The sequence below is a fragment of the Cryptomeria japonica genome, chromosome 10 (genome assembly GCF_030272615.1).
Source record: "Cryptomeria japonica chromosome 10, Sugi_1.0, whole genome shotgun sequence".
NCBI classification, from domain to species: domain Eukaryota; kingdom Viridiplantae; phylum Streptophyta; class Pinopsida; order Cupressales; family Cupressaceae; genus Cryptomeria; species Cryptomeria japonica.
In genome coordinates, this window is record NC_081414.1 from 899,685,833 (window position 1) to 899,757,921 (window position 72,089).

The following is a 72,089-nucleotide window of genomic DNA, read 5'->3' on the forward strand; positions in this document are numbered from 1 at the left end:
CCTTGACTGATGAATACTAAGAGGGAGGGGTGAATTAGTATACCAAAAAATACTGTAGTCAAACTTTTAAACAATTTATTAGATAACCGATGCAACAGATTCACTAATAAACCGGTTAAGATAAGTGCAAACCAAATAGAAAACAAAGCATTCACCCACAAGAGCACAATCACCATAACACAAGATATTTGACGTGGAAACCCGAATGGGAAAAAGCATGGTGAGCAGAAACTCACAAGTAACTATCTGTAGAATAGTAACCAGACTGGTTAAGGTCATACAATGTTCTTCACCAGAACAGATCCTGTTAGGAATCTAGATCTTTGTTAGGAGATAAGTCCTGTTAAAGACTACCTTGTTAAAGGATTTCAGTAAGTCCTATTAAAGACTACCTTGTTAAAGGATTTCAGATCCACAGTTGTGAACCACCTTGTTAGAGGATTTACAAAGGCTTTGTTGGCCTACTCGGTTAAGGGTTTCAGACTTGTCGAAGATATTAGTAATCAACAAGTGAATGATCTAGATGCTAGCACAGTATGCTTAGTTAGATCATTGACAACTCATTGTTGATGCATTTCAACATTACTTCAGTCTTCAATATCTCCACACTCTATCTCTTCACACAAACCTAATCTTCTCTCCAATGATCACACATAACCTTTTCTATTCTATCTCTCATACATTATCTCATACACATGCAAACACTAGACATGATGTCCTTATAAAGGAATCTGATTTCATGTTGGTCCAATAGAATTAGACTACAAGTTCCTAGGTACAATGCATTTGGACACATTTGGTAACACGACACGAACACACTGCCAAAGTGTCAGTGGATAATAACTCATCACACATTACAGTAATACTGGTTGGTAACTCATCACAGATATATACCAGTTAATACAATATACCGATTACCGGTTGTCAAAAATGAAGACTGGAAGATCGTAGTGTTTCGATCAAAAGTTAACTACCACTTGGGTCCTTCGTACCACTTGAGATCCTCGAACCGCTTTAGATCCTCGAACCGCTTGGGGTCTTCATACCGCTTGGGATCTTCAATCAATTTGTGGCCGGTAAACCATCTTCTGCAAAATATCGATAGTCTAAAGAGCATACATTCAATAATACACAATACCGGTTGGAACAATTACTGGTTGAGCATAACTCATACATCAAGAAAGTGTGTGTCCATCAATGATAATCAAAACATCATCAAAATGCCAACATTGACTGCAACCTCTCTCACACTTGGTAATGTACATCTATGATAAATTCACCCATCCCTCTGGGGGCTAAAAGTGAGTCATCCCTCATCAAGAATCCCTTTCACCTAGAAATAGGAGGAAGGGATTGCATTCTTGTTCTAGAAGATGTTATATTTGTCTAAGACAAACCCTCTTGGGGGTAGATGTCTTTTTGAACAAAGATCTCTTCTCCTCCAAGGATCACCTTTACACTTACAACAAGATATCTCTTTTCAACTATCTTATCCTTGCTTGAAGAGTATTCCCTTTCTTGCTTGGATTTATGATATTGTTGCATAGCAGATATCTTCTTTGTGATGAAGGTAGGTATCCTTGTTCTACTTTCCTTAGGATATCAACATCAATCCATGTTGACATCTTAAGGGGGGGGCACCCACACTGCTCCTTTGTACTATACTTCTCTCATGCATTGTATAATGAGACGTTCTTGGAACCAGAGGGAAACCTCTTAGAGAAAGATTCATCACTTTTCTTGTACAGTAGGACATTCTTGGAGCCAAAGGGAAACCTCTTAGAGCAAGATGTCGTCACTTTTTGTAGAGTGGGTCATTCTCGGAACCAGAGCACGGTCTCTTAGAGCGAGATGTCTTCACTTCTTCTTTTTCTTGTACAGTGAGACATTCTTGGAACCAGAGGGAAACCTCTTAGAGCAAGATGTCATCACTTTTCTCTTGTACAGTGGGTCGTTATTGGAACTAGAGCACGGTCTCTTAGAGCGAGATGATGCCACTTTTCTTTTATGTGGGGTGATTATTCTCGGAACCAGAGCATATACTCTTAGAGCGAGATATCACACCTTTCTTAACACTTGTACTATACATTCTATATAGGTTGTAGCGTACTCGGGCATAGACTCCTATGAGGCACTTCGAACCTCACTTGCACACACGCGCATGAGGTTGAGTGGAATTAACGGTGTTCTCACTCTCTCCCTTTACATGGATCACCTAGATAGGCTCTAGGGGCGAGATTTTCCATGTCCTTCTCTCCATTGATCACCTAGTTTTAGGGGTAAGATGTCCATGGTTTCTTTCTTCATCGCTTTTCTTCTCATGGATCACCAAAGTGCGTATTCATGTTCTCTCTCTTCTTCCTCTCATGAACTCATGGCTTTACTATCGATAGTTCATGGATGATGTCATCTTTGCTCTTTTATGTGATCGCTCATGTTTATGTGATGGCATTGGTCTTTGTGTCTTGATTAGTTGTTGAGACATCTGATCTCGAGATCTCTTCGGCTAGTTAGTTTGTCGTCTTGTGTCTTATTCTTGTTGTGTGTCTTTTTTTGTGCTTTGTCTTTGTTTTGTGTGTCTTGTGCCTTTTTGTTTTGTGTGCTCTTGTGTATGTTGGCGTGAGTTGAGATCCTAAGATTGGAGGATTTTCGCTCCCCAATATTAGTGATGTCTTATACTCCTTGTGGTTTTGCTCTGTATCTCTCATCTTCGTCTCTCTCTTTCTTCTACTTTACCGGTAGTGGTGGCGTAAGCCATACTCCCGTTAAAGTGGGGGCTAAATGTGGTGTCATAAAATTGCGACCCCTGCAATTTTAATCACATTTTGGGTCCTCACCTTGGTGACGACACCTCCTTCCCTAACTAAGACCTATTTTTGCATTCTCACCCCTTCACCCTTCCTCCTTCATATCCTGTGTCTGCTCTAGACCCTGTCTGAGCTCCAAAATAGGGCAGGATAGGGGCGTGGCGCCCTTGTCCCCACCCCTTAGGGTGGCCCTATGTTCAGTCTACCCGATCTCCTATGCATTATTTGTGTTCGAGGTTTGCAATTCCTCTTTATCGGCCTTCGGTGGTTGAAAATTAATTCTTTAGGCATGTATAAAAATGAATTCAATGCCCTCATTCATGGATGGATGAAAAATGCATGATAAGGGATAAGAAGCATAAGGAGAGGATACAAGATTCCAAGGTCATCATCAAGCATTCAAGCATTCGAGTCTTCTTCATTCATCCATCCATTAGAGTAACATTACAACATTCATTTGCAAGCAAGTGTGTGTTAGGGTTTTGTCATGTTATATACCATTTCATACAACATTCGTGGTTACATTCAAGAAGCAAAATAATCATCATCAACAAGGTGCAGATCTACAAGGTATACATTTCCATTGTTTACATTCAAGCATTTGCAATTACTTTCTTTTAAGGTTGATTCCTCAACTGGGGTTTGGCTAAGGCAAACCCCTATCCACAACTATTCTCCCTCTCTTTTTTTGTGTGTAGGTTGCAAGTGCGCAACTATAATTGCCAGTTTGGGATTCATTTGCAGAGACAAAAGAACCCTTTTCGTTTCGCGGATTTTGTGGCGAACCATGTACATTCCCGCCACGGTCCTAACGAATTTTCTCCAAATTTGTAGGACAGATCTATATCACTCTAATTAGCTCAGATCCGGAGTTACAATGCGATCCCGAACTGGTAGCTCCTCATTTCACTCATTTCCTCTCTCTTTTCCACATAGTCAACAAGTCAACTTTCTCATTTACAAAAGAGGGTAAATCACACATCAACTGCTTGCAATCCACTCAGAATTCACATCCTTGTTTCCCTTGGATTTGGATCTAGCAAATTCAAGCCCCTCTTTTGAATGTAAAGTTCCTTTCCAAGTGAAAATCATCCTAGTGGCTTCCTTTCTCTCTTCTAGGTGGGGAGTCACTAGGATCCAATTTTCCACTTTATAGTAGGGTTAACTCTCATTCAAACTTTATTATTTATTTTTGTTTATAAAATCTAACTAGTTTTTTTTTGATAGGGATATGAATTTTTTTTTTAAATTATTTGCTTAATAGTTTTTCTTAGAAAAATAAAAATTAGACATTCTTTATCAAATGATGTAGTTGTATCTCCATAGAGAAATCCATAAAGAATTTAAGACATATATAATACACATGAATTGCTTGACAAAATGTTTTAGAGGAATGTGATTTCATCCATGACCATGAGACTTATTGTGTATATTTATTGATTCATTGATTTATTATCCTTTTTAATAGTCTATTTATTTTATTTATGTGCTTACACATATACATATATAATTTTTAGATTTAGCTTATGACTACTTGAATATATAGATAGGAATTAAAACACAACTTTATTTCAATACGAACAAGTTTAATGCATACATTCTTTTCATTACAAGGTACATTCCTAAATTTTATAAGAGCATATATGTATCTATTTCTATATAGAATTTATTTGCATTAACTAGACACAATCAACAATCAATTTACTAAATTATGGAATACAAATTTATATATTTGCAAAGCTATAACTGTATCAAAATCTTATAAATAAGAAATTTAAATTTCTTTCAAATTAGTATTTTTAACCACTCAAAGTTAGTTTTTACACTCTCTAACTTTATGAAAGACCAAATATTGTTAATGGAGTGCTCTCTATCTAACATTATGTTATCCTTAAGTCATATGAGGCTTGATCATCCTTTGGGCCAAGACATCAATAAATAATTGAGTGCCACATTAAAAATATTATTTCAAGACAATACACAAAAATAACAACAAGAGTACAATTATATACAAACTACATGTAAACAACTAGAGAAAGGGAGAAGTAAAAACTTGCAATACTCACCATTAAGAGAGCTCTCCTAGCCCAACACTTACAACAAAATACATAAGAAAATAATCTAAAACACTACAAACTTGATAATCTATATTAAAGAGTTCAAATTTCCTTTTATTTTTGACACATAAAAGAGAAAAAAACTAACGTAATACATGTAATAAAGTTTTACCTCTTAGGTATCTCCAATGCAATGCGAGGTTCCTCCTACATGACGAATCTTCTTTTCCAAGTATGCACAATCCATATCTCACCTCATCAGCCTCCAAGTATTCTAAGAGTCCTTCTCCAACTTCTAAGTTCAGGAGCTAAAATAAGTCTTTTATGGGAGTGCCATGTCACAACTCCCTATTCAATAGGGTGAGGAAAAATGACTTGTGATTACCGTAAAAATATAATAACAAGAAATAAAATGATAACTTCACACTTTCTATTGTCTCACATGTGTGAGATGACAACTACATACTCCCACATGTGTGAAATGAGAACTTCCTACCTTTCTATGTGTTATACATGAGTAAAAATGACTTCTTTATGTCTTCTCATGCTGAAGTAGTCACCGATGAGGAGGGACCTCAAAGAGATCAATTTGGACCGGTCAGTAAGAGTAAACACACCAGAAACACAAAGATGTGATGGAGGCAATGCAAAACATATTATTTTATTGCACGAAAATTGATTACAACCAACTGGTAACAACCGGGTTATAGCATACCGGCTCACAGGCCTGGTGGAATATACATAATAGGTCACAACCGGGACCTTGAATCATGAGATCTATCTTCTACGCACAGTCTAGCTACTTGATTCTTTGATTGATTACATTCTAATGCACAATTACAATTATATATATCGATCCAAAGGATCCTGTCAGCCCAAAAGGGATCAAAACCCGAAGAACAAGACCTAACATGTAAAATAACAAGGTCGGCCTCTGCCAAGAGATTCCTCCGAAAAATCCAAAGGATGAAATGTAGATCACGAGAAAAGGTCGACCACACACCAAGGAACATTGGAATCAATGCCGAAGGCTCCGCAAGATTCGGAAGGGGTTCCGATAGATCACCAAAATAGGTCTAGGCAACCGGTAACAAGAACTGCCAACCGGTAATAGGAAACTGCCAAGGAAATCGATAGTGATATTCTATCTTGTTGAAAAATGATCCAAATGCAATGCGGTCTGGAAGTAAGAAAGATGATCAAGTATTAAAGTATAATCCAACTCCTTAGGATTCGGTGAGCCAAAACTGGGACACACAAAAAAGAAAACTGAAATTGCAAACATAAAGCAAAACAAAAAGAATGTGTTTTTGGTTGATGCAAGATTGCTATGAACCGGGGATGCTCCTGCATCACATGCCTAATTAAGGAAACATATTCTCAAGGAAATTTTAGAAAGATTTATCTCACTTACACTCTAAATTAATCCCCATATTGCACCTATCCATTGATACTTGCTTGGGTGACCAATTCTTACATTAAAAAATATAAAAATAATACTTTTACACCCTTCTAAAGTTTGTGTTTGAAGCCCACTTGAATTTGCACTAAAAGAAGACATCACAAAACCTTAAAACATTAACACAATGCAAATCAAATAAATTCAAGTCACATAGTGAAGCAAAAACCTTTTAATAATAATAAGACTTGTCTTAAAAAGTCATAGTTCTCTCATGGACTAAGATAAATGGTGTCACCATTTTAGCCTCTATTATCCTTGCATGTGTTTTGCCATGATTTAAACTTTTTTCCCTATGCCATGTTGTCTCCTAGCCATGAATTTTCTCTAGATTAACATCTTACTCGTCACCCTATAGATGTTACTGGCATATATCTCTTAAACACATATATTTAAAGGTGTTGAGAGATATAGTCTTGAGACACCTATCTATTCTTAATAATTTCAATATAAGCACCTTGAGATTGATATCCATTGAGATCTTTAAGATAGATGTATTTATGATATCTATAATATTACATACTTTTATTTAAAAAATGATAAAAATATGTTTTTTCCTTAGATAAAAATTTATTTGCCAAGAAAATTGTAACTCTCCTTTCATGCTTTCGTAGATTCTTATAGGAAGAAAATCAACGATATGATTTATAATTTTTTTATTACTTCATGCGATTGTCATAAACACTTTTCATGGGGGCATTCATACACATATTAGGTCAATTTATAGCCCCTCTTCATAGACCAGTTTTCTTAATTTGGTTTCTTTTAAGACTTGTATAGAAATACAAGTTCCCTTGTCAAATATATTAATTTAAATTTTCAATTTTACATCAAATATATAAAAATAATTTTAGATGTTAATGTTAATGGTTTCAATTTCAATTTTAATTAGATTCTATGTAAAAATTAATAAAATAAAATCATTTTTCTATTCACGAGTCTTAATTATCTTTAGAATCAAAATTTAGAAATATCTCAATCTTATAAAAAAAACTTTAAACAATATTATTTACTAATTTAGAATTATATTAGCCTATATTAATTTAGATTGTTTTTTGTATATTTATGTTTGCATTCTATTAGATTTGGCTAAGCTTAGGAATTTTTATTTTTATTTTTTACAAGTTTAAAATATGTAATAATTAATATACAACAATAATCTAATTATATAATGAAGTCTTAACATGTTTTTTTTTTCAATTTTTTGAAGAAGTAAAACAAAAAGAAGAAATTAGAGGATGTTTCTTTACAAATTTAAAATATGTAATAATTAATATACAACAACAATTTAATTATATAATGAAGTCTTAACATGTTTTTTTCTTTCAATTTTTTGAAGAAGTAAAAAAAAAAAGAAATTATTCAAACCAATATTAATATAGCTAATCTAAATTAGTAAATAATATTGTTTAAAGTTTTAATTTAAACAATATTATTTATTAAATTTAAATTAGCTATATTTATATTGGTTTGAATCACATACTCTAATTTCTTCCTTTTTTTACTTCTTCAAAATATTGAAAGAAAAAAACATGTTAAGACTTCATTATATAATTAGATTGTTGTTGTATATTAATTATTACATATTTTAAACTTGCAAATAAAAATAGAATTTTGCTAAGCTTAGCGACATCTAATAAAATACAATCACAAATATATATATATATATATATATATATATATATATATATATATATATATATATATATATATATATATATATATATATATATATATATATATATATATATATATATATATATATATATATATATATATATAAAATCTAAATTTATCAATAATAATTAATAGGCTAATATAATTCTAAATTAAATGTTGAAATATGAAAAGTAAATGCAAAGAAGTTAGACACGAAAGATTTATGACTTTGATGTGATATGTAGATTTTGAATTATTTTCTATATAAAAATGATATCTTTATGGTTATGTAGCTATTTAGGTTTTGTGTATGTGTTTTATTCTCTAAGTCTATGGATTTGAGTTTTTTTCACATGTATAGATTTTTCTTTTATATTGGAGATTTGACCTTATTAGATGTGTATCAATGCACTTTGGCTCATTTAGATTTGTTTGCTTTTTCATTTTTTTCTAATTTAAAAGTTAGTAGAATTTAAATGTTACTTAATGTTGTTATAGGATATGTTTTCTTGGATCAACCTTTGAGAAACAAAAATAGAAAATCAAATACACTAGAATTCAACTATGTAAATGTTATAGAGCAATGTGATGTAGAACTATGATCTTTTTAAGTACTCCAATTTAAATATTCATAACATGCCCCTTTTATAAATGCAAGCGATATTCAATTTCATTGGAGGATGACAAATGAGTACAATTGAATGCATTTAAATACAAGTGCATGTCAATATATTGTACATATCTATGTTTAATTAACTTATTGAACCGAAGGAACAACTAACAACTAAACAAAATTTAAAATTTAAAATTTAAAATTGAAAAAGTCAAAGGTCAAATTTGAAACCATAAGATCTATCCTATAGTCATGGAAATAAAATAAGAAAATAAATAGACATGTAAAAAAGTATGTAAATAAATAAGTAATAACATAGAAAAAATATTCAACTTTACACAATATTACATCATTTATCAATATATAAATATATAAATATTCTTTTAAAATAAATATAAAATAAAAATATACAACTTCTTTTTATATTGTAGAAGATTTGAACTCAACACCATTTAGGTGCTCCAACATGAACTTTGCCACCAAATGCCTTTTAACAATAGTACAACCTTACAATTTTAAGTTTTTCCCTTTTAAACAATTCCTCAAATATACAAATTACTTTTACAAAACTATAATATCAAAACATTTTAAATAAACATACACAATTTAATCCAAAATTTTGTGTCCAATAATTTATTTATCTAAAATAATAGACATTTCTTCAAATTTACATTCCTATTTTGACTAATTTTAATATAGAAATTACTTTTGCAATGTAGTGAATCTGAAACCCATGCCTACCCTTATTTGAAAATTGTTGAGAATAATTTGTCATTACATCTATACGATAATTGTGCATGTAGTTGCACTCCAACCCAGCAAATTCTCAAAATTCTCTTTCTTTCAGTCCAGATTCACAAGGATTTGTGGACCGATCATAACAAGGAGGAGAAGGGTTTTCAATGAAGAGGCCAATAAAACATTTGTTAAAAACATTACACTCTTAGTTCAATTCAAGTTAAATAAATAAGCAATTGAGATCCGAACAGGAACAGGGGCTCGCAAAACGCAAAACGCAAAACGCAAACTGCATGGAGGGGAGGAGTAGAAGAGTCTTGGCGGTAGAATTCGAGCGATGGGAGTGAAAACAGGGAATAGTTTGCATGCAACTTTTAGTGCTTCATAACTCAGCATTGCCATTTGGGTATCTTTCCTTTAACAGAGAATTCCCACTTCCTTGCAAATTTTCATGTTTATCAGCTCTGGAGTCTACCGAATGATTGTGAAAAAAACTTCAATTTCTTGAGTAGAGTTGTGGGTTTGCATGTTCTTAGTCCCCTTTGCTTCTTTTGCCTATAAAATTGCCATGGCCTTAGTGGGTGGTGGTGGAAATGTTCCAATTCAGGAGGAGAAGGAGAGTAATAACCATAGTGAAGTTGTGAAAGTTAATGGCGAAGTGGATGAAGGGCTTATCTCTGAAGATGGAGGAACTGTCCCGAAAGATGGAGGGCATGTTTCTAGTGTGGGGAGTGAAGTTCAGGTATTCACTGAAAGTCCTCCTGTTCCTACCGGGAGAAAAAGAGGCCGACCAAAGCAGCCCAAGTCTAGTATGCCGAAGTCTAGTAACGATGAAACTAGCGTGGAGAATACTGTAAAACCGAAGAAAACTGTAAAACCAAAGAAAAAAGTTGATGCAACTCCGATGTTTCAGCCTACTACACCTATGAGTAGTGATAGGCCTGTTAGGGAGAAGAAATCCGTGCGGAGGTTCATATTAGCTTCTTCAGAAGAGGCGCCAAAATTTTTTGTTGTCGAGAAGGTAACGTGCTTTTTTCTTGTTAGCTAAGCTCAATTGGGTTTTGGCATTTTCTGTGGTTTGTGGGCAATTTCCAACTTTTGGGCTTAGTTGGTTTTTGAAAAGTGTCATTTGGTTATTTGGGGTTACGAAATTGTTCGTTTGTGTAGTTATGCTCTGCTCCGAGAGCCAATTAACTTTAATGACTGGTACTCATCTCTTTGGTTATTGCATATTGCAGGGCAGTGGCAGTGGTACAGCTCTGAAGGACATCCCAAATGGTAGGCTTTTTCCCTTTTTGTGGGTGTGTGTATGTGTTTTTCGGGCATGTGTGTGAACTGGGTGTGGGCATCTGTCTGTCAAAGAGTGCTTTTTGGTATACCATGCTCCAGTGGGGTGTATCCTCGGTCGTCTTCTGTACCATCCCTCTGCTATGTTCCTGTTCAATGAATAGTCACAATGACTAATTGGGTGCTTACTTCTAAGCGGTTGCCTTTTATTTTCAAGTCTGTTCCCTATTTCTCGACCTCAAAAAATGTTTGTCACGTGTGTGAGAGGGAGGGGTCGGGTGTTTGGTGTTAGTAAATTTACAGTTAGACGGTCGCATGGCTTATAGTAGGAATGCTTTCTAGATAAGTGTTTGTCTTGGTATTCTAGCCAGAGTTGTTTGGGTAGAGGTGTCTTAAGGCCTTCTGGGTAGATCTACTCAAATGCAGAGAGGAATTTACGCAGCCTTTCCTGATTATAAATTTAATCACTAGTTGAATAATGTGAACCCAGGTGCAGCCCTTTTATTGCTCCTCCTACATTCTTTAATGGCGGAACTTTTTTGTTTTCTAAAGCAGATAGGTCATTAAATTTACTTTCGAGTATTTGAATAATTGCTGTTTAGATATGTAGATTTCTATTAGATACAGTTACTGCAGGCAGTTTTTCAGTCTTTTGCTTTTAAAGTATGCATATGAATGAGTAAATTATATGAAGTATTTTTGCAATTAACATTGACTGCAACAACATTATCATGTAAAAAGAGATGATAAATGGAAATGGGAGATAGCCTACTTTCATTGTGTCAAGAATCAAGACGTTAGAATAATAGATGTATGGTCTGTATTAGGAACTTGGAAGGCAGTATAGGTAGTTTTGTTTACATGTGTGGAGCAAATGATATAGCTAGAAAATCGAAAGCTATCCAGAGGATTGCATGCCCAGTTTAAGCCTTGTCATGCTTTTCCTGCAGTTGCTCTTCGGAAATCTTATTTCTGGAGAAAATTCGTACAATTCATTAAATGCACTTCCAAGCATTCTGGTCTCAATAGGCACTCTTCTCTTCTGAGAATTGAACAGAAGAGTTCTTATCTTCTTTAAAGCATGAGCTTGATTGTTGCCAGTTTTAAAGAATCACTATTGTCAGCATTCAGTGCACGGATCATATTAGGTCATAATGAGATATAATACATGAAACTGACAGGTGACCTCATAGCTGTTCATCAAGAAGATGCTGACAGGTCCCATGGCAATCCAAATCCAGAAAGGCGATAACATAATATGGATGCACTGATTTTTTCTTGTAGTGGAAACATAGGGCTTTCTGTGCTACTGCAGAAGGTTTTGGCAATGTTTTATCTAAAAAGTGTAGCGCAAATTGTTTAGGAGTCTATTTTGAAGTCTATGCACTCTAGTATAGTTCTAGAGCTTTTTGGAAGGCATCTGTCAGGTTGAAGTTTCAAAAGTGACAGTGTTGGTAACTGGATATGCTAGTGGGATGCTTAATTGGTAGTTGTTGAGCTTACAGTTACTGTTATTATTGTGTTCTTACTATGAATTAGGATTAGGATTCGAGGTCAGTGTAGTGAAGATGTTCAGTTAGGTGAGAAAGGAGCCTGGTATTTGGTCATATACAATAGAAAAGAGTCCCATGTTTGCATGTGGATTAGCCTGTTTATTGGTTAATTGTGTCTTTGTAGACTGCTGTAAACAAAAGCATGGCTTACACATTCCAGGTTTTAAGGCGTAAATGGATCTCATGTTTAGTCCCTTTATTCTATTATCATGGAGAAATTATGTGAGAGATTATCACCTAAGGGTGGGAAGGCGGTGTTCATGATCTAAAGATGCTGAACATCAGGCAACTTTCATAGGTTGGGCTTAGATGTAGTATCAAGCTTCCTCCATACAATGACGCCAGAAAAGTGTTTGATATCTTACATACCCTAAATGTTGGAGAAGGTGTGTACCCATGACAATATTGTAACTGTTGTTGCAACTGAGCAATTGCTTATTAAACAGTATCTCACTATTGATTAACATGCCTGGTATCTTGACGTTATGAATTAAACTTATGTTTAAAACTTTAAACCAATCAAGTAATTGTAGTAATGCTTGCAATTGCCAAAACTCTAATTTCAAGTTGCATTTTGACAGGGTCTTAATGTCTTCGTATGTATCTCATGCAACATGTTAATTTGGAGAATTTGTATATACATGAATATTTATCTGCTTGAATTTTGTGTCTCTGACAAACGTAGACTATAATCTATCTAATGATACATACATCTATATGAGCAAATTTCAGAAAGAAATCTAATCATATAATTGTCTCAATAGCGTTTGAGTTCTAAGTGCTAATACATGTATGGAGGGTTTAGGCATAAACTTGCTTTTATAATGACTTGGTTTGGGTGTAATTTCATATTTGGTCATGACATCAAGACCTGAGACTACAAAATCTGAACGTTATAGTAGAGTAGCTATGGGCATGTTCTAATAGTTTCTGTGTTACTTGGGCACTACTTGTTTTCATAAGGAGTGATAATATGTGGCTTCCAAAGAGTTCAAATATACAAATTTGAAGAAAAATTGTCAATAGACCAAGGGATGTCAAAACATAAAAAATCAATTCATGACATCTGTGTGCATCATAATTGGTCTATTAGATGAGTTAATGCATAAGGCGGTGGCCGGAAAATGACTGAATCGCTTGAACACACAAGATGAAGTTCTTAGCGTGAGCATGTATTAGAATTCCTAACATCTGAATTTGGTTAGCTGAAATGGATCCAAAGAAGCAGGCAAGGTCTATCAACTGAGGTTGGCCAACTACTGGTATCCATTACCTATTTAAGGTAAAATGAAAAACACTACCCTTTTCAGCTTCAACAAGGGGATTCACATACACCAACTATTGTCTCACCTGGTGGTGACCTGAAAAATGTCAGTTTACCTTCATAGTTATTATACATTGATGAGTGTCAGATCTCTAGAATTACTTTCGAAAGTGGAGAATTTCTATTCTCATAGCATTGAATTAGAGACACATGATCCTCTGATCCTTTTCCATCTAGGTCTCTCTCTCTCTAGAGTTTTCTATTGTTAGCTGCTGTATCCTCTAATAATCCTGTTGACCTGCTTTTGGTCAATGGACGTTAAAATAATTTTACATTAAAATAATTTTTTTCTTTGTTTTAGTAAATGGATATGTTGAAATGGCATTGAGGTTTGCTTGTGTGGTGCTCTTGTTCAAGAAATGCAATTTTCATAAAATTTTGCCTTTAGAAATTCAAAAGGGATGACAAACAAAGTGGCTTCCATGGAAGATATTGCCATTCATATTATTCAGTTGATACTATTTGGCAGGGTGGAATGCAGAATAGAAAAGAGTTGTGCAACCAGCAATTTGTCAAAGTCTAATAAATGTGAAGTGTTTAATTGGTAATGCTTGAGTTGAGTTTTTCCTGCATTTAAAAGACATGTAATTAACAGGACTGTTTACAGTGTATTAGATGAATTTTGGTCATAGGCACTGTTATAACTGATTATTCAATTATATAAATATCCATCCAATTCAGGAAAAAATGACAATATCTCTCAGCTCTGCAAGTATATGTCATTGATTTTAAAATAGATATATGCAGTCACTTTAAGAGGAGGAATTAAAAGGTAAGATAATCTGATGAACACCAACTACACATGCCTTTAATCAAATAAATATACAGATAAAACGATTTTTTATATTATACAGATAAAAAGATTTTTTATATTATTAAATATTAAGTATTATGGATTATTTGGGAAAATGTGGGGTTTTTAAAGTATAAAAACTGGACAGATCCGATGTGCTGTAAAAGAGTTTGAGTCTCTATGTGGCCTTCATTCCTTACTATCCAGCTTAAGTAAGAAATTTTAAAATTTACTATACTAAATCTGCCACTCCAATACAAGAAGATTTGGAGAAATATTATTTATAGTTAAAATTAATAGTGAATCTGAGTGGTTAGCACATCTGAGCCCAAAGTAATATTGCCGGCAAAGTATAAGTGTTAGATTTATGCTCAATGTTTGATCATCTGACAGGCCAATTAAACAACGTAGTTTTAGTTAACTAACTAAAGAAGAAACAGAAGACAATTCATTTAGTAAAGCAGTGTTCTAATCAATGGCATTAAGGCTATGGATCACAAAGAGGTCTGGTTTAATGGTTGAGTTAGTGCTTATGGTGTTTGTGATGCATGTGTTTGACTTTTTAGTAAAAGGTGCCTCGCAAAAGACTTAGATTTGTTAGAAACGTAAAAAGTAGGTTATTTCCCATCTTAATTGAGGTAATGATATTGGAATCAAATTGTATTTTCTTATGTGATTAGTGTTTGTATTTTTTGCATTGATTTCTTTGCTTCTTTGTTATAATTTTGGTTATAGGCACTGTTCTAACTTATTAACTGATTATATCCATCCAATGCAGGAAAAAATGACAATATCTCTCAGCTCTTCAAGTATACGTTATTGATTTATAAAATAGATATATGCAGTCACTTTAAGAGGAGGAATTAAAAGATAAGATAATCTGTTGAACACCAACTACACACATGTTTTTAATCAAATAAATAAACAGAAAGATTTTTATATTATAAAGTATGAACTATTTAAGAAACTGTGGGGTTTTCCAAGGATAAAAACTGGACAGATCAGATGTGCTGTAAAAAGAATTTGTGTCCCTATGTGGCCTCCATTCCGTCCTATCTAACTTAGGTAAGAAATTTTAAAATTTACTACAACATTAATTCTGCCATTACAATACAAGAATAGTTGGGGAAATATAACTTATAATTGAAATTAAAAGTAAATCTGAGTGGTTAGCACATCTGAGCCCAAAGTAATAATTCCGGCAAAGTTAGTGTTAAATTTATGATAAATGTTTGGTCATCTGAAAACCAATTAAACAACTGAGTTTTAGTTAACTAACTAAAGAAGAAACAGAAGACAATTCATTTAGTAAAGCAGTGGTCTAATCAATGGCATTAAGGTTGGGGATCTCAAATTGTATTCTCTTATGTGATTGGTGTTTGTGTTTATTATGTTGAATTCTTTGCTTCTTTGTTATAATTTACAGAAGCTTATCAATAGAAGTGTTTTGAACTCAAGGGTTCTTGTTTTTAAACATCCTGTATTATGCAGTGGCATATAAGCTATCAAGGAAGAGCAAAGCTGATCAAATCTGGAAATTGCTTCACAGTGTTATTTATGGAAGGCGTGTTAAGGTTAGTCGAAGTCATCTTTTTTCAAGCTTTTTGCAACACATGATCCTAAGTTTAGTTTCATATTCTTCATGTTCATTACTATGCAATGCATAAGCAGCCTCAAACATTAAGAACGTTATATAATTTTCTCGAAACATTTTGTGTGTATGATACACTGAAATATGCTCTAGAATGTGTGTTCAAGAGTTGCTTTAATGAATTTCTATAATTGAAGATATTTTTCTTTTTTTCTTTTTTTTGATTCCCTTTGATTGGTGAATTCCCTTTATAGGAAATGTTTTGATTTAGATGCCAGCACTGGGGTATCTCTTCTTTCAAATTTTCCCAGGACTTGCACCTGGCCTCATCTGTTGTAGTATGCCATACCAACAATTAGAAGTAATAGTATACCCTATTTCATCTTTGAACATTTGTACGTATTAACATGTAATGTATCTCCGTGGGGTTCAGTCACTGGTCTACTCCATGAAAGCCATAGTGATTTATCATTTAAGCTTATCTCTTTTGACTTTCCTTTAAGGTGTTATTTATCAGCATATTTTCTTTAGTTATGTATTATCATTTGTTCATTATTTTGATGTTTGAATTTTCCTCTCTTGCTCATTTTATCTTTGATATTACTCAGTGCATAATAATATAAATTTTATTGTTTCTTTTTTCAAGCCATTGTTTTAGAAAAATTCTACTATTTATTCATGAGCTAATTTCAATGCCTTATCCTGTCTGTTGCCTTCTTGTGTCTCTTTTAGGTTCTAGATGTTTATCTATTTACTTTCACAATTTATTTATATATTCTTTCTGAGAAGCCACTCAAAAAATTAAGAGAAATTTCCTTCTCAAATTTGTGGTATTCTTAATTTTAATAAGGAAAATATTTTCTACATTCTATGGCTTCATATGGATTTCAAAGTTAGGATTGGCTTCAATGGAACTATGGATGTCATCTTTAAACAACTTCTTGCAACAGGTTGGAGTAATTTTAGTGACTTATTTTCCTATTTGTTCAGAATTAAACTTTGCATTTTTCTACCAGTATTTCGATTATTAGCTATTATTTATGGTGTTTTCTGATCTAGTGTTTGTATTTTTAATTGGAGGATGATGGTTTTTTGGCTTAAGCTTTTTGTGTATTTCTATATTTAATTGTTACATGTATACTTTCCTCATGACAACAATAAATTTTGCTCTGATGTAGGCTGCTCATATCAGAAATAATATTTTGCAGTTCTCTGGCTTTGAACAGGGTGAGAACAAGGTAATTTTTGTTCAAAATTTGATTGTTGAGAATCCAAACTTTAACAGTTTTGAATTTGTAGAATATATTAATCTAATCCTCACTTTAATGCTTGGTTGTAAGAGTTATTTTGCAAGCATCCTTTGTATAAGGGGATGCTAATGATTATGTTTGATTTCACTGTACAGTCTTTTATTGCAGCTCTCTAGTTCAGGTTACTACTTAAGCTGCTGATATTGATGTCTTTGATTTTTAAGTAGTTTCATGCTTCCAATTTACTGTGGTTTATGTCACAAACTTTATGATTGGTGGATGATATTGTTGCTTTGTTGCTTATGGTATGGAGTCTCAGAATAATGAGAAAGTGAAGGAAAAACTTGAAAAACTTCATAAAGAAAACTTGGCAAATCTCTGTGATTTTCTAGATTTGCAACTTTCAAAACCTACAGTTAAGAAGGTAATGAAAATATATGCAGAATAAAAATTAGGACTTCTATTCAATTTTTTATTGTTTAAATTAGTAGTTAACTAACATAAATGGTTTTACACTTTGCATTGTTTTATAAATAAATTTTTTGGCAGGATGAGTTGGTAGCAAAACTGCTTGAATTCCTCGAGGCTCCTTGTGTGACACAGAATGCTTTATCTGAAGAAAAAGAGCAGGTATGATATTTGTTGACAAGAACATTTCAATTGTTAGAATTATGTCAAAACATGTTGGAACTTGTCAATGGTTAAAAGAAGGCCAATACATGTTGCACTTCTTTTTCATGTTTTGCTTGACTTTTTGATATGACATGATTTCATTTGACATTTTAGAATTCAAAGCACAAAAAACGAAAGAGAGCAGACAGTAACGCTCCAGGAAAAACACTTGGGGAGATTACAAAAAAGGTTTGTACATTATCTATTTTATTTATGCATTCGGTTTTGAATTTTTTTCTCATCCAAGTTAGCATACACCTCTATAAGGATATTCTTATGGAATTCATGTAAATACTGAATGTGTGAAAGGGTTGTTGGAATTTCCGCTCAAAGGTTAACATTGACTTTTACAGACTGTACTTTTTTATTTTCATTAACACATCCAGCACATGGTACTTGCAAGGTTTGGCTCATTGATTGGTGTTAGAAGTGCTTTTATGGTTCCATCATTCTCTGTATTTTTGCATTAATGTCTAATGTGTTCTTATTTGAAAATTTTCAGAATATTCTTTTGGGCTTACTTCTGCCTAGATTGTTGTAGAATTTTTTTTAGTGCATATTCTTAGAATATGACCATGACTTTTTTCTGAGATTCTTGTACAACTCTGAACTATTTGTTGTAGAATTTTTTTTAGTGCATATTCTTAGAATATGACCATGACTTTTTTCTGAGATTCTTGTACAACTCTGAACTATTATGGTCCGATGCATTCATAGATGCCTGTTGTTCAATGGATGACTACAGTGCTTTACCCTTGTATGTTGGAGAGGATTACTGATTAAGCAACCTGGAGAATAACTATTTTTTGAATTAAATAAATATTGATGTTAATGGGGATTACATTTTAAGTTGGTGCTTATGCATTGTGGCCAGCAAACATATATTTTTTTAATGCATTATCACAAGCATTTTTTTTTTTAATCACATTTTTACTTTTTGCTTTAGTAAATATACAGTGCATCGAAACATTTAAGTATACCCCAAAGCACATACAGGTGAGCTCCTATTCCTCTAGCAAACACCTATGTTACTGGTTCATCAGCCAGAAGGCCCAGGTTCTGATCCAGTTTAGCTTGGCGACAAGGTCCTTTTGGGCATGCAAAAGTGCCTGTGGGTTTGTCTGGAGTGAACTCAGACGAATCCAGAACGAGTTTTGAGTGATTTATTATTACTACAACGAGCCAGGGATTTTTTTGTTTTACTTTATTTGTTATGTTTTGCCGAGAAATGGACACAGTTTGCAGCTCTAGTGATTGCAAAATTGTCAGTTGGTGCAGGAGTACCCACAGACCTATTAGGCCTCCAGGAGTCAAAAGTTTGAGTTTTTGTCTCGTTTTGTGTTGTTTCATGTTAATAAGGTCATTTTAGACCATTAATGATCATTTGGAGTCATTTTGGAAGGTTTGAGACCAAGTTGTCGAAAGTCGTAAAAATTGCTCAAAAATTGTCAATGTTGCCCAAATAGTTGTCAAGCAACTTTTGTGAAAGTTGTCAAATTGATGTATTTGTTAAGCATAATGATTGGTGGTTAGAATGGGTATTTGAATACCTTAAGTTGCCGTTGGGTTGTTTTATGTCTTTCCTTTTGCATCAAATTGGTATTAGAGCCTAAAAGGTCTGGTAAAATAAGTTTCAGAGTCCAAAAGATCTAGATGGTAGGAAGAAATAAGTGAATGCTACAAGAGGCTATAACAGTTTTGTTGTATTAATCAGTTTGCAAGGTGTGCATTGTGGGGCAAGTTGTGTGGGTGGTTCGGGTAGGAGAAGCCTAGATAGGCTTGAAGGAAGGAGAAGAGCACAAGTAACTCTCAAAGGAGAAGTTGCCAAAAGATTGAGGTGAAAAAGGCTTAGGTGAGGTGGAAAAATGGAACTAGAAAAATTGCTTACAGTGATGAAGCTTATGGGAAGAGATAAGAAAAAGGAACCAGCCCAAGCTACAACAGGATGCTGAAGCAGAGATAAAAGAGATAAGAGAAAGTTTGAACAAGTTGGACATCATACTAGAGCTATTGCAGGGAATAAGATCACATGGATTCTTTATAGAAGGTTAAGGAAAAGGTGAAGTGGCCTCTTGAGAAAATGATGGAAAAGAGAAGGAAGCAACAGGAAGCTAACAAATTGAGGTGGCTGAAAGTACTTGACAAGCCATCCAAGGAAAGAGATGTGGAGGCAAGTAAGTCTCATTGTTTTGAAATTAATAAAACCTTGAGTGTGCAGATGCAGGCATGACAGTAAATGAAGAAGAAATCCTAAGTGAAGAAGATGGAATACTGTGTCATCCTGAGGAAGGTGAGGTACTTGGTGAATGCATATTGAATTCTGTTTTTGATAGTGAAAGGCTGATGAATAAAGAATATGTTTTGTGTTCTCCTAAAGAAAGACCAGTGTTTGATGAAATGCATGATGAATTGGATGCTTTATTATTGGAAGAAATGGATATGAATGATAAGTTGGTTGTAGCAGTAGGACAAACTGAAGAGTTCAATGATGAATGCAGCCTTGAAGTGCAGCAGGAAGTAATTTGTCCATATATAGAGATTGATCAAATCTTTTGCAAGTAGATGGCAGGTTTGGAAAAAGAGGAACACTACTTTGTGTATGAAAGTCAAGAGCAATTAACAACTAAGATGGAAGTGTTAGAAGATGTTATTTATCAAAGGAGACCGTTAGAGGACAAGTTCAGTCCTAAGCCAACAAGAGCACACATGGAGGATCTCTCGGGTGTTGAAGTGGAGTGTATGGTGCTAGGAGACAAGGAGGAGACCTCAAGCTCTCAATATTTTATTTCTAATCTTTCATTGGACTATGTTTGTGCAGGTTTGCTAGACAATGAGATAAAAATCATTGAGTAGCAGGCTCTTGAAAGAGATCAGGTTCAAAGGAGGATGCCAAAAGATGAATACCTTGCAAGGAAGAAAGAAGAGAAGGAGCTGAGAAGACAACCTAGAGCAAACAAGTTGAAGACTCGAAAGAAACAGCCAAGAAGACATCAAGGCCATAGTGCAGAAGAATTGGAATGCCAGGAAAAAAAAGAAGACCAACACTCAAGTGGAACTTGAGTTTTCCCTTGGGAGTATGGTGTAGGAGCACCCACAGGCCTTTTAGGCCTCCAGGAGTCAAAGTTTGAGTTTTTGTCTTGTTCTGTGTTGTTTCATGTTAACAATGTCATTTTAGACCATTAAAAGATCATTTGGAGTCATTTTGGAAGGTTCGAGACCAAGTTGTTGAAAGTTGTAAAAATTGCTAAAACATTGTCAATGTTGCTCAAATAGTTGTCAAGCAACTTTTGTAAAAGTTGTCAAATTGATGTACTTGTTAACCATAATGATTGGTGGTTTGAATGGGTATTTGAATACCTTAGGTTACCATTGGGTTGTTTTATGTCTTTCCAAATTAGAGATTGAGACCTTACCTTCTCAATGCTCAACAGTCCTATTTTAACAATGGGTAGGGCTTTTATTTTTAATGAGGTTTAGTATAATATATATTAGTATATTTAAATTTTAATATTTTTTTTTGAATCTGATTATGATGTGTAATATTACTACTATTTAATAGGATAGGGGATGATATTTATATTATTATAATATTATCAAGCTAATATTTATATATTACATAACTAGCATACCTTTATTTACAAAAATCTATGTAAAATACGTCGAGAGATATCTAGTTAAAATGTAATCCTAATCCTCGCAATATATGTTCTCTACCCTAATTGAATATTAACATTAATTGTAACCATATCTAAACCCTAACCTAATCCTAATCTTAAATGAACCCTAACTCTAACCCTAACCCTAACCCTATTTAAACCTTAATTGTAATCCTAATGATAATTAAATTCTCAAAATAGCGTAACCATAACTAAAACCTAGCACTAAGTCAAATTGTAGTTAAACTCTTAACTCTAATTCTAATTAAAGCGTAACCCTAAACCTAATTGAATCTTAACCCTGACCCTAATGGCAACTCTAACTGTTATCATAGATAAATAATCATTTTTTAATTATAAAAAGATAAGGATTGAAGAGAGTTTTTCTTTTTGCAATGTTATCATATCAAATGGATGCGTGACATTTTCATTTCATTTTAGTTTCATTGTTGTTAGTGTAAATCATGAATAAGAGTCATGAATAGAGAGGATAGGGTTCAAAATGGAAAACAACCTTCACCAATCTACCTTTTTGCAAAAATTGCCCAAAGCACCATCCTCATAAACAAATAATTATGATGAAATCATATTTTATTGTTATGTCGATTCACATCACATGATTTATTATTTTTTAAATCTATAGAATACCTTTCATTAGTTGTGAGTATAAATAATCAATACTAACAATTTTGAAGTCATGTCTATTAAAGATAAATTAACACATAAATCATAACTATTGAAACATGACCAAGTACCCTACTATAAATGGTTGCTCAACTGTGAAACATTAAATTAACATATGATCACAACTATTGAAACATAGTCAACTACCCTCCCCCCATTCAAATGTTAACTCCAATCATTTTCTTCCTTAAAAGAATTCAGTTGAAATTAAGGTAACTTAAAAAGATAATAATTATATTTTTTTATTAATATGAGCTGAATGCAACTTCAAAGTTGAAAAGATAATGCTCATTTTCATTTAAAATTATTTTCTAATAAATCTAAATGGACATATCTCCATATCTAGACTGTCAATGTACGTAAATTCTAACATCCATTATATTTGTGCCCACAACCTTGCACATATTTATAATGCACAAAAATTATAGACCTGCACAAAAAAAGCCAAGATTGATGTCATATGAAATAACAACATTCATTGGGAATAACAACACTGGAAAGATGATGCAAGAGATGCAAACCCCTACCTTAAAACCCAAAAATACTATAACAACAGTAGAGACTCTGTTTTTCAATTCAACAACAGGTTGTATCTTAGTTAAATAATTTTATCTCAAACAATTTTATTGACAACTTATAGCAATCTGCCAGCATTTATTTACAAACAGGACCTTTCAATGGTCTTTCTCCATCTACATAGAGTTCTTATCTTCTTTTTCACTCTCACAGGCCTCCACTGTCTCATCACGCCGTCCCTCTTGGGCGACTCTGCTCACCCTCCCCTCTCCCTTTCTTCACAATTTCTCCCCTCCTTATATCGCACTTTTCCATTTTCCATTGTTCCCATCGGTTCACATTTTCTTCTTCAAAATCTTTTACATTCTGTCTTCTCTAATTCTCTATTTCTTGGGCCAATGGTTTAACTCATCTCATTCACGGCTTGGAAGCCGAATCAATAGGTTGGAAATATTCAAAAGTCTTTCCAACAAGTATATTTGTACATAAGCTTGGTCTAAGGGTCCCATCTTGGCACATGTTGGAGAGGTTGTGGCAAACAGTTGCTGTGTTCGGCTTTATACCAGCCAATTGCATTTGTTTTGAAAATTTCTCTAGTCTATCAGCAAATTTATTTTTTGCAGTTCCTGCACTCATTGCATTCCTTAATGGACATCTTGTTGAGGGATTCGTGCCTTGTCTATGCTTCCACATTTGATTACATCTCATTGCAACTATAATGTCTGACAAAAATCCCCTTTCTGTCATGCTTTGATGGATGTCCATACTCTGTTTTAAAGCACCCATTTTGGGCATGGGCTGGGATGTGGAATTGGGCTCTACAACCGCCAATTGTATTCGCTTGAAAGCTTCTCAAGATTTAGCAACAAATCCAGTTGGGCATAAACATTGCATTCCATGAGAGGGGACATCTCTTGAGGCATTTTGTCAAAAACTCACATGCCTTGTTGATGCTACCATGTCCAATAGGGCAATTGCAACTACAACATACAAAATTCATGTTTCCTTTATGATTTGATGGATGTCCATGCTATGTTCCGAGCTTAATTGCAAATCACAATATATTGTCCAATGTTTATTTGCAGCAAGCCACCAAGCTGAGCAGGACATGATTCTCTCAAATTTGCATTTTAAACTTTCCTTTTCACTCTCCAGAGTCATGGTCAGGCTTCTACAAAATTGAAGGAGAGATACCAACTGAAACACAAAGAAAAAGCAAACCAAAATTGGAAGAAAAAAAAACAAAACAACAACGTTTTTGGTTGGAGCTGATCATCAGTTCATAACCTTTAAATTCATATTACAAGCATTTCAGAGCATATTTGGACAGATATTAAGCATTTCACTTTAAAAACTGTAAATCTTCTTCACTGCATATTTGGACAGATTTTAAGCATCTCACTTTAAAAAACTGTAAATATTCTTCACTGCATGGTTGGACAGATTTTAAGCATTTCACTTTAAAAAACTGTAAATCTTCTTCACTGCATATTTGGACATATTTTAAGCATTTCACTTTAAAAAACTGTAAATCTTCTTTCCTCGTATCGCTTGCTTCTTCAGCTTTTTGTAGGCCAGCATTGCATAGCTTGGCTTGCTCAGTATCCCTTCTCCATCATTAAGTGCCTCTGTCACTCAATTCCTTCAAACTTCCACAATTTTTCTCACGAAAGCGTTCACTGCAAACCTGAATGGAAGTTGGTTTTCTAATGCCATTGAATGTAGATTTGGGGAAGTTCTAAACCAAAAAAAAAAACAATACATTTCAGTGCAAAATGGAACTTTAGTTGAGAAAATGGAATGTTACGATTTTCCCAAAGCTTTAAAAATGGACAAAAATAGAATACAAGCTTAAAATAATATAATATTAATATGTATCATTTTATAATATTCATTGTAAAAAAATTATTAATTTAAATTTTTTAAAGATGGAAATAATGTTTTTTCATCTTTAAAATATTTTAAAAACGCTGTCATAAACAATTTTTAAATATGAATTTAGAAACTTACTATAATTACTTTGAGAGGCATTCTACATTGGCAACACAAAGTGGATACACATAAAATCCATTTTTAGGAAGGATATCCTTGACCATTGTGTAACGTCCCCTTGCTGGACCACTCTATATTTTGCCCTAAATTTACAAAACCAAATGAAACGAGCATATAATTTAATTAGTGGTACATTCGTTACTTAAGTATAAGATGAACTAAGCCCATTCTGGAAACCTGCAATCGAGTTAGGTTAACATTGCAGACACAGTTCATGAAATAAATCTATTATTAGAGCAGGGAAATCATATATTCATCAATATGCAGCAAGTCTGATTTGTATGTGAATCTTAGTCATATAAGATATGGAATAAGGAGGCATGGTAGGGTGCCCTAAGACAACTGTTTCTCCCTCCATGCAACCCCCCTCCATTTTTACACGGTTGGAGATCTTTGGGTTCGTCAACAATCCCTCAATGTAGGGGTTGAAAGGGAAATTGCAATAGGGTGCCCTTAGCCATTCTCTCCCCATCACAGTGCAATATGGTGCCCTAATAGCTATTCTCTCTACTAGCCATTGTAGCAGGGTGCCCTAAAGCTGTTCTCGCTTAATGCAGTTTCCTTCCTTCCCCTTTTGACAGACTGTTGCATTGCTGGTGTGTATATTTTAATTAGTATATAACAGAGATGTGCATATACATATTTAAAAGCTAAGCAATGATCTCTACATTATCATTGGAAATTGGAATGTTAGCAGATGACTGTCTGATTTGATTACTTGCTAATCGTCCAATATTCTATATTTTTCTTCTGCTTTTCGTTCTGCTGTATATATAATTAGTAATCTTAAATCAGGTTTGATCCATGCCTCCTTGAATGCATAGGTGTTTGTAATGTCTCCTTTTGGGACTTTTCTCGATTTGCCCTAGAATTCCCAAATAGGGTTTGTATTAGGCTCGTAATTGTAAATTGCCAATTTAGTACCTTGATTTAGAGCCACAATTCTTTCATCAGTGTATAGGTTGCTGTTCACTGTAATAATAATGATACTGCCAGTTCTTCCTTATTTGAAAGCTTATCCCTTGTCTTCACTGATTGTTATAGCAGATATGAGGTGGTTAGAAGTCTGCTGCTCTTGTGTCTGATTAGAATGTCATCTTCCTGATCAATGGTTGTAGTTTTTCTTGCATTCTCCGCTGCCCTTCTTGGAGGCCGATCTTGCCCTATATATCTTCTCACGACTTGAAGAGGCATGTCTCTTGCAACAGTTGTCCCTTGTCTTCAAGCCTTTTGGACCCTTCACCAATTGTACCCCTTGGAATTAATCCATGCCTTAACAAATATCCATCATACTTGTTAATTATTTGTTATGTGAGACTGAGGTTGATCGCTAGTGTAGACTTCCTTTGGGAAAATTGCAATATCGTGGAATCAAGGTGATTTTCCTTATGCTTCGTCTGCCCCTCTTAAGTTAGGGTCGTGACAGTTTGTCCTTCCTGAGATTGCTCGTCCTCAAGCAACGCAGGTTTCCATGCATTGAGTCGTGGAGGTCTCTAAATCAAACCTTGGAGATTTGTATTCCTTATTTATTTTGGTTGACCCAACGTTTGCACGATATTTTGGATATCTCTCTGCATCAAAGCAATGGTGATCTTAACATATATTAAGACGAGGATTAGAAGCATGACACATATCGATGACCTCAAATGCAATTCATATCTTTCTAGTTATTCTCATATCAGAAACATATTAGGTATGAACCAAACACAAAGCATACAGATAAAAACACAAAGTATACACATGAATACATACATACATGGAGCATACACAAATACTCGAAGCTTACACAGAGTATACAAACAAATGCACATGTTATTAGATCCTTTTTTTTGAGTCAGATAGTGGCCCTAACCACCCCAATTCTTTTGCTCCTAATCCACTTCGAGCCAGAAAGTGGGCCTGACCTGTAATGTCCCCTTCTCAGTGATGTGCATTCAGTGGTCCATTGGTTTATTCCTGGAGACTTGTAGGCTAATTGGAAAGGAGAATTAGGGTTTCCAACTTTTGTGGAGTTCTGCACGAGCTTTCTAGGGTTTGTCAGGGGGGAATTCTTCAATTCTGCTTATGGTTTCCTTCTGGGTTTTCCATGAACTCCAGGGTGGCATAACATGCATTTGTTTCTTTGGTGAAGTCAGAACTTACTATTTTTAGTAAGTTAGGGGTTTGGCTGTTTGGTTGATGCAGTTCTATTGAGCTTTCCAAGCCCTTTCTCTGGGTGCGAAGATTATGTTTTTCGGAGCAGTATTTCTTGACTTACTATTTTTAGTAAGTGGTTGTGTTGAGCATTTCTATTTTTAGCAAAGTCTCGGACAGGGTTCTGACTCAGCACAATTCAGTGGTCTTCATCGCACAGCTTCATCCTTGATTTTGGTATTAATCAGTATTGGAGTTGTAAGTTATTTAATTAAATATTAATTCCCTATCCTAAGGTTTGATATTTAATTATTTTATTACTGATTAATCGTGTTTTGGGTGACTTAGGGAAAAGGATAAATATATGCTACTAATATCATTATTTCCCTTAGTCAGGGGGCGTTGAGAATGATTAAACATGTCATGTTCATATTGTTTTAATATTGCAAGTTGTTCACCTAGCAAAAGTTCGAACTTTGCCTAGGGAGTTGGAAATAAGTGGACGCCATTTTGAAGGGACATGTTTAATTAAATTCAAATGTGCTGGGTGCATTGGAGGACATGTAATTTGGGCGAATTTGTGTGCATTTGCATTTGAATTTGGTGGAGCAAGAAGTTATAAATAAGAGCCTTGGGCTCTCTTTTTGGATTATCTTGAAAATTTGTAATGTTATGCTGCCGGTTTGGCGACAAAACTTAAGAGGTTTCGGAGTGCGTCTCCCTAGTGCTACCCGGTTTCGTACTTGAAATACAGTACCTAGTTGTGCATTGTATTCTCCTACATTCTCAGAGTTTACCATAGACATTTTTGGTGTTGAAGTGATTCTGGAGACTCGCTGGTTTGCCTGTGGCTGAAACATATTTTTGATCACACCTCTCTGCTGAAGTGACTGACGGTTATGGGTATCAGCTCTATCTTCCTTCCCAGCACTGGCGATAAACTTTGTAAGTTTATAGCACGTTTGTTGGAGTTTTGAATTTATTATGCCAAATCGAAATTCTTAGGCTAGGCGTGGGTTTTCTGTGTTGCATTGGGATGCGTGCAAAATAAAAAAGGGTTTGTTTGGGATGTGGCTTTGATTGATTGTCATTGCATTTGATGTACGGTGGGATTGGGATTGATTTGAGTTGATTCAGGCAAAAAATGAGTGAGTTATGAGTGTTTTGATGTTTCCATAGGCTGCTGAAACTGTACTTTCAGCCTGCAGATCAGTGTAACAGAAAATTACAGTCATGTTGTAGAAATCTGCAATTATTCATCTCATCTCATCTCTATATTGTAAGGATGTTTCAGTAGTACTGATCATCCCCTTCTTTCTACTTTCTTTTGTAATTACCCACTGCATAAGTGGAAGAGGCTGGCTTGCCGCCTTCTAAGTTTTGTAATTCAGTTTTGTAATCAGTCCTCCCGCTGAATAAGTGGTAAGAGTGATAAGTTCAATTCAATGGTCCTCCCGTTGAAATATGCGGTAGAGTGACAGCTTAATGTACTGTCCTCCTGCTGAAATACGCGATATAGTGATTGAACTTCAGTTTATTGTAATTTTCCCTTGGTCAGTTTACTGCCAAGAGCTTTGGTTTCTATCCTGCTGGATAAGCAGAAGGGGCTGGCTTGCCGCTCATGCATTGTAATTTTCAGTTTGATTATGATTGCTAATGATCCCCGGAACACTGTATGCTCTCACCCTCCCAGTTTGGGCTCTCGGTGAACAAAAGGTGGAAGGGTTCCCTTTCAATTGTTTGGTTTATTCCTCTAACCTTAACGGGTTATTTGTTGTGGATGAATTGTTATTGGTCTAAAAATAAAAAAAATTAGTGGGCTATTACATGACCCCAATCTTTTTGCTCTTGATGCTCATTGATGTGTTGTAAACTTTCTCCAATTTGCTTCAATCATTTGCTTAATTTCCCATAGATTTTGAGGATGTAAGGGCGCACCATAATTACTAGATTAGCTTCTCCGCAAAGCTCCATTTTTTTATTATCCTTTCTTGTCCTACTTGGATGCTTTTAAGATCTTCCTCATCATGCCTTTTTTTTCTTACTTTGATTTCCCTTTGTTTCACTGTCGAACAATGCCTCTATATTACGTAATTGGCTTTCACATGTGTCCGAGCCTCCATTCTTTCTTGCATTTAAAGCACAAACCTTTTTCTTTTGGGTCTTCTTTGCGTTTTTTAAATTTTTCTCAACTACAATTGTGTCCATATTCCCCTTTTTCCGTACAGTGGAAACATAGTCCTTTGTTCATGAGCTCTTTTCTTTCATTTTAAGATAGGCTGGGAGATGATTGATTTTTTGGATGATATTTGTCCCTTGATTTGGCATTAAGCCTAGTAGCTTTTAAGATTGCTTCATGAAGGGTGGTTGGGTCAAATGCACTTACCAACCCATGGAGTGAGTCTGAAAGGCCCTCTATGAATAAGTAAGTAAGCCGTTCTTCACATATTCTGGGGACCAAGACCGCTAACCTTTGAAATTCCGTGATGTAGTCTTTGAGAGTCCCCCTTTGCCTTATTCGGGTTAGTTCCTTGAAATGTTTTTGGGGGTGAGTTTGGTTAAATCTTTCACTAAGCCTTCTCTTGAAAGCCTCATAGGTTTTTATGTTTTTATGATCTTGGGTAACTAAGCCATAATGCCACCACTCATGTGCCATTCCTTCTAGATGTAATATAGCGAATGTAATGGCATCCTTTTCTGCCATAGGACAAAGGGTGAGGTATGTCTCTAGTTTCTAAATCCATGAATGGGCTGTGTTTTTTCCATTCCCATCAAAATTGGGAATGGTCATTTTCCCCGCTTTGTGTTGTATTTCTAGGTTAGCCTGTGTTTTTCCTCTCCAATGGTTCCTCCTTGCATTGGCTTCACAATTCTCAGAAAATGGGATACTTCCTTTTGTTTCAGAGTCTAGTCTTCCATGACGAGTTCCCTCATGTTGGGTGCATTGGCCTCTTCATTTTCACTCGATGGTTCTTCTCTAAGTAAAAAAGGTGGCCCATTTGATCTTGGTGTTGATTCCTGGGTGGTCCTATTATCACTTTCTGATTGACTAGGGGTGTTCTCCCTCTCATTTCTTTGGTTTGCCAGCCTGCTCAATAATAATTATACATGCCTTTGTAAAGTGATTGCTTTGTATCTATCAACCTATCTATCGGTGTTGGGTTAGATTGCTTTTCTCCGATGGGATACAAATAATTACCTTCCCTTTGCTATTTGTCTTGGTCTGGTCTGGATCGCAGAAAATTGTGTAGTCTTATAAATAAGAAAATTTTCTGCATATCTAATTTTATCATTCTTATTTCAGATTTATTTCTATGGTTGAGCGCTGTCATTTTGGTCTATTAATCAACCTTTAATAGGATCTTTGTTTTATTCCATTGAGTCTGAAGGGCTGCAATCTGTCTGAGATAAAGGTTGTGATCTAATTGTTATACAAGCTACAATCTATTTTGATGGGGCCATGATAGTCTGCCCTTCCTGAAATTTGCTTGTACAAGTTATTGTTCAATAAATCCACATCAACTCCTAGAGTTTGATTGTTGTAATTAGCTTCTGTGGCATATCTCTGATATTACCTTAGTTGCAATTTTGAATTACTTGTAACAACAGAATCTAGAGTTGGCATGTTGGGTGAATTTCTCTCATTCTTGTTTTGTGTCACTTTGTAAACGGTTGGGTTGTCCCACTGTTTGCCCAACTTTGTAGATAACTCTTAATGTTAAGGCAAGAACTTATGCATTAAAATGAGGGTTTGGAAGCATGACACCCATCTGTGACTTTAAACGCAATGTTCTTTCCTAAATAAGTTCATATTTCTTTTGGTTCACCCTTGTTATTTTCATATTCTAAATCAACCAAGAATACAAATCTCATTTTGGTAGGAGTCTGTAGACATGCCAAACACAGAGAATACACGTAAAACATGGAGCATACACGAGTTATGCAAACATGGAGCATACACTCAAAAGCATGTATTGTTAGATTCCTTCTCATTGACTAGAATGCATTCATTGATTTATCTTTACCCTGCAGGCGGGCAGGATCATGCTCTAATACCTTTTATAATGTCCCCTTGCTGGACCACTCTATATTTTGCCCTAAATTTACAAAACCAAATGAAACAAAGCATATAATTTAATTAGGGGTACATACCTTACTTAAGTATAAGATGAACTAAGCCTGTTTGGAAACCTGCAGTCAAGTTAGGTAACATTGCAGACACAGTTCATGAAATAAATCTATTATTAGAGTAGGGAAATCATATATTCATCAATATGCAGCAAGTCTGATTTGTATGTGAATCTCAGTCATATAAGATATGGAATAAGGAGGCATGGTAGGGTCCCTTAAGACAGCCGTTTCTCCCTCCATGCAATCTCCCTCCATTCTTACATGGTTGGACATGTCCAGAGCCATCCATCAATAGTAAATTACAAAAAGCTATTAATGAAATCTTGCAAAATCTCAGAGGTTGCCCTCTTATTCCTTATCACCTTCAGATCATTGTCTACAGTAACGAGGATATTGTCATTTTAATATCATGAGATAACCCAGCGACTCAGTCCAGCGACCCAACCACACCTTGCCTTGGTCTTACTTTTTGCCAAGTTTTGGGGTATAGCTGGATACAAGTCTGCAGGTAAGTCAGAAGTTTAACCGATCGCTGTTACCTGCTTGTGCAAGGATCTGTTACTATTTCCTAGTTGACCAACACAATGAATTGAGCCCTCTTTATTACTGATTTTAAATGCTCTATGCATTTCTCAGCAGGAACTCATTGAATTAAAGATTTGATTAATTGCAGTTCTATGTAAGGACTACTGAAAAAGATTCTGTAATGCCTTAAGAGGGCTTCGGGGAGCATATAAAGTGGTTAGAGTCTTTTCTCAAAAAAATGCTCCGTTAGACATACAAAGTTCTTTCAAAACCATTATCTGGCATTTTGCATGCTTTTCACTTTTGCTTCTTTATCAGCATGTTATAAAACCATTGCAGTGCCAACATATCTCTAATTCCACTTTCTAAATCCTCTGCTGCATCCCTAGCCTTACTCTTCCTTGAAATGTGTAGTTCTTTAACTTCATCTTCCTGTTTGGAGTAGTTCAACTAATTGAGTTTACCAAGGTTTACGAGTCTGATCTGAAAGACTTCTTACTTGTTATTTGTAGATAACGTGAAGGGGGAATGTAAAACTTATGATGTATCAGTCATGAATCAGTTAGATATTGAAAAAATGGAAGAGATAGACATTAACTGATATCTTATTTGACAGTCAGTTGTTTGAGCAGATACTATTCTTAGGGCTGTTTGAATGAGGGAAGTCATTGTCAGCTTCAATTGTTAAAATAGTATCCTTTTGAATAGTGAAGCCATTGGCAGCTTCAAATGCTAAAAGAGCTTCCCAAATCATAGAAAGGCAACATCCAAATTGTAGTTTATAACAAACATGGTCGTCTTCACTCAAATTCCTTGCACCCCTACTACTGGTATTATAGTCGATAATGTTAATAGTCAATATTAAACATTACCATAGCAAATTAGTTTCCTCTCCTTGCTCAAACTGCATTTCTCCAGTTAATTCCGAGTTTACAGTAGAGTGCCAGGATTGAGAAGATTAAAAATAATCAAGCTTTGAGCTGTAATTTGAAGTCATTAATGTCAATATCATCTTATAATTGCTGGATTTAAGGTGGCTGTACACTTGTAAGTTCCAGCTATAATGTCTTGTACAATTTTTTGTCAGGACATTGAAATGTTTCAACGTCATTTTACTCATCAAAGAGAACAACAATCTATCCTCATTCATTGATGTAGATGGACAAAACACTCTAAAAGTTATTTGAAATCACACTGAGCCCAATTAATGATTAATCAATACCTAGTGACTAAAGTGCCATATCTATTCTCCAATAAAACCCACATTGCAAAACTAATGTCCCAATAATTAACACCACATTAGGTAGTTGCAAGGATTGACTACAAGCCCTGTCGGGCAAAGGTCTTGACAAAAATCCCACAGCATTAAAAGCTCATATAAAAACAATTCAGGTTCCATGGATAATTAAATAGTACATTAGAAACTGCAACTAATAGTTTTTTAAGTTTTCCTACCATGCCTACTCTAAAAAATTATAAACAACCAATTAAATTCAGTACAATATAGAGGCCAATACCCTCAGTGTAGTGAATTGATTTTCTAATTTCTCAAATCATTCCTGTTCAATATGAGTTGGGAAAGTTTTCTTATTTAGCTGAAAGAAAAGGTAATACTAGCTTGAGACAATTCAGATCTTTAATTGGCCAATTGCCAATTCCAACAAATATGAACAGGAGCTTTAAAAATCCAATACAGCATTCAAAGAATTGACACCGACTCTTCCACTCCAAGGCAATATGAGGCACTTTGAAACACAAACCCCCTGAGTAGCTTCATGCTGCTCACCAATGAAATGTACAGTAGGACTACACGAGATCTTCAGTAACAAAATGGAGTCAAAACAATTAATCAAACAAATCAATAGTATAATCTTATTTTCTCCAGTTATGATAGCATGATTAATGAATTGCATTTCAGTATTGTTATGCTCATAAGTTGAATTTGGAAGAGGACGAAGTGTATCTCAGCTGTTAACAAAGTTATATGGATGGAATATCTCTTGCTAATGTATGTTCATACTTTGCATGATTTTACAATGTGGTTTCAGAGACAAAATTTTAACTTGTCTTCTCAAGGGGATGATGCAAACAGGGAGTTGATGCTGGTGACAATGAGGCTTATAAAGAAAGTATGCTCGACAAACATGAAAAAGAGAGTTTGAAAGAAAAACATGATGACGAGCATGGATTGAAGAGAAAAAACTCAAACAAGTTTGCTAAAAAAGGATCCAAGGCAAAGGCAGATGAAAATGTGGCGAAGAGAAAAGGTGAGAAACAGGGTAAACAACTTCATAGAACAGATCCAAGTATTTCCTTAAAATCTACTGATAAGAAATCCAAGAGAAAAGAGATTGATGCCAGTTTGATAAAACATAAAGATGAAACAGAGAATAAGATAATGCCTAGGAAAGTTTTGAAAAGGAATTCAAAAGGTACCAATAAGAAAGACATAGCTGTGAACAGTGAGGGGCTGGGAAAGTTAGAAGATGCTGAAATGAATGCTAAGAGAAAGCGTGGTGGGAAATCCTCTCAATCTCAGTTGCAAAACCCCGGTGATAATTTTCTTGATGCAAAGGATACTCTCAGGAATGATCAGCATACGTCTGTTAAACCTGAGGCCACCTATGGAAGGAAGGAAAGTAAGACTCAGACAGATAGAATGGCAGGTAAATAAAAATATTTTCTTATAAGAAAGGTGGTAATATTCTTTAGATATTATGAATTGTTAATTCATGACATTTGAAGAATCTCTATTCAGTTTGATAAAGTAGAGGTATCTTAAGTTGTTCTTGTTGTTTTATGACTGATACATTTTCCCAGCTTTGAGATCAATATCTCTTTCTCTGATGTTTCTTGCAGAAGGAAAAATTAAGTTGGAAATGAAAACAAGTGTGCCTGATCCTACTGAAGAAGAACTCCGTTTTATAATCGGGGAACTTCTCAATGAAGTGGATTTCAACACTGTAAGTTTAATTAGCAAACAAACTTCTCAAGTTATTAATGGCCTGGGTATGTGGATTGCTAAAAAGATAATGACCATGTTATGCCCATTGGAAGAATATTAATCAAATTATTCTGTGTGCAGGCAACACTCTCTGACGTAGTCAAGCGATTGGGTAAATTTCAATAAAGTCGCATTGTCATTTTTATGGATGTCATTTAGCCTTTAGGAAATTTAAAGGATTTTGAACTTTTTTGAAATATCATTTTAATTTGCAGGAAGGCATTTTGACAAGGATTTTACTGAAAAGAAAAACTATATTAAAAATCTAGTCCAAGAAGAGTTGTCGAGAATTGCAGGAGATGATGATGAAGATAACCACCAAGATGAAATCTAGGAGAGATGTCATGGTCTGTGGACATTGGTGAAATTATCTTTCCCTTTTTAAGGCTACCTGTCTCATTGACATGTCTCTTTTTGGCAGTCAACCCTACTTAGTACTTTGCAAAGCACATATTGGAAATAGCCATGTACATGCTAATTAGTTTTGTATTTTCTTTGATTTATAACCAAAGTTTTGTAGTAAATCGATAACTTCCGACTATGGCAATGCTGATTCAGCATTCAGCATTGCTGTTTTTGATCTTAATGTAACTATTGTAAATTTATATCTGGTAGTCTTTTCGTAGAACATTTCCTGAGATTTGCCCTACTAAATGTCAAACACATTTTTTTGTAGTTGTGAGTTATGCCCAATGATTGACCATGATCTTATATTATAAATCTTTGTTGGATATGTACACAAAGGTACAGAACATTTAACAGTCGCACATTTTTGTCAAAATTGAGCCATCTTTGCTGACTAAGTGCAAAACTGTTGCTTTTTTCTGGTGTAATAAAATGCCAGGTTCAACCTTAAATGATCCTTTAACCATCTACTGTTGTGCATATGCGTTGATATACTGTTTGTATTATTAGTTTTGTTAAAGAATATGCAGTATAGGCTATAATCTAGAGCCAACGAATGGCATGATGGCAAAGCCTTGGGGATACAGTTACTGGATATGGTATCTGAAGAGTACACTGGTTTTAGACTTCAAATCTTTAAGAAGAAATTTTAGTTTACCTTTAAACATTCTTCAAAACGTGGCACTTGTTGGAACTAAATTTATGTTGGTTGTAGCTTACTCGTGGAATTTCTAGTTTGTTTTTCAGCTGTATCATTTTAGTGACCATGTTTAACTTTTAAGATAACGAAATGTTGGGTTCATATTAATTTAATTGTGCAAGCCTTGAGAATAGCTATTTACTGTTGGATCAATGATCAATTTACTATGCAGATGGGTATCTGTTCATATATTTAGTTTTTACAGATTATAGCAAATGAGGACCAACAATAATCAAACATAGATGTCAAAACACTTTTGAAAAATGTTCACTGCGTAAATTTTAGTGCTTGTGTTATTTTTATACTAAGCATTAAGTTTAAAGCAAGAACTTCCTTAAGTGCACACTTTGAAGTTTAGACAATTCCTATTAATTGAAATTGAGAAAAAAATTGTGTAATCTTGCATAAGAGCAATGTTTTGTTTAAATCACGACAGAGGACTATTGGTATGTTGGATGTTTTTTAATTATAAGAAACTGAGAAGACTCGAGCAAACTAACATAATAAGAGGTTGGCTTTGATACGAAGAATTGTTTAATAATTGCTTCTCAGTTTCCAATCCTAATGTTGGGATTACTATGGAATGTATGACATTGTTTTCTTGAGGTTAGCAATTTCTTTGCTTACACAGATTGCTTAAAAATTGTCTGCATAAAATGAATTGTTACAGGGAACTGCAAATTATGTTGCAGTTTATGCAATTGTATTCTTGGGCTGTTTTGCTCTTAAGAGGGGACAGTCGATACAACTTAATGAGTGCTACCTGGCTGACATTTTAAAAACTATCATACCATAAATAAAGAATGTAGGCATCTAAAGTAGCTAAGTTATCAGGGAAGGCAATATAAATCAGTGAGATGCATGTTGGCAGATGATATATGCCCAATACAGAAACTGAGCATAGCTGCTTATAGAACTTGTGCCTGTTAAAAGAGTTGGGCCAAAACAATGTCACAGAATTTGTCAGCCTATTTTAAAATTGCGCTTTTGGCATAACTTGGAAAGTGGGTTTCCCTTTTTAAGGATTCCCTATCAAATAGAAGGGTGGAAAACTATAACAAATTATATTATCATATTTTTGAGATTGCCTGCTGCCGATATCTATTTATATGATTTTTTAATGAAATTTCTTAAATGGTTATCGTGGTCGATTAGAAAGACCACCTCTTTGAAGCCACTTTGGAAAAAGGAATATTTTTGAGGAGATTATGTTAGGAACACAATGTGAAGGGTGTACTAACAATTTTTTTTAATTTTTTTTCAAAACTTGGATTTGGCAGCACAAAACTTAGTTTGTAACTGAGATTCCAGAAAAAAATTTGCAAAAAATTGATGAAGCTAAAAAATGCATAAATAATTGAAGATTCAAAATGCTATCTTCAACAATGATTGTAAGTCCACATAAGTACACATCGTGGAAAAAATGATTGAATTTTTGTTTTTTTTTCAGGTTCTTTTGGTTGAAGTTGCTGGACTTTTGTGATGATCTGCGTAATTTTATTGAATTTTTAAACTATGTTTTGTAGGTCTTTGTAATTATTAATTGGTTTATATGGATTAAAGGAATTATTAAATAATAACGGTCAATTAGTTATTAGTCATAGGCTTAATAAAGTCTCGTTGATTTTAAGAGTTATTTTAGTATGTTCTTTGATCTGTTTCACTTTCATGTGTGTTAAGTCTCATTGATTTTAAGATTTATTTTAGTACGTTCTTTGATCTGTCTCACTTTCATATTGTGGGTTGAGTCTCATTGATTTTAAGATTTATTTTAGTATGTTTTTTGATCTGCCCCACTTTCATAATGCGGGTTGCCTCTCTTGTTAACTTTATGAGAAAGCTTTTGCCTGTTATTTTATTTGTGAATATGCTAGCAATCTTTATGTGCTCGATTTTTGTAATAGGATATTAGAGTTCAGCTAGAGCCAGAGTTAGTGAAAATGTAAAGACTGCAACGACTACTGTTGGCTGAGGCAGATCAAGGATTAACTAGTTAAGAAAAGTTTTTGCAGTTTGTGTTGTATGTCAGATCGTTACAGATTTGCGGGTAGGAGGTAAAAGATAAATAATCAGAATATCTTTTTGGGTTAGTTAAATCATGGCCAGTTTGTTTTTTGTCAGATCGTTACAGATTTGCGCATGGTAAAAGAGGGAAGAATTGGAAAATAGAAAACCATGTGAGCAAGAAGTAAGAGGACAGGGAATGGAGTAGAGTGTATGGAGAGAGAACACAAAGTTGAAATGGTGTGGGCATAGCAAAGCATAACAAAGTTCTAATATAGAGCTTGCATAGAGCTTGCATAGAGCTTGAGTTTCCATTCATTGTGATGTATTTTGAATTCATTGTAATCTGATTTAGTCTTTAAATATTGAGATGAATTGTCTATTCTTTGTGTTTTAATGTTTAGATGGAGGTAGTAGGTGGAGTCTAAGCTTATCCTTTGGACCCTTTTGCATTTGGGAGCCATAAATATCCTGAAATGGGGTCATTTTAATGATTGTGTGAAATGATATTGTTGCCGGGAATAATCATTATGTCATGTTGTCGTTGGTAATTATGAGTTTCGACAGTTAGTTAGTCGTTTCGAAGGTTCGGGTATTATATATTGCATATCGTTCCTTCTTAGTATCATCATGATAGTCGTATCTAGGTTTAATGTTATAAGCACTTGATGTACATGGACTGTTGAATTAATAGAGAGACTGGTTATTTAATATATTTCCATTATGTTTTGTGCATTTACTTTCTGCATTTAATCGTTTATCCGTATGTGGCAAACATTTGGCGCCGTTGCCTAGACATACTTGGGAAAGGAAGGAGCGGATGGCGTGCGGACACGATGGGCCTACCCGTCGATGAGATTAATCCAGAGGCCGACGCTGTGCAAACGGAATAATCGTTGTGGGACGTAGAGCGTGATGGCAGGAGGCGAAGGGGAAATTGAACCCTGTAATAATCCCGACACAATGTTGAGATAAATTGTGGTCGAAAGGGAAAATAATAAAAAAGTTTTTTTTTTGGTGTACATGGTGTGTGCTTGCTATGTACAAAAGTGATTTATGCCAAATATACTAAATAAGGACAAAAATAAAAAAGATACAAAGTGACGAATGGGAAGTGGCACAAAGAGCGTTGAATCTTAGACAACAAATAAAACGAAGGCATAGGTTAAGGCAGCTTGCCAAGGGACAATCCGCTGAGGGGTTGCTCGAAGGGAACCTAGGAGGTGTCACGGAAGTTGTGGAGACAGAGATAGACGGAGAGAATTACACTCTCTACACTGTTGTAGGGTTGCTCGAAGGGAACCTAGGAGTCATGGAGGGTGCTGAAGGAGAACTCTACAATTTGCCAGAATACCACCGTAGGATAAGAAGTCGTGAAGAGTTGGTGGAACAAACAAGGCGAAGTCTAAACTTGATTGATGCTACCAGAGACCTACTAAAGAACTTGTCCATTTCGGAGGACAACCGAAGGGAGACGATCGAAGGTGACAGTACGACTGACGATGCCGAGGGAGCACAAGGGTACCGTACGGGAGGCAATTTGTTCGGTTCGGGGTCAACAACCTTCTCCAGAGGACCCACGAGTGGAGGGTCAGGTGTAGGAGGTGGAGGCAGAGGATCACCACGTACAAGCACACAAGGCACCAGAGGAGCGAGACCTAGCGGTGGGATGGCAAGTAAGCAGAAGCTGCCAAAGTTCAACGGCGATGGGAAGGAAGATCCCATTTGCCATTGTCGCACTTGCGAAACCATATGGTCAGCGAACGGTGTTACCGACCAGGACGAGTGGGTAACACAATTTCCAACAACCTTAAGGGGAGTGGCCATCGACTGGTACTCCGATACAGATAAGGCCAAAGTTGGCACATGGCCCAACTTGAAGGAGTTCGGGATAGAGTTTCGTCTCCTTAGAGACGACAATGAAATAATAGCCGAAATCTATGGCACAAAGCAGAACAAGAACGAGACTGTCCGAGCCTATAGTCGGCAGCTCAAGGAACTGTTGGGGAAAATGGAGAGTCAACCAGCGGATGGGTTGAAAAAGAGATGGTTCGTGGAGGGACTGAAACACTCCATCCGGAAGAAGATGAAAATTGTTCCACCAACCTCGTACGAAGATGCATATGATAGAGCGATGGATCTCGAGACCAAGACCAAGACATCCAAGAAGAAAAAGAAGAAGGATAGCTCGTCCGAGGATGATGACTATTCTGAGGGAAGCAACAACGATGGCGAGTCCGACAAAAAGGTGCAAGCCTTGCAGAAGGACATGCTGAGGATGATGAAAGAGCTGAAGGTTATGAAGGGAGGTTCGAGCAAGACCGATGAAGGGGAGCTTTGGTGCACGAAATGTAAGACGAGCAGCCACACGAAAGGCTCCTGCCAAAAGGCCTATTGTGATATATGCCAGTTGATGGGGCATCCCACCAAGGAATGCCCCTACAACATGAAAACACGAAACCAACAAGTACTGCTTACGCAAGAACAACCAACTACATCGAGCAGTACCGGCAGCTCCCAGGCGAACAACAATGCAACATCGGGAGGCTACCGAGATAACCGGTGGGGAGGACGAAACAACAATAACAATACAAGGAGCAGGATCCAATACGACTCCAAAGGCCGACCGATGGTACAATGCAGAGTGTGCAACTAGTGGGGGCACTTCGCCCGAGACTGCCCAAAGGGAGAGGCCACACAATATTTGTGCAAATGGTGCGGACCGGGTGACCACGAAGACGCCACTTGCCCGAAGTCCGGTGTCAACTTGCTCAATATCGAGGAAACCAAAGAAGAGGAAGTGCTGGCCATAACTTGTGCCCAAGCCAGACACGCAATGTGCCCAAACCCGGAGACGGAGAAGCGAAGGGTACGAGAAGCACGAGAAGAAATTGAGAAAGAGATACGAGAAAGGGCGAAGGCGAAGGGTACGACGGGTACTTCCAGTCGATCGGAGGCGGAGGAGGCTATACTAAATCAAATTTTAAAACTAGAGGTGCCTGTGGAGGTACATGACCTCCTCTAGACGATGCCTCAATTACAAACAATGTTGCTGAATAATCTCTCCCAACCATGCACCAATACCAACCACCGCACAGATGTTTCTGGGGGGTCTGCAATAGACCCCATGCTGCTGATAGTTAACACTGGAAGGAACTCGACCATTGTGGAGATGGGTATCCTTGGCACCATTCTAATCGATACCATCGTCGATGATGGATCAGGAGTGAACGTTCTTCCAGAAGAAACCTGATGGAAGCTGGGGAAGCCGACGCTGTGGCCATCTACATTCAATATGCTGAGAGCAGATCAACATGGAATCAAACCCATCGGGACACTAATGGGCCAACAAGTTACCATCGAGACGCAACCCTTCGTACTGGACTTCGTGGTAATCCCACTAAAGAAAAAAGGGTATGGTGCGATCTTAGGGAGAGGGTGGTTGGTGGCAGCCAAGGCCACCCACAACTGGAAGAAGAACACTTTGTCTATGGAGAATGGAGGAAGGAAGTTTATCATAGACCTCAGGACACAGTTGGTTAGTGAGGAACTGACATCATCTTCGGAATCGGAGGGTGAAGGAGAAGGCAACTTGACGAACGAAGAACGGGGCTGCAGGGAGCCCAACGACGAAGGGATTCTCAAACTAGGAGAGTGCTCCGAGGATGAGATGGGGTCATTGAATGGGCTCTTCCACTGGCAGATGGAGGATTACGAAATGTTCCAAAGCTACAGGCTCGAAGTAGAGGAACCAGAGCAAGTAACAGAGGAGGTGTACCTACCGAAATACAGAGATTATTGGAAAGGAGATGCCCCAAACCTCGGTGACGTAGATAATCCCAAGATCATTCGTGTCGGCAATGATTGGAACCCTGTGTGGAAGGCCACAACCTTCAAAATCTTTATTCTTCTTCTTCTTCTTATGTATGGGAAGATGATCGTGGTTCCTGTAGAATTTATGGTTCCAGGTCTTCGGATGGCCATTGAAAATAGACTTGCCATCAATGGGTCCAAATTGAAACCCTACCACAAGAAGTGCGCAGGGGACTCGAGAGGCCGAAAGAGGACCCAAGAGGATGGAAGGGGACCTGAGAGGCCGGGTAGGTGACTCGACCGACACAAGAGACTCTCGGGTGAGGGAAACCGAGAAAGAGCAATCCCAGAGGCACATGACTCGAGCCGAAGACTAGATTAGTGTTTTAAGAAAAAAACAAAAAACTTTGAAAGTGGCAGTGGGACCACGTGCGGTGGGACCACCGTACGGTGGACCATTGACGACGAAGGACACTTGCGGTGGAATACCATCATACGGTTGAACTGCGTTAGGCATGCAGAAGGAGGACCGTACGGTGTGATCGGTATGATGGAGGGGTGACCGTACGGTAAGGAGGGTGTTGACCACACGGGAAGGTGTCTGTACGATTGGAGGTGTCAGTGCTGTTGTTGATCGTACGGGGAGGTTGTATGGCTAGGGTGCCATCGGGACATTACAGTGGGGAAAAACAAAAAACAAAAAAAATAAAATGACGACCAGATTGAAAAATCATTCGATGACGTCTAGAGCCAGGATGCTAAAAATATTAGAGTGGAGAAGAAGGGTTTTGGCATCTTAAAATATTACAGAAATGATGTGCGCCATAGACTTTCGTATGGTTATGAGGGTTGTAAATTGGTGTTGGTGGTGGGGGCGCTGCCCCTCGACCTTGTTGGAGCGTTGCCCCATACCCCACTGGGGGCACTGTCCCCAGACCCCTAGTTTATTTTTGAGCTACAATACACTTTTTGAGTTGGGCAAAGGCATCAGAGAAGTCACGGTAAGTGTTGGGTTGTCTCGTACTGTGAGAAAGAAGCTAGAAGCTCAACATTGGCGGGAAGCCATAAGTTGTAGAGGGAGACAGATTTGGAACAAAGAAAGTTTGAGGGAAGACATTGTAGGCACGCGAAGTCATACGACACCAGGGAGTTATTTAGTTCAGTTATCAACCTTTGGGGAGTGTGATGGAGGATTTGAGGTGTCTCCTAGCCTTTGTGCCAAAAGGTTGTGGCCACTTCCAGGCATGAATGGTATGCTTTGAGGAACTCAGAGTATGTCTCAACTGGACGTGAGGTTGCCTTGGTGGATGCACAGAGGACTCGAGAGGAGCTGACCACTAGGTTGGAGGCAGTAGTAGCGTGAGACTTCGCTCAACGTACCCAGGAGTTGGATGCCGAGAGGGCAGCGCGGGTGGCTATCGAAGACAAATTGGCTAGGGAGACAGTATCATTTGAGTAGCAGTTGGTGGAGGCTGAGACTGAAAAGCGTGTTTTGCAGACAAGTTTGGTTTAGGCACTGGAGGACTGTGATGTCAAGGAAAAAAAAAGAACTCCTTGCGGAACCAATAATGGTGACATCCGCACTTGAGCATCGGGTGGTAGCAGAAAAGGGTTTTCAGGCGAGGATGCAGCAGGTGTATAAGTTCCGGGCTCGACTGGCGTTAGCAGTTCTCTACCTTTGTTCTGTTTAATGTCATCTCTATTTTGTATTAAGTCGTCCAGAGATGACTTTTTTTCTAGGGGGGATGATGTTGTCGGGAATAATCATTATGTCATGTTGTCATATTATGTTATGTTGTCGTTGGTAATTATGAGTTTCGGCAGTTAGTTAGTCATCTCGAAGGGCAGTTGGACGCGATGATTGGTCGCATCCCTTCGGGTATTATGTATTGCATACCATTCCTTCTTGGTATCATCATGATAGTCGTATCTGGGTTTAATGTTATAAGCACTTGATGTACATGGACTGTTGAATTAATACAAAGACTAGTTATTTAATATATTTCCATTATGTTCTGTGCGTTTACTTTTTGCATTTAATCGTTTACCCGTATGTGGCAAATAGATATGTTGTACAACCGCTCTACTAGTGGTAGGCATTGGGACCATTGTGTTTTTTTTATTAGAGGCAAAAATTGTAAATATCCTTTGAAATATTTATTCACATTTTTTGTTTGACCATCTAATTGTGGATGATAAGAGGAAATATGTGATAGTTTAGTATCCCATGCTATACATATTTTGTCCAAAATGTGCTAGTGAAGATAGGGTCATGGTCACTCCCTATGATTTTGGGAATCTAATGAAGTTTTTGTATGTTTTTCATGAACACTTTGGCCATGATATTGGCATGAAATGGATGAGAGAGTCCACAAAAAATGCATACTTAGTGAGTCTATCTAAAACAACTAGAATTACATCAAGATTATTGGTCTTTGACATTCTTGTAATGAAGTCCATTGATATTTCCTCCCAACATTGTGTAGGAATGCCTGAGGCTTATAGTCTTTATTGTTTCACTTTTATTTCTTTGACATTATCAAATAATCAACCATACTTTAGACCTTACCAAACGATACTTTAGACCTTACCAAACGAATTCAGTCTTTATATGATGCTAGGTCTTAAAAAAAAACAAATGTCATTGGTGAACCATGCAATCAAGATAATATGTCTTCTTTTAACTGAAATTTTTTACATAAAAATAATCCATCTTTTGACCATAATGAATATTCTTTCCAAACATACTTATTTAAAGACGGGTCATGTTAAAGTTTTAGAATGAGATTATATATTTGAGAATCATGTTGCCACTCTTTTTGTGCAACTTCTAACTTTTTAGGCTGTAATGTCCCACCCTAGGTGGAACCACTATGAACAGTTTTGTAGCAACCTGTTGGTTGATTTTTAATTAAACATACTATGTTTTTTTTTTAATTTTCTTTCAAAGCTAGATGGAAGTTGCAGAATGGTTTGTTTGTTTGAACAATGATATTGAGTAAATGAGCCATTTTTGCTTTCATGAAACAAGTTGATTTTTTTTTTGAAAATATGCAACCAAGTCCTTGAAATTTCTAGATTTAGATAGGGGCTAAGTTTTACAACATTTTTTAATAATAATGATAACCCGAGACTAGAAAATGCCTTGCAAAACTAATTCTAACATACCCAGAAAGTTTACTCCTGAATTTGGTCGTTGATGTGCTTGAGAACAACAGATAAGGAGGTTTCATTAATGGCAATGTGGCAACCAAGTAGCTCACCTAGAAATATGTTTGCAACACTTCAAAATCTACCTCTTTCCACTCAAAATATTGCTCAAAATATAAGTCTAATATGGATGCCAAAAATGGGTCAAAGTTGGTTCACCAAACCCCAATGTTGGTAGGAATGAAGCTTCAATACCCTTGAGTTGTACGGTATGCAAATGGATTGGTCTTTTGTGTTGGAAACCCCTCTAATGACTAAAAATGGTTGAAGGCTACTCCACATGTGCTGAAGATAGAAGTTTTGATGATAGCCAATATTAAAGAAGCAAGTTTGGGCTTCAAACAACTTCAAACTGTCAAGGAAAGGGGACGGCTAGGCAAGCAAGTACCTCCTTAAGATTTCAACTAGTAAAATCACCTCTAAGTTGATTTATTTTAAGCACAAATGGAATCCATGCAAATAGGATTCCCTTGCACACTTTGAGATGGTCTCTCACGATTGCAGGTGTGTTTACTTATGAAGGATTTCTTCCCTACAAGCAACTCTAAACCCTAGGGTTTAGAAAAAATCCTCTTAGGAGGCAAAAGGTACGCCCTAATTAGGGTTTCCTCTAGTGCCCAACTTATAACTTTATTTACTTTTATTTTCTCCCTCTAATATTTCACTTTATGACTTAATAGTCCCAAATAAGGTGGCATCCAAATTGAGTTAAATTCATCCTTTATTATTTTCAATGACTATTATAAAGTCATTTTCATAATTTAATAATTCCGACTTTCAAGGTCACCTTTAATATAATTTGTAATATTACAAATAACCACAAATTGTAGTGAGCTCCACTCTCTCTCTCTTGGGACACCATAGTCTCTCTCTAGAATCATATCATAATATGTACTTTTGAGGAATCTTAAATATTGATTTCACTTAGCAACCTTTTCTAATATCACAAAATAATGCCTTGATATCTCCTAAACCACTCAAACATGAGAAAACCAACCCTAAATGGTTCCTTTGTCCATATTGTTAGTCTACAAAGAATTGGTGATAGACTAAACTTGATCAACAAATGTTGGCTAAGAAGGAGTGTAATGTCCCTGTAGACACCTAAAAGCTGCACAACAAATTAAGTGAATTTTATTCATTCAATTATCCTTAATTCTTCCAATTAATTAAATTAAGAATTAAATAATATCCATATTCTTCTAATTTTCCCATTAATCAAATTAAAGATTTGATTAATATTTACCTTCTTCTATCCTAGCCATTTTTAATTAAATTCACATTTAATGAAAATCCACTTCTAAGCAATTTTTTATTAAATTCACATTTCATTAAAATCCACTCCTAAGCCATTTTTAATTAAATTTACATTTAATTAAATCCCCCTTCTAGCCATTTTTAATTAAACTTACATTTAATTAAACCCCCTAGCCCATTTAATTAAATTTACATTTAATTAAAACCACACACTTGCAAAATTAAAAATCACATTTAAATAAATCAATATTTATTTAAATTCTACAAATGCAAGTTGCAACCAAAATATAAATTAATTTTATTTTAATTAAATTCTTTTCCCTCACCCACTTGCAAAATCCTACATCTCCCACTTGCCTCCTAAACCTCTTCTAGAGCCTTCTAGATTCTTCTAATCCTATCTTAATTAGCCTAATCCATCTCTTAAACATTTGCAACATTCTTTAAGAGAAGTCACTTCTCAAAAATGTCTCAAATATTTTGAAATGCATTAAAGGCTTTATATCCTCAACAAGTTAACCTTTAAAGTCTTCCAAACCATTAATGGTTAACTCAACCCTTCCCACATGGTTAGAGACTTTCTTTCCAACTTAACCCTCATCTAACCCAAGGGTCTCATCAAGCACTTATGACTTTGACCTTAGTTATCCTATTACCCCTTGCACAAGAGTTTACCCCTTGGGTAAAAGCTTTATCCAATGGATAACTCTAACCTAACCTTAACCCTTACCTCCTAGGGTAACCTCCATGTCTTCTCAAGCATTTAATGCCTCTTACATCTCCTCTCATGCAACCTCTTGTTGACAATTGTCACCATTTCATTGGTGAAAATTGTAAACATGGATTGAGTAACTTTCAGTCCTAGCCCTTGTTGAGATTATTCAATCTCAACCCTTCATTGTCCTATTTTCCCTATAAATAGAGCTCTCATTCTTCATTTTCCACATATCCAAGTCTTTGTGCATCAAACTTATAGTCTCATTTCATCAAACGTTGTTAACCTCTCTTTAATAATAATAATTAGATCATTTAGTTTTGCATATCATTTAACAATATCATGTTAGCTTCATTTTATATGCTAGTTTAATATCATCATTCTCATGCTAGTTAGCTTCATATCAATATCTTGAGTCCTACCATCACCTAGTTTCATATCTAAATCATCACTAAGATCTTAGTTGTATTTCCATTTTGATCTTAGAATCATCATATATCCCTCGTTCTTTTGGTTGTCATCCTATAGGTTAAGTGCTCTTCCAAGTTAAGAGCTACCTTGATTTGAAGGATCCTTGGAGATAGAGAACAATCAGACGCGCTTAAGATCTTTACTTCATTTGTTATTCTAATGATTTTGATCTCTAACATAATGTCCCATTGGTGTGTTTGTTTTGTTTGCCTCTCTCATGCAAGTACAACAATTTGAGTTCACATTTCTGGTGCCCATTGTGGGGCTCAAACCCTGTTTTTTTACACATTTCTAATATTTTTTCCACAGGATTCACGCCTACAGGTTTAAATGCAAAATAACGCATGTGACAGTTCTTTTTGCGCATACGATGGTTCTTTTTGCGCATACGACGGTTCTTTTCGCACATACAACAGATCTTACAACACATACAACCTCTGTTATTGCACATTTCACTGTTTCTATTGCACGTGTAAACTTTTTTTTTTCTCATGCATTCAATTGTTTCTGTAGCGCATTTAATTGTTTCTATTGCACGTTTAAACTTTTTTTTTCTCACACATTCAACTGTTTCTCTAGTGCATTTAACTATTTTTGTAGCGCATTTAACTGTTTTGGTAGCACATTTAACAACTGTTTCTGTAGCGCATATAAGCTTTGTTTTTGCTCATATAATCTCTGTTTTTGCGCATATGAAAGGCAAAAATTTGTAATCCGATGTTGAAAAAAATTAGGCTTGTAGAAGCTCACCTGAGGTTTTTTGGATTTTGCTAATGGTTTACTTGCAGATTTGAAGGAATTAGGATAGGATTTAGTAGTTTCTTTTCTAACTTTTCTTTTTTCAAGAGTTGGTTAAAAAGAACTCTTCCTATTGATATAAAAATAACTTCACACCTCCATTTTTGAGCTTAAAATGAACTAGAACTTCCCTTTAGGCTTAAAAAGAACTTCATGGCAAGGTAAAAAGAACCACAAAATCACACTTTGCTTTCTTGCAAGTTAAGATTCACACTTCAGATTTGGGCTTAAAAAGAATTGACAAATTTTTAATTTCTTGCAAAGAGATAAAAAGAACAATCCATTTTATTATTGCAAGTTAAAAGGAACAAGCCACAAATTGTCAATTTACCAAACAATTTACTTTCAAGCAAAACATGCTTTCATTTTGTTGACCAGGATTTCAATTTCTTAGTTAGACAACAAATTGCTTTGTGGGGTAAAAAGAACACCATTCTCGTTGGAGCAACATCTCCAAAATAAGACTTAGCAAATCATTGCTTTGGAAAGTTAAAAATAACTTTATTTACTTTGTCTTAAGTGGTAGGCATATGCTCTCCCCTAAATTGGGTGATCAAAAAGACAAATATGCTTTTTCATTGCTTTATTTACTTTCAAGCATTAAATCCTTTAGAGGGTCTGCCTTCTCGAAGCCTCGAAAAGGCTAGTGTGAAGGGTACGACCCAAGTGGGGAACGACTTTATCGTCAAGTTTACCAACTTACTATAATCAAATGTGGAGGCTGATGAAAATCCCCTCCAACGGAAGTGTGTATTTGATAGCCTTCCTTTAGTATCCTCGTGATGTGAAAAGCCTTTGTTCTAAAGGTTGGGAAGCCTCTTAATTGAGTTTATCATTTGCTGCGCCGAACAAAATCCTTACTGCGAACCTTAGCATTAGAAGCTTTGAACTGAGTCAGTTGCCATACATTGGCAATATCATAGTGCAAGGGTGGGGAAGAATCCGCCCCCAAGATCACTCACCATATATCTCCGAAGATAACTACTCAACTGTGAAGCAATTCACTTTAGGTTAATTTCTGACAAAAGGCAAAAAAACGGGCGCCCTTTAGGGGGTAACAAGGTTGTTTGAGATGACGGAGTATCGAGACTAGTGAGCTATGATATTGTTAATGACCTTTGAATAAAGAGTCTATCTGATGTGTCTTTTGTTGTAAATCAAACCGATGATAACATCGGGGATTTGAAAACATCCTCACAAAACATACACTCAATGTTTAGCATAGGGATGATCATTATTTTCATGTGTGCCATGTCTTCTTATCATGAACATTAAAACATCTTGCAAATTAGCTACTACCACAAATCAGTTCAAAACAAAGAGCAAAGAACAAACCTTAGAGAAAAGAGAATTTCCAAATCCAACTAAGCACCCTTATAAAGAGGTATCAAATCTTCAACTATCTAAAGATAAGATTTCATCCAACAAAATTGAGGAGTATTAAAGCAGTGATCAAAGGTTCCACCATCCAACGAATCCTATCAAACCAATACCTAGTTAGGTCCTCAAGTTGTCAAATTTAGTTTCTAGATTGTGAAACTTGACTCATCATTTGGCACACTTTGTCGTAGAAGCGAATCAAACTAAACTTCTACTTGACAAGTAAACTTGATTTTCCAAAACGAAGTATCCATATCCAACAACAACATCAACATTGATCATTTGTGTATGACCACTCCCCATATTTTGAGAAGAAGTCTTTATCAAAAGACTAAGTTGAAGAAGACACAACCTAGTTCTAAGTCACTTATCAAAAGGATAAATTTCTCTATATCAACTGTCAACTCTTTACATCACATCGCGCATTCTTGCGTCATATGCAGTTGTATATCCAAGGAAAAACTAATGAATTTGATAAAGAATCTTTGAGAAGTAGGGCTTACGTTCAGAAAGTAGCATTCAACCAACACCTTAATAGGGGAGGAAGGATTAATCTCACCTCGTTTCTAAAGTTTCTTATCGCTTACAACGAAGCTCGACTTGAGCCAACAACTCCACTAAGAACCCCAATAGAAGAGGAAGAATTCACTACGGTAGAGATATATTAATGCCCTCTGTCACTCGATCTCAGAGAAACAGAAAAGAAGCAATCACAACAAGAATCAAGTATGAGTCGTAGACTGTCCAATCCTTTTTATGAATATGTGAATATGGGAGAAACAAAGATCAACGACGAGCTTCTCGAAGAATGTCAGGAGAATGCAGCTTTCCAAAAACTTGTAGAAAGAATTATAGAAGCGGATAAGCAAAAATATATACTCATGCTAACTAGTAAAGGAGTCAATATTCTTGAGGATTTTGACATAGAGAACTTAAGGAATACAGATGAGAGAATTTCACGAACAAGGGCAAGAAACTATGCTTATCAAGAACAACTAAGAGAAGAAGAAACACATGATCAAGAAAACATATGCAACCAAGATCACACCCATGAACAAGATAACATTCACGAACAAGACCATGACCGCAATCGGGATAATCTTAATGAATGAGGGGAAACCCCCCATCGAAGGACAATGCACCCCTAGATGCTCTTACACAACAACTCCAAATATTTCAAAGACAAATGCAGGACATGCAACAAGGAACCACAATAAGATACTCATTAGACGACATTTGTCCTTATCCTTTTGATAAGAGATTGAACATGGTACCTTTTCCCCCAAATTCAGATATACCAAAGTATGACAAATACGATGGTAGGAGTGATCCCCGTGATCACGTTCAAAAATTTTGTACTATGAGGTTGGAGTTTGCTCACAACGACACATACTTAATGAGATTATTCCCAAGAAATTTGGGAGGGCAAACAATTGAGTGGTTGTCAAAAATCACACCTCCCATCAGATCATTTGATGAGTTAGTAAAAAAATTCATAACACAATACTCCTATAACATCCAACACACAATCACCATGCTTGATGTGTGTAATACGAAACAAAAGAACAATGAAACATTCATGGTGTTTTTACAATGATGGAGATGCATGGTCGCAAGATATCCACGAGATGCACTTGAAAAGGAAAAGATGGAAATCTTCATAGACAATCTGAATAGTGCAATGAGTTATCATCTCAAACTACAATGTATAACATCTTTTGCAAAATTAATAGAAAATGGTATCCAAGTAGATGAAGCTTCCATCAAGAAAGGAACCTTGAAGTTCTTTAAGGAAGGTGTTAGTTTGTCAAACAATAACACCTTTAACAATCAAAACAATAACAACAATTCAGACAAGTCCAGATTTTGGACAAGGAACAAAAACATTGTTAATGATGGGGTAATCGATGCCAACAATGTAAAGTCTAAACAACTGTGTAGCGGAAAAAGCGAGACTAGGTTAATCATGCCCTAATCCTACCTTTTGACACACATTACGGAATACGAAAGAGCCTAGAGATATCGCACAATTGGCTACTTCTTTTGGTGAAAGAGAGAGCCACGGGATATCTATTAGGATTTCTATTCCCTTGTTGAAATTGTAAGATCAAGTAATGCAAGTTCAAACCCTAATCTCAAAATGTAAGTATGAACTAATAACAAGATTGCAGAATTGAGATTAAACAATGAACAGCTGTAAGTGTAAGGATAAAATAAGAATGCAGATATGTACCCGGAGTCAAAATCGGACTGAAAATGTTCGGGATGGGGGCGCGGGCGCCACTGTCCTAAAAACTGCACCGGAAACCACTGTTCTGCACCCTGAAACACTGTCGGAAAGTCGTCGGAAAGCTGTTTGTTTGGAGGACCAGGGCGGCCAGCGCCTCTGTCCCAGGGACCAGGGCACCCAGCGCCCCTGTCCTGGTAGGACCAGGGCACCCAGCGCCCCTGTCCTGGTCTTCTGAGCTGCAATTTCACACAGGGTTCTGCCTCAGCCTTCTCTCTCCGGATCTGTGTCCCACGGCGTCGTCCGAATCCCGAAACCTGCAATAATATCTGAAAAGGGGGAGGGGCGGCTATATAGGGTTTTGCCTTAGTCAAACCCCCGCTTCGGTGATTTCCACCTCCACGAATAGCCAAGTTGTTTTGTAAAATGTATTGTGTGTGCAGACCTAGTGTGTGTGCAAGGTCCAAAATGCAAGAAAGCAAACTAGAGCAACCTAGAAAGTAAACCCTAATTGCTTGTAAATGATAATGTAAATGCTCTAAATCAAGATGCAATGTGATCTAAAGCATGAATAAATGATGTATCAAAGCTTATGCAAAGACATGAAAACAATACGAAATCATACCCAACCCTCAAGGGAGGAGTACAAGCCAATCTTCAGTCGGTAATCTCCTATTGTTCTTCAATGCCTTCCAAGCCCTAAGTGGATGAATGAATTTGATAGATGCTTGATAAAATGATGTTGAGTGTTGTTGAAGTCCTCAAAAGATCTGCTCTTTCGCTGCATATGAAGTTCCTGGAAACAAAAATCTGATCCCTTTAGATGAGAAAAGAGAGCTCTTATGTATGAAACCCTAGGTCGTAAATTCGTATTTTGGCCGACCTAGAGATTGAATATCCCGCCAATTTCTTGGGGTTAAGCTTTATTTTATGATTGGATCGTGCTCCCAAAATTTCGGGAAAAATGTCCGAGACCATGTTGCACAGGCGCCATGGTCCCAACAACTTTTCACCAAATTTTTAGGGCCGTCGGATATGATGATTTTAGAGAGAATCCCGAAGTTACAGGTGATTTCGAGATGTTTAGACCCCGAAACCAAACCCCCAAGTTCGAAATAGGACTTAATTAGGGTTTTTTGATTAAGTGGTGTATTGGAAGAATAAAATGCGAAGGGCGCGCTTTAGTGAAAGGGCCCAACTTTATGATGTAGAAAATGATGAAATAGGGCCTTAGACCTAATTAATTTGATTAATTAAGTGCTTAAGGAGAAATGCAATGCAGAATGCAAAATGCACTAAGGCGGGTGCTAAACTAGGTGCGAAATTGTACCACCCTAGCGAGTGCGTACAATTTACGATGCTACATTTAGCCCCCACTTTAGCGGTCATATGAGTACTACGTGCATATGCAAGCTAAAGTACAGAAAAGTAAACATTATTTGAAAAAGGATATATCCATAAGTCGTCGGACGAAGCCCCCAGCGGTATCTGCAGTACACAGTTAGGAACCGCACCCTACAAAACAAACGTTAGATCACAAAACCACCTAATGCTTACTAGGGAAAGTGATGAAATCTGTGAGTAGCTATATGCCCCCCCTGTTTCGACTTGCTTATTTAGGGAGGTGAAACAGGGTAGCATGTTTACTTGCGACAAATTGTGTAATAGAGTATTGATGAGGGGTGTTCACTAAATAGGCTTCATCAGAGCACTTTTTGGAACATCCTGAGAGTAGGAGAAGGAAAATACGATTCCAACGCAACAAACGGCTCGAAAATCGCATCTCCCAAACTCAAGTTATGATAAAATGAATGATAGAAGAAAAATTAGGGTTTCAAGAAGTAAGAATAAACAAACGAGAGTATATACTTCGAAAGTGACACTTGTATTCGTCACTTTGTCGATTTCAGGTACTATTCAGTGCAGCGGAGCCCACCTAGCCATCACCATGCCTTCACGACGACCAGATCGTCCCACGAGGATCGAGATCCTGCGCCAGGCCGTGATCGACGACGAGCCACTGGACGAGGTGAGTTGACTGAACGTTTGACTTTTGATTTTTCGCATGTTTGACTTTTCCGTGATCGAATGCGGACCTTGAATGCCGACCGGGGCCCACCTAGGGCGCCATGGTCCCTGAGGGGCGCCCTGGTCCCCCCAGGGCGCCATGGTCCCTGACAGGGGCGCCATGGTCCCCTCAGGGCGCCATGGTCCCTGACAGGGCGCCATGGTCCCCATCAGGGAGCCATGGTCCCCAATTAGGGCTTGGCGAGGGGTTACAAGGCGAGCATACAATGTACGACAGTTTGCATTTGCGATTTTGATGATTGAGTACTGATTATCGTCATGTTTTCGTTTTGCAGGGTCTCCCGTACATGAGAGAGCATACAGCGGGACACATTCTTCGCACTTTGCGAGATCAGATTCCACGGCTGACTCAGTCAGAGAGAGACACCCTATCGATAGTAGGATTGTGGTACGTGATTCTTATGCCAGCCATTCGATTTCATCCTGCGATGCTGATGGCACTGATGGAGAGATGGGATCCTGACACCTCTACCTTTCACCTTCCGGTAGCAGAGCTGACGGTCACGCTCGAGGATGTGTACCGTATACTGCGTCTTCCTATCAGAGGAGCGACAGTCACATACACGACTGATCGGGTAGCGGAGGATCATCAGAGGGAGCAGATGTATTGCATAGGGAGAGTCATGCCGAGCGAGACGAGAGGCCATATCATGGTCAGCTGGCTCTTACATCCTACAGGGGAGATACCACTTCTGAGACGCATCATGATAGCCATCATAGCACTAGCTGTCTGCCCTAATGGGCGAGGGACACACATGCACGGGGGCCTCACATGGTGTATCAGAGCGATGGAGCGACATAGGAGAGTGTATGCATGGGGTTGGAGTATGCTTACACATCTCTATCACGACCTGGAGGAGTATGTATTCGGACAGGGTTGTAGTTTGATGACATGCACACTTCTACAGGTGTGGATCTTAGAGCACCTCACATGCACCAGGCCCGTCGGCTTTCCACTGAGTATAGCGAGCGAGCGACCTAGGGTTTTCTCTTATCCACTAACCAGCGAGTGGAGATTTGGAGATTTGTTATATTGGAGAGTGATTATTGACAGACTGACATCTGAGGTGATAGTGTGGAGACCTTACCTACTGATGCACAGATGGAATGGTATGGAGAGACAGCTAGCATGTCTACAGAGGAACCGCCTACTGCGAGGATGATATGCACACATCATAGTCCCTTTCTACTTTGACCGAGTACGGAGGCAATTCGGACTAGAGCAGTGTGTTCCAGCCGATGTGCCCATCTATACTCGACACTCACGGGTCCTTCCTAGACCTAGAGCAGTAGCGAGACCGACGGTGGATGATATCGAGACGACAGACTTAGAGGGATCAGATCAGGATGTAGTCACTGACTATTCTGCAGAGCCTAGAGCACAGCGTAGATATGTTTCATGGTTCATGAGATCATATCCAGGTCCTATCTTTCCACCAGATCATCCGACAGGCTATCCAGGCCCATGGAGACATGGAGACCGAGACGAGGGTGAGGGATCCAAGTCAGAGGAGTCAGAGGAGGCAGAGGATCATGAGGAGGCGGAAGATCCTGATCCTCCTACAGGCGATCAGCCCAGTGACGAGGAGGAGGAGGACGAGGATGCAGATAGAGAGGAGGACGAGGAGGATGCAGGTGATGACGCGGATGAGGACGAGGATGATGAGGACGATGAGGAGGAGGATAGAGATGCTGAGGAGGAGTCATATGCAGCTCCCCACCATTCAGGAGATGATACCATAGCTCTAGATCCACCTCCTATTCTCCAACAGGGGGAACAGGAGGCGATATGGAGACCTGTCACCAGTACCGTCCAGCCTACACCCATCGTGGATAGAGTATATGAGCGAGGGGAGCCTAGCGGTTCTCAGTCACAGATACTACCATATCATGATCCCTACTGGCGCGAGGGAGATCTAGGTATAGTAGGTTTATATTGATTGATTAATGTTTTGATGATATAGAATGGTACTAACAAAGATCTGTTCTACTGCCACAGCTAATGTGCAGGAATGGCGTTCCTTGATTCAGCAGGCAATGACAGACATTTCCATGATAGCACAGATCCCCAGTTCCTCACAGATTGCCTATAGGCCTCAGGGGAACGCAGGTCGGCATGAGGATTTGTTTTTCCCATTCCGATTACAGGTAGATATATGGAGGGAGAGAGATAGATTCCTATCAGAGGACCTCCAGCAGGCACGGCAGAGGGAGAGAGTCCTATCAGAGGATCTCCATCAGGCGCGGCAGAGAGAGAGAGTCCTATCAGAGGACCTCCAGCAGGTGCGGTGGGACCTAGTAGCGGCTCAGACCGAGGCTACCACCTATCGCGTGATCCTTATGGATAGGGATCGTAGGAGTTCCTCTCGGAGTCACTCACGATCTGTATCGCGCTATACACCCATGGGTCCACCTCCATGGCCAGATCAGGAGGGAGCATCCAGTTGACACTCTCCAGCCACTAGCCCTAGGGATAGGAGATGATTGTATGATGTAAGAGAGGTCACATTTTGGATATACAGTGACCTATGTTTGTATACGATTCACACATATATATATGTATATATACATGCTTCCCTTTTGTCTCAAATGTGTTATCTCTAATGCTTAAAACAATGTATGTTTTGATTAAATCTAATACATTTGGTAAATGTACATGTATGTTCAGAATTTAATTTCTATGTGATTGATTTCTCAATGCTCCATGATTAAATTGATACATGTGTGACTTAATTAAAATATTTAATCAAGTACAACATTGATGATAAGGAAGAAATATGCATTAAATCTAAGAATCATATAACTAATGTGATTTAATTTTGAACTTAAACACAACATGATACGATTCTACTTAACACACATAAAGACACTGTATAATATGCTAGCATAATGGAAATGTAAATCTTTCACAATTTACATAAATGAATTCAAGACAAACTATAAAGTAAGAAGGCACGCTTGTCAGGAACGAAGCAATATAGATTAAACAATATAACATTTAATTCTATTTTGCTTTAATTAAGAAACACTAACATATTATCCAATGTTGAAGTTTTGAAAAGAAGATAGATAAGAAATGAAGAATTTAAGCATAATATCTACGCAAGTGCATAGCATTGATAGGTTCTTTAAGAGGCGTACCGTCTACATCCGCTATTTTGTAAGCACCTGATCCATAATCCTCAATGACGATATATGGTCCAAGCCAATTAGGACTAAATTTTCCCTTTTCGGCCGGCAAGGCATTCACATTGCGCTGATTCTCATAAAGGACTAAATCACCTACTGAGAAGGAACGTTGAATAACCTTATCATTATAGCTTCGCTGTAGAGTTTTGTGATACGCTTGGATATGCTCAAGAGCGTTTATACGCTGTTCATCAAGCATCTCAAGCTGTTGAAGTCGTTGTTCTCTATAAGAGTCATCATCTACTATACCTTTGAGAGAAACCCTAAGTGATGGAATTTCTAACTCTAAGGGCATAATAGCGTCAGCACCATAAACAAGATTATAAGGAGTATTTCCCGTAGCAATTCGTACACTCGTTCGGTAGGCCCAAAGAGCGTAGATTAGCTGGTTACTCCAATCCTTACCATGCTTATTTACGGTTTTACGAAGAATTTGCTCAATTATCTTATTGGATGATTCGGCTTGACCATTTGACTGAGGGTAATACGGTGTAGAAAATCGATGTTTGATATGATACTTCTCGAGGAATTTCTTCACGTCCTTGTTCTTAAACGAAGTTCCATTATCTGAGATAATAGTGGAAGGTATCCCAAATTGAGAAATGATGTTTTCTAGAAGAAATTGACAAATTATTTCAGCAGTAGTAGAGCGAAGAGGAATAGCTTCTACCCACTTCGTAAAGTAATCTGTTGCAGTTATAATGAAGGTGTGTCCTTGAGATGAAGGAGGAGAGATTTTTCCAATAAGATCCAAACCCCATGCGGAGAAGGGCCAAGAAGCTACTTGAGAGCGGAGTTCTTGGGCAGGAGCATGAATCAGGTTATTGTGTTGTTGACATTGATGACATTTTTTAACAAATGAAAAGGCAATCTTCTGCATAGTTTGCCAATAGTATCCCATACGGAGCAACCTATGAACTAGGGATTTGCCCCCAAAATGCCCCCCACAGGCACCTGAATGTGCCTCTTCAAGGGCAATAGGGATTTCCGACTTGTTAAGACAACGAAGGAGAAGACCATCATAACCCCTTCGATAAAGGACATTAGAAAGGATGATATATCTAGCAGACAACTTGCGGATTCTAGCCCTAGTGTTCCTATTAGCAGAATCAGGGAAGGTACCATCGGTCAAATATCTTACAATATGCGAGAACGATTCATTTGAGTCTACAAAGTCACAACATGTTACCAAGCTAGAATCATCTTCAATAGCTGGAGAAATAAGATTATGAATAACGAAGTTAAGATCGACCATAGGGTCCTCTAAAGATACTAACGAAGCCACACATGCCATCGCATCCGCATGTCGATTATCTTTTTGAGGAACAGGTTCCATGGTATAAGAATCGAAATTTTGTAATAAAGAGATAGCTAGGTCTTTATATTGTGATAATTTGTCCTGTTTTGCTTGATATATTCCTGTTACTTGTCTTATAATCAATTGCGAATCTCCATAGATATGTACGTGTTTTATATTAAGAGCTAAGGCTGCTTTTATTCCTGCTATAAGAGCCTCATACTCAGCAATGTTATTGGTACACAGGAAATTTAGACGATATGACAAGGGAATAGGTTTCTTTGTAGGAGAAACCAGAACAACACCTGCCCCCGATCCCGTACGACACTTAGAGCCATCAAAGTATAACTCCCAAGTTTCATCTTTCTCTATAGAAAGAATGAAGTCATCAGGAAAGGACTCAGGGTTAGGGAATGAAAAAGGTGAAGGGGCCTCAACTAAGTGATCGGTTAAGGCTTGTCCTTTAATTGCTCTTTGTGAAACAAATTTAAGGTCAAATTCAGTTAACACCATAACCCACTTAGCGAGACGTCCTGATAAATCAATTTTAGAGAAAAGATGCTTCAACGGATCAAACTTAACCATGACATGGACTTCTGAATTTAAAAGATAATGTCTCAATTTCCGAGTCGCAAACACCACGGCCAAGCATTGTCTTTCTATCGCAGAATATCGGGTCTCATAATCGAGTAAAGTATGACTTATGTAATACACCGGACACTCCTTACCATCTTTATCATGTTGTGCTAACAATGCTGCGAGAGCATGAGAAGAAGCAGCTGTATACAGGATAAAGGGTTTAGAAGGTTCGACAGGTTGAAGAATAGGAGGACTAGCCAAATACACTTTTAAATCTTCAAATGCTTGCTGACAATCCTCATTCCACTGAAAAGTGATATCCTTTTTAAGAAGTTGAGTAAAAGGAAAGGTACGATCCGCAAGTTGAGACACAAACCTACGAATAGCTTGAATCTTTCCTTGTAAGCTTTTAAGTTGAGATACATTTCGAGGAGGTGGCATGTTAACAATAGCATCTATTTTCTTAGTATCCACCTCAATCCCACGATGCGAAACTATAAATCCTAATAGTTTTCCACTATCCACACCGAAAACACATTTTCGGGGATTCAAGCGCATGTGATATTTATGAATTCTTTCAAAAATTTGTCGAAGGATTTTAACATGATCCATGCGAAGAAAAGATTTGGCCAGAATATCATCAACATAATCCTCTAAAATCTTATGCATATAGTCATGAAAGATAAGGGTCATCGCTCGTTGATAAGTTGCACCGGCGTTTTTAAGTCCAAAAGGCATCATTATCCAACAAAACGTACCCCAAGGAGTGGTAAAAGCGGTTTTGAATTGATCTTGAGGGTTAATGAAAATTTGATTGTAGCCTGAAAAACCATCCATGAAGGATAAGAGGGCATGTCCTGCCGTAGAATCAACTATCATGTCAATGTTTGGAAGAGGGAAATCATCTTTTAAAGAAGCCTTATTTAGATCCCGAAAGTCGGTACACATTCTTATTTTTTTATCTGGTTTAGCCACAGCGACAATGTTTGAAATCCATGGGGAATAGTCAATAGGGCGGATAAATCCAGCCTCCAATAAGTTTTCAATCTCAGCTTTAACAAGCAGAGCTATCTTAGGATTCATTTTTTGAATCTTTTGTTTCACGGGCTTAGCATCAGGAACTAAGACAATATTATGAGTAACGATCTTAGGATCTATACCAGGCATGTCAGAATATGCCCAAGCAAAGATCTCAGGGAATTCATGCAATAGTTCTTCATATTGTTTCTGTTCCTCTTCATCCAAACATTTTCCAATTTTAATGACTTTTTCTTTGTTGCAAGGAATCATCTTAATATCAGTGGTGTCACTTATGAGGAGATTACTTTGTTGAGGAGTATCCTTTAACTGAGGGAATTCTTTCACAATCTTATCGTTATCAATCTCCTTTCCAAAATAGGCTTCAGTGTTCAAACAATAAGGGAGTCCCCTATTGTGATGATAACGAGGAAGAGTGTCATAGGCTCCCAAGAACTCAGCTAAAGCATCGTCGGTAGGGAAGATATCTAGAGCACAATCACCCGAAGAATCCTCATCAATATACTCAGGGTGTTGTATTGATAAAGATGTAGAGATAGCATTAACACTAATGCATGGTCTTTTAGAGGCTTTAGTATGTCTGCAGGGATTATAACCAAGTCCAAAGGCATAATGTTGAAAATTAGTTTCTAGGGGAACTCTAATCCCTTGTTCATTAGCACCACAACCTTTTCCATGATACCCATGCTTAGCAAAAATGCGAAAACCACGACCATAGCGATCAGCCATTTCAGGAAGAGAAGGTGGTTTTTCATAAGACAAAGAATCAAACTCTTCATAGTTATAGATGTGAGAAGAGGAAGTTTGAGAAGCGGTCACAAAGTTATTACTCATAGCTTCAGGCAGGGTTGATTGTTTTTTAGTTTCTTCTTTCTTTTCAATTTTGTGATTTTCAGCTTCTTCCTTCTTTTCAACTTTAAGTTCTCTAGAAGGAATCTTATACTCACCCACAAAGGTAGGATTAAAATCAAGAGATCCCCAATCATCTTCTGCGAGATCCTTCTCAGGATCAAAATCCTTTTTATGTGTAGTTTCAAGTCGAGAAGGATTTTCTTTAGGAGATCCGAATTCATCCAAAGGATTTTGATCATCGGAAAGTGAAGACTCATCGATAGGTTTCTTGTTTAAAGAGTCATCACTAGATGAAGATGGCTTAGAAGAATCTCCTCTGGAATTAGATGTTTGTAGACAAGCTTGAAAATTAGTATCTCCCATCAAAGTATATGTCTTATTGTTATAAATGAATTTAACTTGTCTATGCAATGTAGAGGGGACAGCTTGCATGCTGTGAATCCAAGGCCTCCCTAATAACAAGTTGTATGTTAAATTTCCTGGCATAACATGGATAGGAGTAGGCAAAGTAACAGGTCCTACTGTGAGAGGTAAGGTGATGATACCCAATGAAGTCTTAGCCACATTATCAAAGCCACGAATGGAACGAGAGTCAGGCTCCATGAGAGATGTATCCACATTCATCTTATGCAATAGACTGATGCTACATACATTAAGGCCAGAGCCATTATCTACTAGTGTTCATCTTATAGCAGTGTCTTTCATGACAACCACAATCATCAAGGGATCATATTGTTGTTGGACTTCACCAGTAGGCAACTCATCTTGCGTAAACACAATTTGAGGTTTAGGATTCATCACGGAGTTAACAAAAGATGCTATATTACTAGATGTATTCGGTGGAGGAACATTCAAATCTTTCAAGGCATCTTGTAACATTCCATGATAAGCGGAAGAAGTTTGAATCAAATCCCAAAGGGATATCTTAGCAGGGGTAGCTTTGAGTTGTTCTATGAGATCATATTCCTTACCCATAACTTGCGAAATACGGGGAGCTTGAGGGAGAATTGGTTGAGGATTAGGAAGAGAGACTGGAATAACAGGAGGAGGATTAGGTTGCCTATTATTTCTGGTATGATAAGTATGGGCAACCGCATGATAACTCTCTCTAGTTATTTGCTTAGCATAATTGTAAGGACTTATAGGTTTTCTTCCTTGTACGGTGATGATTGGTTTATTCGGAGTACAAAAGGAATCATGATCATACCTTCCTTGGACAGTAAGGAGAGGAGCTTTAGGAATTTGAAAGGTGGGGGAAGGATAAGCACCTTGGACTTCAAAGAGAGGCTTGTTATATTCATTCAAATTTATCATGTTAACCAATTTAGAGGTCTTGTTTTTGTTTAAAGGTTTCGACAAAGCCACAAAGTCATCAAGAGCATCATCCAACAAAGCATGATCATATCGATTAAAAGGTTTGTCTTTTGATTCAAAAGGAGACATCTCCTCATAGAGGGGATTATTGAAAACAACCATGTTACTAGATTCAGGGGAAGAGTGGATAGGAATGTATCCTTGAGAGGAATCATTCGACTTATCTTTCTCATCACACCTAAATGGCATAGTAACAAGGTTTATGAGCTTTTGGTAAAATGAAGGTTTAGCATCCTTAGGGTTTAAAAACTCATCTAAAGCTTCATCTAATTCACCTTGGCTATACTCATAATAATCATCAAAAGCATGAACGTTTTGCAAATAAAAATCTGACATTTTGAAAAGATTGCATAAAATTTAAACACACAATGCAAAGAAACACACTCTTTTTTTTTTTTCTTTTTCTCTTTTAATGAAATGAAATGAAAACACACTAAATCTAGATCTAGATCTAACAAATGCAATGCAAGAGGAAGCAATGATAGATTCATGTCGGGTTCACCAACATGTGTAGGGGAAAAAGCGAGACTAGGTTAATCATGCCCTAATCCTACCTTTTGACACACATTACGGAATACGAAAGAGCCTAGAGATATCGCACAATTGGCTACTTCTTTTGGTGAAAGAGAGAGCCACGGGATATCTATTAGGATTTCTATTCCCTTGTTGAAATTGTAAGATCAAGTAATGCAAGTTCAAACCCTAATCTCAAAATGCAAGTATGAACTAATAACAAGATTGCAGAATTGAGATTAAACAATGAACAGCTGTAAGTGTAAGGATAAAATAAGAATGCAGATATGTACCCGGAGTCAAAATCAGATTGAAAATGTTCGGGACGGGGGCGCGGGCGCCACTGTCCTAAAAACTGCACCGGAAACCACTGTTCTGCACCCTTAAACACTGTCGGAAAGTCATCGGAAAGCTGTCTGTCTGGAGGACCAAGGCGGCCAGCGCCTCTGTCCCAGGGACCAGGGCGCCCAGCGCCCCTGTCCTAGCAGGACCAGGGCGCCCAGCGCCCCTGTCCCGGTCTTCTAAGCTGCAATTTCACACAGGGTTCTGCCTCAGCCTTCTCTCTCTGGATCTGTGTCCCGCGGCGTCGTCCGAATCTCGAAACCTGCAATAATATCTGAAAAGGGGGAGGGGCGGCTATATAGGGTTTTTCCTTAGTCAAACCCGCGCTTCGGTGATTTCCACCTCCACGAATAGCCAAGTTGTTTTGTAAAATGTATTGTGTGTGCAGACCTAGTGTGTGTGCAAGGTCCAAAATGCAAGAAAGCAAACTAGAGCAACCTAGAAAGTAAACCCTAATTGCTTGTAAATGATAATGTAAATGCTCTAAATCAAGATGCAATGTGATCTAAAGCATGAATAAATGATGTATCAAAGCTTATGCAAAGACATGAAAACAATACGAAATCATACCCAACCCTCAAGGGAGGAGTACAAGCCAATCTTCAGCTGGTAATCTCCTATTGTTCTTCAATGTCTTCCAAGCCCTAAGTGGATGAATGAATTTGATAGATGCTTGATAAAATGATGTTGAGTGTTGTTGAAGTCCTCAAAAGATCTGCTCTTTTGCTGCATATGAAGTTCCTGGAAACAAAAATCCGATCCCTTCAGATGAGAAAAGAGAGCTCTTATGTATGAAACCCTAGGTCGTAAATTCGTATTTTGGCCGACCTAGAGATTGAATATCCCGCCAATTTCTTGGGGTTAAGCTTTATTTTATGATTGGATCGTGCTCCCAAAATTTTGGGAAAAATGTCCGGGACCGTGTTGCACGGGCGCCATGGTCCCAACAACTTTTCACCAAATTTTTAGGGCCGTCGGATATGATGATTTTAGAGAGAATCCTGAAGTTACAGGTGATTTCGAGATGTTTAGACCTCAAAACCAAACCCCCAAGTTCGAAATAGGACTTAATTAGGGTTTTTTGATTAAGTGGTGTATTGGAAGAATAAAATGCGAAGGGCGCGCTTTAGTGAAAGGGCCCAACTTTATGATGTAGAAAATGATGAAATAGGGCCTTAGACCTAATTAATTTGATTAATTAAGTGCTTAAGGAGAAATGCAATGCAGAAAGCAAAATGCACTAAGGCGGGTGCTAAACTAGGTGCGAAATTGTACCACCCTAGCGAGTGCGTACAATTTACGACGCTACAACAACCAATGTTGACTTTATCAAGCAACCCACCATCCAATACTGATCAAAGAAGTGCTAATCAAAGCACTAACACTTATCAACGAAATACCAACCAAGGAGCTTCAACGTCAAACAACAACAAGAATCACCAAGGCAACAACAACAACAACCAGGGGAACCACACAAACCAAAGAATCAATACTAATACTATCCCGTATTGATGAATATACATGCCATTAGGAAAAACCTTGGAATCAACATTTCGAAAGCTATTGGCAAATAAGATCATCACATTCCCAGCCATGAGCAACTTTGAACCCCAAGTCAAACCACCATTGTGGAATGACTCACATTATTGTGATTATCATCAAAATCCTCTTCCCAATTACAACAAGGGAGGAGCATCAACGCCAAACAACAGTAAAGGAGCTCATATTAATCACATATATGAAAAAACCATCAATCACATATCGACATGTGACAATCATGTGAATATCATAAAAATCAAAGACAAACAAGAACATGTGTCGATAAATGTGACAACAAGAGCACAAAAATATTTCTTGAAAGGGAATACATCAACAACAACAACTCTCCCCAAGACTCAATATAACTTGGTCAACCAACTACGGAGAACTCCCGCTTAGATATCTATACTTGAGTTGCTCAAACTTTTACCAAAACACAAGGATAGCTTGGAGAAAGCTCTTATCAAAACAACTGTTCCAAATGATCTGCATATTGATCGATTCCAAGCCATGGTAGCCTATATGACGGTACCACATAACATATCTTTTTTTGAACATGATGATGCCTCCTTGAATCATCTGCATAACACCCCACTACACATCGAGGTCTTAGTCTATAAACATCGGGTAAAAAGAGTATTAATAGATGGAGGAGCTGGGCTCAATATATGTTCTCTAAAGCTCATCCATGCATTGGGCTTCTCTGAACAGGCTATTGATCCCAAAAAGAAAATTACTATCAAAGCCTATGATGATGAAGAAAGATCATCTGAAGGAACTCTGATACTACCCATTAAGGTAGGTACTGTACAAAGAGACACCATGTGCCAAGGCTTGGACATAGACTTGACATACAATATAATATTGGGTCGTCCATGGATCCATGAAATGCAAGTGGTGCCTTCCATGTACCATCAATGTATCAAGTTCCCCTACAGTGGATAGGAAATTTCAATATTTGCAGATAATAACCCTTTTTAGTATTGCAATGCTATGAGGGCAGCTCAAAATGTCTTGGTTCCACACAACAGGGAGGCCCAAGCTTCCTCATCATCCAACCATCAAGAAGAATTCAAGTCTCTATCCATGAACTTCAAGCAAAAGATGAAAATAAAGGACCAAGCCATGGGGGAGTGCTCTTTTGAACCCTTGTGTCTATCTAAATTGCCAACTTCACCAAGGTCTTATGGACAACCTTCCACGTCAAGACATCATGCAACACAACCCATCACCAATTTTGATGGTAAATTTATCTAAATGGGCACATTGGCTGAACAATTAGAAGATAAAGACATCCTTAGCTAACTATACAAGGATGAAGAAGAAATCAGAGCTGCTACCATTGAAGTAGCCGTACCAACATAACAGTATGGCAATGGGTTCCAAAACATGCAACGAATGGGATACCAAGGAAAATAACCTATTGGCAAGCACCAAGAAGACATCATAGAACCCATACAACTTCGTTCACAATTTGCAAAAGATAAAACATGACTTGGGTATGGCCAACATATTCCGCCTGTGCAAAAGAAAAAGCACCATCAAAAACCTGAATGGAAAGAAAAGAAAAAACATAACGAAGACCCATGGCAAGAGGAACTAAACCAAACAACAAAAAAGACAAGGAAGGAGAAAAATCATGAAGAAAATGAGAGATGACAAGAGGAATTCACTATTCACAAGGAGGAAGCTTCTTATAAGAAAGTACATCATATACAAGAACTTGATCAAACCAAGGTTAAGCCACAACCTAAAGAAATTACTACTCATAGAAAGGAAATGGTGTATGAAAAATTCAATGAGTACAAGCAAGCACCAATCTTGAATCAGAACAAGCTACTAAACTTGTGTCAATTATCAATGATCTTTTCTCACCATACAATATACCTGTCAGATTCAACGAGGTAACCTGGGACAGTGATACTGAAACTGATTCCAATGAATATGAGTGGGATAGTTCTTACAATGTTACTGAAGGTATTGAGATGGATGCAATCCACACATACACATCCATTTCTCATGAGGGACAAGGCTTAAGATCTTGAATGTTTGAATTCAGACCACAAAATATCTAAGAGGCTATTGAGAATGAGAAGTGACAATATGAACAAGGCAATGTCGAGGAAAGTACCATTGAAGACCTCAAGAATATCATAGACCTCATCGATATCCCAAACAACTATGATGATGTCTCCATCATCACACTTACAACAACTGATCTTAACCCGCCAAATGACTCCCTACCGCTCATATATCCCGATCTCATAGACTAGAAATAACCCGAACATCATGATATACCAATATTCCCAAATGAGTTCAATACCTGTGCTCAGTCAACCCAAAAACATGCTCCACTAGTAAACCACATAATGATGTTTGCAATCAGGGGAGTGCCAAGTCTCTCAGTCGCAAAAATTAAATGAAAAATGGATCTAATGGTGAAAACCATTTAATGGTAGTATTAGATCACAAAAACAAAAAAGTAAAAATAAAGGACGTATCTAAAGGTGAAATTTTTTTTGAGGCACCTGAGGATGGGAGACTTGACACTCTTCCTGAATATTACCAAGAAAGGTCACCAATCCTGATTGAACCAACTCAATTAATAAATATCGACATTGAAGGAGCAGTTAAAACCATACATCTGGCAAAATCACTCACAGAAAAAGAACAACCATTTTATCAAATTCTTCAAGGAGAAGCAAAACAATTTTGCTTGGTCTTATGCTGACATGCTAGGAGTAGATCTGAATCTAATCATGCATCACTTATCCATCGCTCCTGGAGCTAAACCTGCCAAGCATAAATTAAGGAAGATGAATCCACATGTGGCATTATTAGTCAAAGCAGAACTGAAAAAGTTATTAGATGTCGGATTCATTCGACCTATAGACTATGCCGAATGGATCTCAAATATTGTACCAATTTCCAAAACAGATAAAAGCATAAGGATTTGCACAAACTTTAGAGACCTAAATAAGACATGGTTGAAGGATGACTTTATTTTACCAAGCATCGATACTATTGTTGATCTAACAGTAGGGCACACAATGCTATCTCTCATGGATGGCTTCTCGAGCTATAACCAAATCAAGATAGCTCTAGAGGATCAAGATAAAACTGCATTCACTTGTCCATGGGGAACATATTATTGGAACATCATGCCTTTTGGCTTGAAAAATGCTGGTGCAACTTATCAAAGAGCCATGACAACAATCTTCCATGACATGATGCATACTTTCATGGAGGATTATGTAGATGATTTTTTAGCTAAATCATTCACCAGAGCGGAACACCTGGGCATCCTAGATAAAATCTTTCAACGATTTGAGCAATTCAATGTCAGATTAAACCCTAAGAAATGTGTCTTCGGGATCACATCCGACAAACTTTTAGGATACATTGTATGAGAAAAAGGCATCAAATTAGATCCAACAAAGGTTTAGGCTATCATGAAGATGCCACCTCCTAAAAACATCAACCAGTTACGATCTCTACAGGGTAGGCTACAATCCATCAAACAATTCATCGCTTAGTTAGCAGATAAATGTCTTCAATTCAATCATCTGCTTCATAAGAGTATACCTTTCAGATGTGAAGACAAATTTGTAGAATCATTCCACCAACTCAAACAATAGTTGATGAATCCACCAGTTTTGGTACCATTGATAGCAGGCAAGCCACTCATTCTCTATATATCAACAACATAAGTATCATTGGGGGCACTACTAGCACAAGAAGATCTAGCAGGTAAAGAAAGGGCTATCTATTACATCAACAGGACTTTGAACGGATATGAACTAAATTATACATTGAAAAGGCTTGCTTAGCAGTGGTGTTTGCTTCTCAAAAGTTCCGCCACTATATGCTAGCCCACACAATCAAATTGGTAGCAAAGATCGATCCTCTCAAATATCTACTCATCAAAGCCGCTCTCACCATAAGATTGGCTAAGTGGGTCATGATCTTAAGTGAGTTCGACATTCAATACACAGAACGACGAGCTATCAAAGGACAAGCAATTATAGATCAACTGGCAGAAGCACCACTAACAGACCAATGCCCACTACAGGTGGAATTTCCAGATATGGATGTGCTCACTATCACACCCAAGCAATGAACCCTATACTTTGATGGGTCCTATACACAACATGGATCGGGTGCCGACATCCTGTTCATCACTCCAGAAGGGCACACACTTCCAAGATCTTACAGACTAATATTTCCATGCACCGACAACATTGTTGAATACGAAGCCCTGGTAACAGGAATCAAAGTAGCCGTAGAATGAAGAATCATATAATTAAGAGTCTATGGGGATTCTCAATTAGTTATCAATCAAATCAATGATGATTATCAAACGAAGGATGATAAGCTAACGCCTTACAAAAGAATGGTGGATGATTTCAAAAAGTACTTTGTGCACATCACCTTTGAGAAAATTCCAAGATTGGACAACAGAGCTGCCGATGCAATGGCCACTATAGCCTCGCTTCTATAAATTCTAGATAAACAAAATCATTATGAATTCTTGGTGGAGCAATTTTTTTTCCCAGCCTATGAAAATTCCGCATCCCAAGTCATTTGTGCCTTGACTGGTTTTGGTTCCCTTCTATACGAGAAGATATATAACTATCTCAAAACAATACCCTCCTGCTCGACCTATCTCGCAACCAAAAATGAAGTTTCATCCAACCAGCCACCCGCTATACCTTAATCGCTGACACACTTTACCGCCGAGGCATACTCTTCTTCAATGCCTCGATCATAATGAATTTGACTCCGTCTTAGATGAGCTTCACGAAGGTATTTGTGGTATGCATTCAAGTGGTCCTACTCTCATCGAGAAACTTCTGAGAATAGGATATTACTGGCCGACAATGGAAAGAGAGTCCTATCAATTTGCTAGGAAATGTCCTAAATGTCAAATTCACGGTAACCTCATACATGCACCAACACAGGAGCTGCAACCATTCACCACATCTTGGCCTTTCTGTCAATGGGGACTTGATCTGGTATGAAAGATTCATCCTTCCTCTTCAAATGGACATAAGTTCATTATCACCGCCACTGAGTACTTCACCAAGTGGATCGAAGTAGTCCCAATGACCACCGTAACTGGAAAGCAAATCTCATCATTCATCCTCAACTATCTCATTTGTAGATATGGCATTCCCATTTCCATCATCACAGATAACGAACAACCTTTTAAGAATCAAAATGTGCAAGAGCTATGTGAACAATTGAAAATCCAACATCGCTTTTCCACACCATACTACCCATAGGGGAATGGCCAAGTAGAAGCATCAAATAAAAAAATCCTAAAAAATCCTCAAGAAAATGGTGAATGATGTTGGCAAGGTTTGACATGTACAACTCAATCCGACACTTTGGGCCTACAAAACAAGTATCCGCACACCCACATGGGCTACACCATATTCATTATTGTATGGTTCAGAAGCAATTATACCTCTTGAGGTATAAATCCCATCTCTTCGAGTATCTTTGCAGGGCCTCATACCAGTTGAGGAATATCGGGTGAACAAGTTGCAAGAACTAGAGATTCTTTATGAAAAATGACAACGTCCCTATGACCATCTCAAGGCATATCAACAATGAATGTGCAGAAGCTATAATCACAAAGTCATCCCAAGGGCTTTCAAAGTCGGTGATCTAGTCCTAAAAGAAAATCCCAAAAATCAACAAGATTGAGAAAAGAAGGGGAAATTTGAACTTAACTGGTTGGGACCTTTTGTCATCATATCAACCTATGGATCAGGAGCATACTGGTTGTCAACTTCAGAACATGATTTGCTCAATGAACCAACCAAGAACATCCATCTGAAGAAGTTCTACACTTGAGTCATCCAATGCACGAAAAAAGCAAAAAAAATAAAAATAAAAAATATATCAAAAATTGCCACTATAGTGAAAACTTGGCAAACAGGCACCTTGTGACACAAAAAAAATAATCAGAAAAACACAAAAAATATGAGAAACAAATCAAAAAGTGCAATAAAAACAAATGGTGAAAACTTGGCAAAAAGCACCACTTGTGAGAGAACGTCTTCTCCATCTATCAGTACTTATATCATATCTTTGATCCATATGATCTAAGTCCATAGCCATCACAAAACACTTATACATGCAACATCATCCCAGACATACTTAATGTAGTCACTATCCTTGATAATCTAGATCATATCCCACCATGCCTTAGTGATCAGTGTAAATATCCATATTGAGTATTATCTGGAGTGGGGGAAAGTTTGTGACCTCGCTAGGGGAATTTTGCCTTGAGGATTTTCAACATCGGACCAAACACGTAACAAGACAACAAGGATTAGAACAACCAACAAATAACAATGACAATGCAAGAAGGCTAGATATCATAGAATTGAACCGATTAAACAAAAGATCCATTTGCAAGATGTTTTACTTGACAAGAATACATTTCCGATAGCATGCATGCTTACTTACGGTTGTTAATTTTTGCTTATCATATCTCCTAAGTGACTCAAGGATGTCTCAAACGACTAGAGAAGGAAGGAAGGAATGTGATGTTTTCTTTGTTTGTTGTTTGGGAGTGAAACCTTCTATTATGCAAATTTGTCTTGCGACATGATTGCGTAACATATCACTGAAGACATTTCAGATTTGTATAGGACAAAGGTTAAATCTTGTCTATTTTACGCAAGCAACACTCAGTTCATCTTGGTTCAATTATACCCCGACGCTTGTGTTATCATGTAATATCAAAATCCATGTAAGTTATACTCAGGTCATTATGGTTCAATTATACCATGATGCTTGTATCAACTTTGAACAAATCAAGGCTTGATGATGAAAACAAAGGAAGCACTAGCACTTTGATCAAAACGAATGACAACTTGTGGGAACGGGAAGGCATATTAAGCATTGGCATTAGTTTCACATCATTATCATCTTAATCTTACATTAGTTGCATAACATTTTAAAATTATTAATGTCATAATTCATTGCCATAGATTGCATATCATTACATTGAGTTTCATATAAATCATTAGGTACATTCTCATTATCATATTAGGTTTGCATTATCATTATCATTTAGACCATGTTAAAATCTTGCATGTAGTTACATTAATTTCATTAATTAACATTATCATTGCATTTCATACATCTCATTTTGAAGATACATCTCACATTATCATTACATTTCATACATCTCATTTTCAAGATACATCTCACATTATCATTGCATTTCATACATCTTATTTTCAAGATACATCTCACATTATCATTATCATTTCATACATCTCATTTTCAAGATACATTCGTAAATCAAAGTTATATCATTATCACAATGCATCCCATACATGAGCATCATCATATCAAGCATATGTAACATTCTAAATTGCATTATCCACACCACACAAAAGCACACAATAGGCTAGCAACATTTGCACAAAGCATAAGCATCTGCAATCATTAATCCAATCATCATCTGCATGTCACCTTCCAAACATATAGTACATTACAATCATCATCATATAAAGCATATAAATCACCCACAACACATACATCACATCATCGACATCAACATCTACAAAAAAATCTAGATCAAAGCATATCATATAACTCATCTAAATCATAGTAGTTGCATCCATAACATATCATCAAATATAAGTGTGACCACATGCTGATCCAAAGGAAAAACAAAGATATAAGTCAGAAACATATCATCAGTGAAGTAATCAAATGACCAAGGTCCCTTGATATATATTAGTAACAAATGTCCATCACATCACGTAA

At 37.1% G+C, this 72,089-nt stretch overlaps 1 protein-coding gene across 2 annotated transcripts; it reads left to right on the top strand.

Annotated features, from left to right (window-relative positions):
- Nucleotides 1-9,389: 9,389 nt before the first annotated feature.
- On the top strand, nt 9,390-35,361 carry LOC131046266 (DEK domain-containing chromatin-associated protein 1). Of its 2 annotated transcripts, XM_057979956.2 has the most exons (11): nt 9,390-10,354; nt 10,572-10,611; nt 15,782-15,864; nt 17,060-17,119; nt 17,451-17,555; nt 17,681-17,761; nt 17,918-17,992; nt 33,593-34,166; nt 34,360-34,463; nt 34,586-34,616; nt 34,720-35,361. In XM_057979956.2, exons 1-11 carry the CDS (start codon nt 9,860-9,862, stop codon nt 34,836-34,838), a joined length of 1,767 nt encoding a protein of 588 aa, XP_057835939.2. In that variant the 5' UTR covers nt 9,390-9,859; the 3' UTR covers nt 34,839-35,361. The 2 variants fall into 2 exon arrangements, with proteins under 2 accessions (XP_057835939.2, XP_057835946.2); XM_057979963.2 differs by lacking the exon at nt 17,451-17,555.
- Nucleotides 35,362-72,089: the final 36,728 nt, after the last annotated feature.

Coding starts and splice junctions, on each gene's coding strand:
- LOC131046266 (XM_057979956.2), top strand. CDS start 9,860: ATGTTCTTAGTCCCCTTTGCTTCTTTTGCCTATAAAATTGCCATGGCC. Junction 10,355..10,571: donor AATTTTTTGTTGTCGAGAAG/GTAACGTGCTTT, acceptor TGCATATTGCAG/GGCAGTGGCAGTGGTACAGC. Junction 17,120..17,450: donor TTGAACAGGGTGAGAACAAG/GTAATTTTTGTT, acceptor ATGGAGTCTCAG/AATAATGAGAAAGTGAAGGA.